The 68,225-nt window shown below is 40.2% G+C and overlaps 3 protein-coding genes and 1 long non-coding RNA gene across 5 annotated transcripts; 2 read left to right on the top strand and 2 right to left on the bottom strand.

Moving 5' to 3' along the window:
* Positions 1-13,313: 13,313 nt before the first annotated feature.
* banp (BTG3 associated nuclear protein) lies at positions 13,314-27,244 on the bottom strand. The gene is made up of 11 exons (XM_010769484.1): positions 26,861-27,244; positions 25,176-25,254; positions 24,658-24,767; positions 24,358-24,557; positions 23,997-24,086; positions 23,630-23,802; positions 22,466-22,705; positions 20,341-20,499; positions 18,054-18,175; positions 15,516-15,587; positions 13,314-13,394 (listed from the first exon to the last, which is right to left on the bottom strand). The coding sequence occupies exons 2-11, from the start codon at positions 25,243-25,245 to the stop codon at positions 13,329-13,331; spliced, it is 1,302 nt and encodes a 433-aa protein (XP_010767786.1). The 5' UTR covers positions 25,246-25,254; positions 26,861-27,244; the 3' UTR covers positions 13,314-13,328.
* A 4,868-nt stretch (positions 27,245-32,112) lies between these two features.
* LOC104944017 (uncharacterized) lies at positions 32,113-52,210 on the bottom strand. 2 transcript variants are annotated; one of them, XR_798184.1, is made up of 3 exons: positions 52,160-52,210; positions 48,158-48,258; positions 32,113-32,199 (listed from the first exon to the last, which is right to left on the bottom strand). It is a non-coding gene; the product is annotated as an uncharacterized lncRNA (long non-coding RNA). The 2 variants fall into 2 exon arrangements; XR_798183.1 differs by lacking the exon at positions 52,160-52,210 and adding an exon at positions 49,199-49,324.
* A 1,750-nt stretch (positions 52,211-53,960) lies between these two features.
* On the top strand, positions 53,961-60,945 carry hpda (4-hydroxyphenylpyruvate dioxygenase a). Its single transcript, XM_010769483.1, has 14 exons — positions 53,961-53,969; positions 54,112-54,138; positions 54,579-54,641; positions 55,351-55,455; positions 55,544-55,586; positions 55,684-55,766; positions 56,761-56,850; positions 56,933-57,039; positions 57,151-57,228; positions 57,993-58,155; positions 58,657-58,728; positions 58,850-58,972; positions 59,069-59,185; positions 60,488-60,945. Exons 1-14 carry the CDS (start codon positions 53,967-53,969, stop codon positions 60,563-60,565), a joined length of 1,152 nt encoding a protein of 383 aa, XP_010767785.1. The 5' UTR covers positions 53,961-53,966; the 3' UTR covers positions 60,566-60,945.
* A 3,491-nt stretch (positions 60,946-64,436) lies between these two features.
* LOC104944025 (pyrethroid hydrolase Ces2e-like) lies at positions 64,437-66,031 on the top strand. Its single transcript, XM_010769490.1, has 4 exons — positions 64,437-64,474; positions 64,700-64,782; positions 64,863-64,935; positions 65,020-66,031. Exons 1-4 carry the CDS (start codon positions 64,437-64,439, stop codon positions 65,204-65,206), a joined length of 381 nt encoding a protein of 126 aa, XP_010767792.1. The 3' UTR covers positions 65,207-66,031.
* Positions 66,032-68,225: the final 2,194 nt, after the last annotated feature.

The raw sequence follows: 68,225 nt of genomic DNA, 5'->3' as shown, positions 1-68,225 counted from the left end.
AACTGCTAGAATCCACTTCAAGACACTGGACTTGCGTACCATGCTGCGAATGGATCTGGCCCTTCCTACATCCAGGACATGGTTAAACCGTACACCCCAGCACGTGCACTCCGCTCTGCATCAGCCAAACAGCTCGCTGCACCCGCACTGCGAGGGGGACCCAAGTTCCCATCAGCAAAAACACGTGGGTTTGCTATCCTGGCTCCAAAATGGTGGAATGAGCTCCCCATTGAAATCAGGACAGCAGAAAGTTTACACATCTTCCGGCGCAGACTGAAAACTCATCTCTTTCGACTCCACTTCGAGCGATAGAATTACTAACAAAGCACTTATATACTAACAAAGGACTGGCTTATCTAAAGCCAGTTGAGTAGCACTTGAAATGTTTTAGCTCTATGAAACCTGATGTACTTATATGATTCTGTTTTCTTCAAGTTTGTATCTTCTTGGTCGAATGCACTTATTGTAAGTCGCTTTGGATAAAAGCGACAGCTAAATGAAATGTAATGTCCAATGGAGGCGTTTCTGGGATTTTTGCCTTTACCGACCATTTACATGCACAGAAACCTACAGAACACACTACATGAAAGGGAAAACCAAAAAGAAAGTGCCTCTTTAAAACCAACGAAAGTCTCTAAACAGAGGACGGAATAAAAGAAGAAATTAAAATCCTAGCCTTTCTCTGAGTGTCCTAACCAGAGGCGCGGGAAGGTATTTTGAGTGGGGGTGCTGAGGTGCTGGACTCCAGTGAACACTATTACGGGCACTATAGAGCACGCACAAAAACACTCCCCACACGCAAACACACAGTACACCCGCGACTGTTACACTAAAGGCTCGATAATCAGCTCAAGGCATATAGGCAGGGGTAAAGTGCTATTTTTTACGAGTGGGGAGCGGACCTCACCTCCTCTAGGGGGGTCCGGGGGGATGCTCCCCCGGGAAGATTTGTTTTAAATATTGAAGTTAAAAGCATCAATCTGGTGCACTTTGAGAGCAACATTAAGAGATCTATGGATACAACTCTCAACACCCAGATGAAACACAACTGTAAGCAGATGTTCTTTTTCTTTATGGATATTTTACAAATCACTCCCCTTTCAAACTGTATTCTTGTTTTACTGCCATATAGTATTTCATAACTGTTTTTCATTTATTCCCTTATTTTTTAACTATAATGATCATATGAAGGTGTGCCACGGAAATAATCTTTTGAATAATTTGTGACCAAACCGTTTGAGACCCACTGAGATAACTTAGACTAAAGTTAACTATCTAAACCCTCAGATTGTTGTGGAACAAACAGCTCCTTATGTCCGTTAGTGCAGCTAGCTAACCAGATGCTAACCACACGGTCCCTGCTACCGGTCCCTCTCTCCCTCTCTCCCTCTCTCACACACTAAATGCGCTATTTCCGCACGCACGCACGCACGCACGCACGCACGCACGCACGCACGCACGCACGCACACACACACGCTATACCACACACACACAGAGCCGAGCTTGAATGACACAAGCATACTTTTATTTCCATGCAACTCTCTGATTGGTCTGGTGTCTTGCCTCTGTTGCATTCACTGAACACGGGAAATTACAGTCCTGCCGTCCTCTCTAGTGTCATGGTGAGGTTCACGTAAAGCACGGTTAATGTATTATATTATTAAGGTAGAATTGTCCGGGGCTACAGAAAAAACATTCGGGGCAGGCCAAAATATTATTTTACCAACAATGTGGAATTTATTGGCTACATATTACACAGATTATGCACAGCGGGAGCAGCAATAACCATCAAATAATAATTCAGGCAGGGGAGCTCCGCACCCCCTGCCTGCCGCTAGGGGGTGTTGCAGCGCCCTCAGCACCCCCCTTCCCGCGCCCATGGTCCTAACAGACATGGAATATTAGAAATAAAACATTTAAACGCTTTTGTGAGCTGGAGAGAGTCTGAAACATTACTGCTGTCTATCAATCAGCCTTTGAATGACGCATGAATGCATCTGTGTCTGTATTTAATCAAACAAGCCGTTATTTATTCTGCTCTCTTCACGTCTGCTACAAAAGCAGACAACAAAAAGGCTCAAAGGACTGTAATATTTGTTCCAGGCTAAATATTTGTAAATATTATTCTGAATCAAGGATGCTTAGAGGCTTCACATTGTATTTTACAGACTTTAGAATAACATATCTTTGTTTGGTACAGATCCTTTTTAAAAATCACACCATGATCATTTTTAATATATCTTTCAATAATAGACTTAAATAATGATGCAAAAGGATAAATCCCTCAAATCTTGAATCTTATCGCAAGTGAATGAAATGTATTAACTTAGGGTAAACCCCCTTGAGATGAACCATTGTGTTTTCAAGGGGTTGCTTACATATGGAACAAACAAAACTAAATCACGTCACAATACAACCACAGAGAAGACTAATATAATCACAACACAAGATACAAATTCGGACATAGCCACTGCATAGCAAAAAGAGATGACAAAGCATTTTTTTCTATTTCTAAAGAAGTGAAGCATCGTATATTTGGTGGCTTATTATTCCAGTCTGAAGGAGCTCTGAACTTAAAGGGGACCTATCATGCAAAATGCACTTTGTGATGTCTTTTATACATAAACATGTGTCCCCGGTGCGTCGGGGAACTCTCGCAGCGTCAGAAAATAAAACCCTCTCTCTTTTCCTCCGTACCCAAATCTTTTAAAAACGGGTGTACAACGAGCGGATACAGATTTCCTTCCGAACTGACGTGTCCATCCGCTGTGACGTCGGCGGACCCTCAGAAAGTTGCTATCAGAAACAATGCCTGACGTGTTTTGGACGTAATCTCGTCTTTCTTTACATTAGCAAGCCTTGCTAACACTCAGAGCTAACCTGTACTGTAGAGCACATGTGTTTAAAAAGCAGGAAATAAAAAAAGAACTCACCTTGTGATAAACCTGCAAGAGAAAAAGCATTTGAGCTCCATACTGTTTCAGAAATAATCCTTGACGTGGTTTAAACAGGATGGCGTTTTATCACAGCAGAATTGAACTTTATCTCCGGTAGAATTCTGATCAGGCATTAGCTCCGCCTCCTCTTCTTTCTTTTTTTTNACGTCAGTACGCAAATGCGCTTTGTGACGGTACGCATTTCAGATTGTTGCGGTCCTATAGCCAGGGGTGCACATAACTGGAACGCAGGTACGCATGCGCGGCAACAATCTGAAATGCGTACCGTCACAAAGCGCATTTGCGTACTGACGTACTTGTGAAGCTTTTCCAGAAGGGCGGTTAGATCACCGGACGACAGAGTCGGTCTCACAGACAGGGCTGCTTTTAACGTCGGTCTGTACAACGGAATTGTGCCAAAACTACGCCAACCAGCTGCGGAGGAAGACTCCCCCCCTTCACTGGAGAACTGCGCTAAAACAGCTGATCACAACGGTCACGCTCTGTGGTCACGAAGTACTCCACTAGCCCCCCCCCTGACCTAAGACTGACCTTTCAAGCAACACATCCAAAGATTATCTGTAAGAGGACCCAATGGGACCTGACATCTTCCACTCTGTCAAACAGCAGCAAAGAATCGAACTGTTCTACTTCAATCTCACATTTGACATGACAGACATCCGTCATCTTCCATCAGCATGCAGCATGCTGGAGTCTTTAACAAACCAAAAGATCCCATCAGAAACAATTACTTTTAATGCTGCCTGTACATTTGCCAGCAATAGAAAAAGAGGAAACAAAACAAACCATTCAGAGGATTCTCTGTCGATTAACATTATCTCAAACATCTGGCTAGTGATTTCTCTGACGTAATGTATTACTCATGGTAATCTCCAAAATAATGTGTAGTGTGAAAAACACCTTTAGTTGCAGTTTTGGTCATGTAATCGTTTTTTCTATCATTTCAACAAAAACATGTTTTATCGTTCCCAAACTGCTGGTCATGCTCCTTCTTTTCCTTGCATCTATTCTTCTTCATTTTTGTGGTCGGTGTTTGGACAAAAAAGAAAATCTGCCATAAATCTGACTTTGCCATTTATAAGCCAGGAGTCATCTGAAAGACTGGTGAGTAAGCTATCTGTTAATCAAATAATGTTCATTCCAATCATGCGTCAAATATCCTGATTAAGTTGTTTACATGACAGAATATTTGTATAAGCAGGTTTTAATTAACCTAGAGTCCATGTAAATGCACTGACTATTGCTGTAAGAATTGCTGTCTCGGCCTGGATCGTGTTGAATCTGAAACGGGTGGATGATGAGCTCTGTAGGCCTGGGACTGATGAGACAGGGCTGCACCAAGCCTGTGCCGATGGTGAGTCACGCTGACATGCATATGAAACATCTGGTCCCTCTTACTCTCACACCCATGCGGACCCAGGGCTCTACCCTCGAAGACAAAAGAAAACACCACTGGGGGTACCCTCCTCTGCACTGCTCAGAAATGCTGAGTTACTAACACACACACACACACACCTACGCAGGAAACTCAGAACTAAGGATTTCCCGATCTGTGGCTTTATCTCCAGGCCATGATGTCACAAGGACGCAAAGCAGACCAATACTCCTTTGAAACATGATCCACCACTAGATCTTTAAATCATTGACTGCTTACGTAAAACCCACTTACACTAAACATTGGTCATAAAACATCTTGTTTCTATCTTTTCATCTCATTTTTACCCTCCCCCCGGACTGTGAATCACAGTAATTTCTGGAACCCTTTACACATGAGAAACAACATTCTTGAGGGGGGAGAGAGAAAGAGGACAGAAGAGTAACTTGGGCCACGGGCCAGCAGCTTGATTCCAGCACAAATCACACCCTGATTCTCTGAGGTTAACCTTGCAGATTGTGCAACCATCTGCTTTGTGTGTAGAATTGACAAATGAAGAGATACTGTCCTAGGACACCAGACTTTTACCGAAGCTAACTGACAACAGGCTTTGAGGAGCTGATGACTCAAACAACTGTAGCATCAATACTTGCAGTACAACATGAGATCAGGGGGTTCAACACCCACTCATTTGTTTGGTCCCTCTTTATCCATTTATTTTGTTATTACCTCAGCTTTCAATTTTTGGCCATCATCCTCCATCAACTTTTTTGACACATCTTTCTCCCTCTGTGCACCATCATTAGCATCAAAGAGCTAGTTCTTCTCCTGGTTCTGTGTTTACAGGTCCTGGCAGCATGGATGTAGGGGCCAGTGCCGAATTGGACAATCTGTCTTGTGACCCAGTTCCCACACGGACCATCAACAAGGCCGTTGGGATGGTCCAACAGATGCACCGCAACATGTGCAAAAAGGAAGGGGTGGCAGAGGTTCAACTAGGGGAAGGAAGAAGGGTGGGGGGCCTGTCATTACACTCTTGATGATCATGTTTTGAGCCCCAGATGGGCGGCCTTCAGGTCCATCACCGGTATATGACTCATGATGGATCAGTAAAAGTGATTCCATTCTTCTTCTTTTTCTGTTTTCAAGTAATTTCAAAGATGATTGACAGCATGAATGTAGAAGAGAGAAAATAGGGCAATCCCGAGGTTATTGCAGGCACGTTGTGTTTGCCTAAAGCATTCAAACTAGCAGAGGGAATGTTTTTTTATGTGGCATCTGGTGCCATGCATGTGTTTTCACAGCTTAACTGGTCTCACTTTTCAAACACGAACGGGACAAAACATCTCTTCCAGACGGTGTCCCTTTTTGACTTTCCTCTCCCCATCATTTTTTTTTTAACTCCCCTCCTTCTGATCAGCCGCTCCTTTCATCTTGCGATCCTCCATTTGGTCTGCATCAGTGCAGGGTAAGTTCACAGAACGGAGAGGGAAGGGCACGAGATAAGAGGCTATGACAGACACTCACACAGGGAATGCAGTAAAAGGCTAGTTATTTTATAGTTTCATGGGTCTGCCTTCTCTTCCGTCTCCATGAGAGGGTTTTTATAAGCTGGTGGAGAACTTTGGCTCTAGCTTTGCTCTGACTTTCAACTGGCACTGTTCCACTAATTTCAGGGCTTAGTTGGCATACACTGAAATAAAAGCGGATACAGAAACAGCTGTGCTACACAGATGTGATGTGTGCATGAGCAGTTAGACAAACAAACAAAGAGAATAGTGTGTGTGAAGAACACCTAGATGCTCATTACATTCAGTAAATCTCCAGGGACAATGTAGAGCCTGATAGGTGGACAGAGGGCAGACAGAGGGGTCAGTCTGCACCCCTCTCAGTCAGAATATTAACACAGCCTTTCTCCTCGACTACAAAGAGGCCTCAATTTATTTTATGAAAGCTGGAGCAGGGGTTTGACCTCTTGTCCTTCAGCCTTCTTTCACTTATCTCTTACTGAAAAAAAGTCTTGTTCTATGTTCTTCCTGGAGAAATATCCAACAGTAAGCAGCAAACTTACAGGACGACCTGATTTAGTCATGCACTGAAAACTCTATAGAGAGAGCTAAAGGGTTATAAATATTAATATTTTGTCTTTTTCCCGCTACAGAAAGGTAGCATTGAATTGATTTCCTGATCAAACAATCACTCAGGTAAGACTTTCATTTCAGCAATGCATTCTTGTCCGTGCAGCAATAATCGTTATTAAAATAAACACACTATATAACTAATTTGGGTCCATCATAATACAATGCTAAGTGTTTTTCCAATAAACACAACTCGTTTTCTTCCAGAAATAGGATTCATGAGAAAAGACAAAATTACTGACAACATTAAAATACATCAAGTGTAGAATAGGCTCGTTCTGAACATTATAGAGGATTTAACACAATAAGTAGAAGCCTTACAGAACTAAGACAATACATCAAACAGAATGGCATAGCAGTGTCTTACCATCTAAAGTCGTTCTTATTGAATAAATCCATGTCCTGGGGACAGTCTGCATAAACTGCAGACAATATAATGACAGCTTTGGGAATACCAAAAAGATTGATTTTATATTCACACAATTAAAAGAGAGGCTTTAAAAATGTGTCAACATAGGCCACCATTTTTAGGGGAGGCTGGGCGAATTGAAGTGAAAACATATTACATTAGTTATCAAAATAAGACAGTAGCCTAATGTGTGTGATTTGGCTAAAGAGTTAGTTCAGAGTAGTAGTTTGGCATATATTATTGGTTTTCCCATTTACCAAGAGTTCCAACCTAAATGCCATAGGAAATAACTTTAACGTATTTGTTTCAGTCTGAATGTATGATAAACAGCAATACAAGGCTCTCTTGGCTCAATTGTTGAATGTCTATGAGATCAGATAACCTAATCAGGATCCTATAGATTTGATGTTTTACAAAGCTTTTTCTGAGGGAAGGCCCACCGTCTCAGACTCTGGATCCATTACCCATAACAATCCCTTGGGAAAGAAATCAGTGGCATTAATGACTAAACCTACCCAATGAGGAGGCCAGATTTAAACTAATATTTTCAATGCAACTTCACCCCTCGATGTGCTGAGACTTTGTACAGTAAATAAATGATCCATCATTCGTTCAGGTTGTAGACGACTAAATGTAAGTCAACACAAACTGAGATCTGATAGACAAATGTGAGGCAGGAAACCGAAAAATGGGGATTTTGATAATGACTCAATGGGACAAATACAGCTGAGAGGCAAAATAGACAATGTGCAGATAACATTGGACAACAAGAATGAATAAAAATACCCTGATGTAGCCACTGAGTGCATAAACAGCTGTGTGGAGCTCTTAAAAATCACAGCTGGAGACTGCAACAACTTTTCTTTATTGATGCAATTGACCCTAATGCGGTCAAGATTCGACCAGAGTGTGAACATCTGACGTTAATGTGACTTAGGTGATTTGATGGGGCAGGTGGCCTCTTAAAGACAGATGTAACCACAGCTACATGTCATGGGTGTGAGGGTGAGCAAAAAGAAGAGAGTATCGCCCCAGAGAAAGAAAACAAAAGGAGAGCACTTGTGTGATGAATGCTAGGTCACGCTAACATATTCTACCAGATAACAACAACAGTGACATAACACATTGCTTATTTGATGTAAGCCTTTATGTAAACACGCACATTAGACATTTAAGACAGCACATATCAGGATTAAGTCTGATCTGGTTTGCCTTTGTCTGATATTCTTAACAAATACTACTTCAAAATACACTACATGAATCATCATTAAGACATAAAATATAAAAAGTTTGCGAACATATCTGGTCAAATTGATTCATCTCCTTGAATAAGTGTTATCACTGCTATCATACTTGTTCAGCCCCCGTTTCCCCGAGTGTCTTTATGTGCTTTCTGGGGTTTATCAGATTTAAGAGCTGACCTAAGAGTGGCCTGGTATCCGCTCCAAGAAACTTTAACTATAAAATGAGAAGTCACTGCCACCCTAGCACTACTGCATGCGTGTGAAAAGCTTGACCTGCAACATCAAGTTTAAAGAATAAGTTCCTGTGTGTTTGTTTTGGCACGGCACTCATATCAATTTACAGACCCAATCTAAATATGAGCAAAAAGAAAGAGAAAATAAAGGAGATTTTTATTGGACTGGGCTCCCAGACCTGCCAAAGGAATACAGGCCTTTGTAGAGGCTCTTCTGTTTTATTCTTGCACCATTAAGGGTCAATCTGTAAGTAGGCTAATGCGTATGGATATCCAACCAAGTTCCAAATAGCCTATTTTATGCCCTACAGAACATCTGAAAGTGATAAAGCTGATGGAAATCTATAAAAAAAGTTCTGGGCAAAACTTCCAAGTTCATAGAGAAAAAGACAGAGAAAGATGCTGCTGTCTAACTTGGTGAGGAGGTCATTCTGGGACACGAGCAAATGAGTGTGTTTATGACTGTGTGACAGACGGAGCGTGGGGATGTGTGGTGACTGCCTCAATCAATGGAACAGAGCCCCAAAGAGCAAATAAAACGATACAAACAACCACAAATCTCATAAAGCAGATGCATTCACACATCACAAATATGCGTGCACACAGAAAGCCAATGGCGCTTTGAACCAATAAGTGAATTGTTAGATACAAATTATAATTAGACTATTAAAAGAAAAAGAAAATGGAGAATTGGAAAGGTTCCAGACAGTGGGTGGCATGTTACTCCTATACCCCACATGTTGACATATTTATTAATTAATTTCACGGTATATTTCAGATGGTTATCTCAGTTTTCACTGTCTGAATTACTTTAGAGTATAAAAATAGGTTGTAACTTAAAATGAACTTTTAATGCTTTTCATTGGCCAAAAAAAAAAATCCATGGATAAATCGTATGCAGCCTTAAGCCAAACATTTCTGAAATATGAGTACAGTGCTTATGACTTATCCAACAAATCGTCAAATATATCTCAGTTAATCTGAATTTAAGACGGCATAGTCTATTTATATGACAAATCTTGGAAGTAAGAAGTATTATGGGACCTCAAACTCAAAAGGCTGCGTTGGTAGAGGCGTATAGTTTAACGTACTGATGAGACGTTGAGATATGGCGGGTTTGAGTAATAGTTCCATGAGTTCGAAAGCTTATCAGAAGCCAAAACACAGCATAGCGGTTTATAATACTATGAGGAATAATTGTACAGCTCTGGACAGATTTGACACCGACTATCATTTTATGCTCTTTGTAAACAATGAAAGGGTAAACAGGATGTTCATGTAACATAGATTTATACCAAAAATGTATACATGCACATACTTGATTGGCTAATGGACAGCGGATGACATCACACTTCGTTGCAGACCCTGTGTTATTTTGTCCAAGCTTTTTGTGTTGGGGCTGCATTAACACAGCCGCCTTCATCCGAAAAACACCACAAAGATCACAGCCAACCAGCGTGTGCGATTGGTGCCTCCATATCAGCTAGTGGAGGTAGTCGGTATTGGTCTTTGAAAATCAGAAAACATAAGGCTGTGTTGACCCAATTAATGCAAGTACGATAAATGATTCTAGGGCATAATGACTGAGTAATGTAATTAATATTGCTATTTCTTTAGGGAGTCCTGTGGGATGAATTGTCTTTAAAATAGTTTAATTAGCTGGTAATGAACAGTAAATATGTTTAGCTTCCATTCACAATTTAGAAGGAAAAACAACCATAATAGCTGTTGCATAAAAGCAAATGTGCTAAAAAAAATAACACCAAACAGTTTAACTGCGAGATGGGCAGCGTGAGAAAGAACTTCCTTCCCTAAAGTCTTGCTTCTAGACAAACATGATGAAATCATGAATGTGAAATGATTATGTGTTAAGGGCATCCATATGTGGCCTGCATTGGTCAGACACAAACCCGCTCTGTTTTGATCAAGACTTGCTTGATTTTCGGCAGAAGAACAGAGAAACTGGAACAGAAACAATCCAAGGCAGAGAAAGACGAGGGGAGAGGTGTGGATAAAGACACTGGGAGGACAGAAAAATAATCCCAGTGCACGTGTTGTAAGGACTCTGAGGGTATATGTTTCTAATTAGTATATCATTATTATAACAAACTCTATTATATCCAACTAGGAGATATAATTGTTTTTGGATGGCAAAAAAATAAATAAACAAAATGTATAATAATACTAATAGAAACATTTAATTACATTTTATTTATTTTTTTAAATAGTTACAATATTCAAAGTCACATACTGTATTTGCTTCATATATAGGATGAAATACCCTAATCAAATTATAATATAATGATATGCACTTACCTACATTTATTGAGCTATAAATAATACTTCAGACCTCCTTCCAACTAAAAATAACTATTACTATATTTTATATATTTACTAATTATTGATATAAGGGCTGAAAGATCATATTTTCATTGTGCTTAAAAGGTGGGGTAGGTAAGTTTGAGAAACCGGCTTGAGATACACTTTTTGTTATATTCCATGGAATGCTCTTAACATCCCGATAACAATAAATATCTTAAGTGCTTTGACAAAAATAATCCATAAAAAAATGTCACCTTTGGAAGCCGTAGTACTGTAAAAAGCACGAACAATCATTTTAGCCGGCCCGGCTAAAGTAACTGGATGGCCTATCTGCCTGTCAGCCTTCCATCTCATGCACAAACTTATCTCGTGCCCTCATTGGTCATGTGCGCGTTCGTGTGTGTTGGAGGAGGGGCTCTGTAAGGAAGTGGCAGATTTGTTCCGGCTGTGTATTTTCAAATTCTATTCTTGTTTTCTTTATCCTGTGTGTGCGTGTCCAGGACAAACATGCACACACTCGAGTGGCGCTGTAAACATCCCCGCTCATTGTTTCAATCTATTCCACTGATCTATAGGCGGTTGAAACAGACTGATAAGTGCAGCAAAGCTTTAGCAAAAGAATAGGCGGCAGAGTGTGACGCTGTGATTGGTCTAAATGTGGACGAATCACAAATCACAACAGACACATGCATTTATTGGACGTAGCCTGCGATTTTTTTTTATTTGTTATTATCTGACATCACATACATCGTAGCATAAAAGTTCACATTTTATTTATAATTAAAAAAATAAAATATATATATTTTGTAATTTTTTAAATAATAAAAAACATGTTTATTGGGGGAGGGCAGGAATGACAAATGGGAGGGCCTGGCCCTCCCACGGTGCCGGGCATGCACAAACATCTGCTCTATAAATGTTTTATGAGTAAGGAATTGCATTCAGCACATTTGTTAGAGCTCAATGCTACTAACAATGCGTTTTGATGCGTAACATTAAATGTAGAAACACATTGTTATGCATTTAGAGGAAACTCCCCTTTAAATACCTTATTCTGCCAATAGTATAGTCAGTTTTTGGTATCACTAAACAGTGAGCTTATATTACTTTCTCATTATTGCAATAGTTTTTGAATAGTTTGATTGGTTCTGTGTATAAAATATTTCTGGCTTCTATTGCATTTTGTTTCAACACTTATTCAGATGTCCTTAAATAACACATGGAAGATGGAAATTGGATGCACTTGAAGTCGGAACATTTGTTTTCAATAAAGTATTTCTCTTTACATCCATGTAAACCTTGGATACAATCTCTGAAGTCCCCCCTGACCCATAACAGCCTACCCTTAGAGCGCCTAACAGGCCTGTAATTTTTAGTGAGGCAGTTGAAGCATGTTTTTACCTCTTCCTTCAGGACAAAGGTCTAGAATGTGACGCTCGTGAATGCTCATTGGCAAAACCTTCAGCAAAATATTCCTCACACACACGCATCAGGGCCACCACACTCACAGCAACATAGAGTGTATGAATGTGACATCCTCGTACACAGAAGTCACTGTGCTTCACTGCAATTCAGACAAACACGAGTGCAGTGAAATAGAAAAACTAAATGTACCGTAATTTTCGGACTATAAGCCGCGCCTTTTTTCGACCCTGCGGCTTATATAACGGTGAGGCTAATCTATGGATTTTTACAGCTAACGGCCACTAGGGGACCTCCTAAATCTATGGATTTTACAGGTTACAGTCCACCACCTTTAACTCTATGGGCTCTATGGCCGGTCCGCGCCCCCCACCTTTAAGCGGCGGGCTCCAGCAGGAAAAGCTGGAGGCCGGAAAAGAGTGAGACAGGTAGCGCGCAAAAGTAAAAGTGGAACCGAGAGTGGTACGAGAGACAGAACGAGAGCAAGACAGACAGACATTACGAGAGCGAGAAAGTTTGTCCCCGTACCACTGGTTGAAAACCACTGCTGTAGATCACTGCCGGTACGTGCGCTGGGAGCGCACCGTTTAAGTTTGAAAGTTGAAAAGTTTGTGTGTCTGAAACGCTATGTGATACAGTACAGTTTACACAGCACAGTACATCTTCTGTAGCTACTATTGCACTAAATGGTAACACTTGAATACGTTATGCAAATATGCAACTTGTTTGTTGAAATGTTAATAAATGGGAGCTTCCTCAAACAGCCATCTCTTTCCCGACAATCCCCTCTGTGCACGAACCCTTACATATGGTAATTAAACATTAAAACACCTGCGGCTTATAGTCCAGTGCGGCTTATATATGTACACATCATTCAATTTAGCTGCTGCAGCTTATATTCAGGTGCGCCTTATAGTCCGAAAATTACGGTAATTGAAAAAAGCTGAACAACTAAGACCAATGTCGTTTTTAGAACCACAACTTAAAGTGGAAGTGCATGAAGGGAGTTAAAGATAAATCAGGTCCTATTTGGACTCTTCAGTGATTTTGTTTTTGTGTTAAATCGAGGTAAATAAATGGAAAGAAGATTCTAGATTGTCCAACACTTGGTGATATACAGCCTTTGTTTTTGACGGATTTGTACATTATGCACAAAAATAAGAAGTAAGGCAAAAATATGTGGTTTATCATGAGCATGGATTCCTAAGTGAATTTAAATGATTTAGATTACTCTGAACATATTCTTACCTGTCCATCCTGACCGACATGTACTTGGTGGATCTGAAGATTTCCCTGTAAAAAAATAAATAAAGGGAATATACGTCATTTCAAAATACACACAATATCATTGAGCCATAAAATTAAAACATCTTGCCCATTTCTTTGCCCTCATATTGCCCTTAAGGACTCCCTCATTAGGAATTGTCACAAGGTAATCCAAGGCATTTAGTGGTGCTACGGTGAGAGTGTGATTATGAGATAATCTTGCATGACAGTGTTAAGTAAGTGACTCAGTATCACAACAGCTTTTAAAGGTTTTTAAGCTTCCAGGGTTTAGAAGAAGAGTTTTTATACCCGATGACATAAGAGTTTGAGTTGTTGGCATGTCCTTGTAAATAACACTTGTGTCATTTCTGGCTTCACCAAGGCTCTTGTAAACAAAAACAAAAACCCATTTAAAAAAGGCACAAGCTTATCGCAATCTCATCAAGATGCAATGACCATTGTTACATTTCTGAACTCCCACAGTGATGTTAACAAGACCGCATAAGAGAGAACATCCTTTAAGCGTTATTTATACAACCTCAACTCTCAGTTGTTTTCTCTTGCTAATTGATTTCATGTATATATATCGAATGATTTTGGGGCTGCCATATGGTGAGAGAACAGTGTAATCTTTCAAACAGCTCATTTCCTTTTTAAGCATGCTGAAACCAATGGCTTTGATGAAAGGGGCCCGTTCCTAATGAAAACATATTCTATGAGTGGCAGTTGGAAGGAGTGGGATTTTGTTGCTAAGCTTTGAACTCAAAAAAACAAACAATGTCATGGAATAGGAAAGAGAGGAGAACAATATCTGGGCTCAGACACAAAGAGCAGGCAAGGCTTCAGAGCTTTTTCTGCCTCCTTCTCTCTTCACTCAATCGTGCATTTCTTTCTCCTTTAGCACAACTGAACAGGAAATTAGAAAAGCACTGCGTCAAGGTGTCAAGCGCTTTTGCACATATGTCAAGCTGTAATTTATGTGTGGCACGTGTCTTATACAGTATGTGGTTACATGCGTGTGGGTGTACTGTACATAGATTGGCGCCCTGACATAAACCACGTCCCTGAAAAAAAAACTAACAGTGATCCTGATGAGGAATTTCCTCTTTAGCAGTCGCTGTGGTTTGGAATTAGATACATGCCACAGCTGTGTGTGCATGCAGAGTGCATGTCTGGTGGGGGCACGAGACACCTGGGCATTATGTACAAAACAAAAGTCATAACCCCATGCAGGAAGTTATAAACATTACACAACATCTGCTTTTGCTTAAATTCACTAATGACTTAAATGTTGTCAGGTATTACTGAGGTTCATGGGGATGGCTATTTGTATGGGCAAATAAAAAATAGAGGGCTCAAAAACGGAAATCGTAAATGGTTAACAAACCTTTTTGACAGATGAAAAGAATACTGTGCTGTGGTGAAAGGCTGTACATTTTGTTTATTACAAAGGAAAATAGCCTAAAGTCTAAAACATGTGAAAAAAAATCTTCTTCCACAGAACTATGAGGGACCAACAGTGATTTCCTTAAGAAACACTTGGCGAGATTTCAATGTGAAAGAGAGCTTTATCAGAAGGGAACTATAGCTCTGTAGAGTAATGTGCTGGACACCAGTCTACGGTTTTGACTAATAAAATGTTTAAGAAGTGTTTTTATTTCTGCAAAATGTAGGTGTACAGTATTCATGCAACTTGTTTAATTAATCAATTATTAATTCATTAATGCTAAAACGTCAATTTTACCATTCACATGTATACAAAACTGAAGTATTTCTGTCTGTAGAGTCATGGAAAAATCTAGAGTGCATTTTTCTGAATCTACGTGCTCACACAGATGTAATTGATTATTTCAAATAGCCAGTTAAATGAAGCGAGTTATCAGATAGCCCGAAGACAACAAAAGTACAAACCAAACTTCAAACGCAACATACTGACATGAACATAGTAAAATAAACCACTTCCCAGGAAACCACTTCTTTCTCAAGCACAAGTTAACTGCTACAGTTTAATGCCGTCTGGAGAGAAACTCTCCGGACCAACATGTTTGCTTAGACACCTAATTCATCAGGAAGGATGACTCAAGAAAAGGTGTGGCTGACTGTTTCTCCTTTTCTCTTTCATTCTCACAAACACAAAAACACGCTTACCTCACTGTCCTGTGTGATCTGCACTTCCTCTCCTTGTGGCACCTGGGCAATGTGCAGCTGACCCTGTGGGATCTGAAAGGCACGGAGGAAGAATGAGACGTCTAAAGCTGGAACAATTACATCAAGGTGGTCAAGAAATGAAGACATCTGCAAAGACCTGTTTTCCTTTATTCCTAAACACTTTCTTTAACTATAAAGAAATCTAAATACAGTCATTGTACAATTATTCATTAATGTGATTGAAAGAAATGTTTTGTAGTGTGCCCTTAAACAATATTCAGTCCCCCAAATGAACAATACAACTGGGTTTGTTTGTTTGCTGTAAACATTCCTCCTCTTCATTACAGCAAATAACAAATTCATTTTAAAAGTGTGGCTAATATAAGAGATCAAATTCAAAATGCTTATAATTTGCAATGTATTCAAAATTGTGCAAGAGGCTTCAGTCGTTAGAGAAATATTTGTTGTTTACCTGTAGTTAATATGTATCAGAATTGCATTGTTGTGAGCTGCTGAATTTTGGAGATATCAACCGTAGGTATGTTGAATATAATGCACCTACATTAGACTGTGTTGCACAAAGCACACAGCTATGTGGTTTTCCAGAAATCATGAGCTTTCATTAAGGAACTACTTTCTTTCTATTGAACCTACAACGGCACCACTGAGCTAGCACGTGTTGTAGCTCAGCCAAGTAGCAAGCTATTCATGTTTTATTTGGGGTACAATGTTCATATAAGAATAAGACTTTTAAACAAAATTGTGAACTCAGCTTTTCTTGCGAATCAATGTACTGAATGTGATTAAAAATAATAAATTAGTGTAATCTGGGAACACATTTAGTTGATTAACTATCAGACGATGGATGCAGCGCTGATTCACAGCCAGTAAGTATTTATGATTTCCCCTGCTGTATTAAATACATTTCAAGCTCAGCTGCACCCTTTAATACACTCCGCCCACCATTTATTATCCTTCCTTGATAAAGTGAGCCAACTAATTCTGCACTGTCATCACATGCAATGCGTAGATGAGGCAGAACATTTCCCTTAAATGTGCAAGAATTATATTCAGATCATGTGTTATTTTTTTATAATAGATTTGTTTTAGTTGGTAACACCGGCTTTGCAATCGACAAATATGCAAAAAAGAATTATTCATTTCTTCATAAAAAGCTCTTATGAAATACATCTCACAGCTTGTGTGTATCCTTAAACAGCTGTTTGAATATTTAAAAAGTATACAAACTGGGACCAGCTGTTTTCACTCAATTAATAACCTAATTTATAAACAATGGATTAATATAGGAAATGTTACCTCTAAAAAGGGATTTCCTTAAGACTTTCAAGATGCCATTTACCGTAATTTTCGGACTATAAGCTGCGCCTTTTTTCCCATTTTTCGACCCTGCGGCTTATATAACGTTGCGGCTAATCTATGGATTTGTACAGCTAACGGCCACTAGGGGACCTCCTAAATCTATGGATTTTACAGGTTACAGTCCACCACCTTTAACTCTATGGGCTCTATGGCCGGTCCGCGCCCCCCACCTTTAAGCGGCGGGTTCCAGCAGGAAGAGCTGGAGGCCGGAAAAGAGTGAGACAGGTAGCGCGCAAAAGTAAAAGTGGAACCGAGAGTGGTACGAGAGACAGAACGAGAGCAAGACAGACAGACATTACGAGAGCGAGACAGTTTGTCCCCGCACCACTGGTTGAAAACCACTGCTGTAGATCACTGCCGGTACGTGCGCTGGGAGCGCACCGTTTAAGTTTGAAAGTTGAAAAGTTTGTGTGTCTGAAACGCTATGTGATACAGTACAGTTTACACAGCACAGTACATGTTCTGTAGCTACTATTGCACTAAATGGTAACACTTGAATACGTTATGCAAATATGCAACTTGTTTGTTGAAATGTTAATAAATGGGAGCTTCCTCAAACAGCCATCTCTTTCCCGACAATCCCCTCTGTGCACGAACCCTTACATATGGTTATTAAACATTAAAACACCTGCGGCTTATAGTCCAGTGCGGCTTATATATGTACACATCATTCAATTTAGCTGCTGCAGCTTATATTCAGGTGCGCCTTATAGTCCGAAAATTACGGTAGTTAAATCAAGGAATAATCACTTCCTCACTGGTTCAAAGTGTATTTTTGGTTATTTAGGGTACAAGATATGAAAGATGCGGTCACTTCCTCCTTGCCCGCCCACCCTTAGCGCTGTAGTGGGCCTTGTTGTGACCTTTGGCCATAGCAGCTGTCCAAGGTCATTCCCTCGTTGAGATTGGGCAACGCCTTCATTGACATAAGCTGCACTATATCCCTGCAGAACACTGCATGTGTCACCTTGGTGGGTGGAATGAACTTTCAGCCTAAACTACAAACCCTGCTCTATGAGACCCTCATATAACATCAGCGAGTGTAATAGTAAGCGTTGCTGGTGTTCGAGAGACTACTTTAAATGTGTTTTCCAAAAAATACAGATGTCTGCTAATGGATTGAGAGAAACAGTGAAGGATGGCATGTCTGACACTCACCACTTGAACTTGTCCATCCTCGCCGATACGGTGGAACTGGACTTGTTGATTGGCCAGTGTGTAGTGCAAGGTCTGCTGGGTAGCAGCCTCAATGTGTCCCGTTTCGTCTCCCATGCCTCCCTCTGGTTAGGACAGACAGAATTGTCATGTGTACAGTAAAAGTAGGTCAGGAGTACATTGAAAGTGATTCCACATAAGAAATAAGGACACACAAACTGACACAGACCCACACATCATGCAAGGAGCCTTAGCAACCTCCTCAGAAAAAAAGAACAACAACTGGCCAATTGCCAGGCCATCTGCTGGATGATGCCGTGTTTATACTTCATCAAACGCCTAAATACACAACAAGGATTCTCCAGCTAGCCATCCAAACACACTCATGGTCTAGCAGCCAAACACAAACTCCAGGCCTCAGTCTAAACACCCGCTTTCACACCAGCAGCCTGAAGCCCCTGCATGGACCAGTCTCATCATCCACTGCAGCTCTGAAACTACTAAAAGATCTCAAGAAAGCAAGCAAAGACATCAAAAAAATGCTCGGGGACAGTGTCATCTGCAACAAAGGCCCAAAAGAAAAAAAACTGTTTTGTTAAAAGACCATTCTGGAGGAGGATGTTGGGTCATTTCTGGTATCATACCATGCAGCAGTTAACAGAGCTAAGAAAAGCAGTCAGTAATAAAAAAAACGTATAAAAAAAATAATAATAGCCAAATACAATATTTCTGCTTGATATTTACTTCGCATGCACCTCCAAAGTTCTGTTTTGCTTTAAAAAGGAAGGCTGTCCTCCATCTTTCGTTATTACTGCTATGAACTGTTATGTAAATAATCATCAGTGCTTTGGTTTGCCAGACGAGGAAGCTAAAGCCAGGTGGCTTGTGAAAACTACAGTTTTGGTCTGAGTGCTTCTTGCGGGTTCACTGATAAGTAATGGTTTTAAAAAGCAGGAGCATTACCTCTTTCCGGTCCATTAACATGTAATCGGATTTAATAAGAAATGATTGTTTGGTGTGCGTTTTAGCATGTTTGTGCATGCAACATCTGAACTACTATTTTGGTGTACACTCTGGGGTGTGTGTGGCCTGAAAAGGAAGGGCTGACAATCCACCCCTAGTGTGCGCTCACAGGATATTTGGGTTTCCCCTGCAGTCTTATTTCTTGCTGGTCAGAGGTGAGAGGTGATGGCTCGCAGGGATGGAAGGACAGCAGGCTTTGTGTGCAGATTACAACCATCTGTATTCAGTTTCAAGCTTCCTGTGTTTGTTGACTATTTACACATTTATAACGGGCACAAAGAGAAAAGTGGACTTTTATTGGGAATCATTTGTCTTTTAGTGAATAAAAACAGCCAATTTATGATAAAGGGTAGCATGTACGAATCTCTGTAGTTCACTGGTATGCAAATATTGAGCAACTCAGAATCTGCACCCTATTTATTTGGACAAGTGTAATGCTAAGTCTCTACGATGCTTAGTAAAAATGACTATTCATTGGTGGCTATCCTTAATAGAGAAAACTAAAAAACATTCCTTTCAAACTGGCTGAGCACAAGTTCAATTTGTCAGATCAAAGTTTAGAATCAAGTAATGAAACAGGCTCCACCACTGAAACAAATTCCAAACTAAAAACCAATGAGGGTGTCACTGGCCGATGAGGAATAGAAATAAATAATAGCAGATGTCTCTTTTTGGGTCACTAGTTGAATTTTAAACCTTATTTGATTAGAAAACAGTCGCTGAAACATTGCAACATAATCACTCAATAAAGACTGGAGCCAAGTAGGTGTTTTTTTTTTTTAAGAACATACAGATCATAGAATCTTATTGTGCCCTCTCCCAAATATTTCACAAGAAGTTGAAGCTTTGGTTTTTCTTGAAATGGGATATTTTTATTAATATGATCTAGTGATCTTGATGAAATGTATTCCAGTCATAAGATTGCTCATCTTATCATTAACTTAATATCTGTATTTCGTGATTTGCCATACATCCTGGGTTGACTGTTGGCGTTTGTCTCTTTCATATTGCTGCACTCTCCGTCAAATAATCCAATCTTAAAGCAGATTTAGTAGTTCGAGTAGTTAGAAAATCAGTTGTCCTAGTATTAATGCAGTGGGGTACGTGGGGTGGGGAATTGCTATTGTTATTACGTTTCAACAACGCATCTACATATGAAGAACTACACAAACACACATATACACACACAACAAGTTGACATCCTACAGCATGTGCAGTTGTGATTCTGCACAGAAGGACAAGCCCTCTGATAATATCTGTGCTTTACCTGAGGCTGAACTCCGAGGCGTGCGTTTGGAAAAGCTCTTGACAGCAAGACTCTGGCCGCGCTGCTTGCGTCTCCAGGCGGTGCGACACTTTGAGTCGATGCTCTGCTTGATGCGGTACCAGTCTGATTCTGTGATGCCAAATTTGTGGAACAAATGGCCTGTTGGGACACAAAGAGATCAAAGGTCATCCCATACTGTATACATAATTAAATAGTGTCGGCTTGTTTGTAAATGGGTGCATTACAACTTTCTCATTTGCACATTTCTGTGTTATGGATTTGCCCTTTTCCCCCGGCAATGCACCTTCCATTCATTTGCCTCCTCCTTTCGGTTTCAGTAGTACAGGAAACTAAATGAGCTTTACTGGAGTAAGCAGGCAAACTGGACTGTACATGTTCATGTCCCTGCCATCACCTGAACTTGAAGGTAATATCAGTAGAACAATTTATAGCAGTCAGGATAATTCACAGGAAATAATATCACAGGCTGAATTGTCTGCTGAAATGTTTAGATATCTCACCATTAAATCTGAAGGTTGGAACTTGTCATACAACCATTTATGTAGCTTGCCATCATGTTTGCAAGCTACTTGAGGGACGCAAAACATTGAGATTGAATTCCAACTGTCACAGCTAAAGAAAGCAACAGACTATTTTTGAGACTGAGAGAGTATGACACCAAATACTTAAATAGTAAAGATATTTTTTAATTGTTTGATTCTAAAAAAGGGAAATTATTTATTTCAAAGGTTGATTTCCTCCCGTTTTGTTTTGAAGCAATTAAAAATAGATTGTATTTAAAGTACTCAACTCTCACACACCTTTTGATGTGGGTATTTTCCATGATCTTTCCCGGTTCAATATGCTGATTATGATGAAGTGCTACCACATTGGTGTAATGCCACAATTGCTGTTAGAAAGTCAAACCAGGTGCAACACTTGTTAGAATTTGTCAATTCAAATTTTGACTGTGATTTTTATGAAAACTGAAGGAAGAAACTGTCCTGGTCCTGTTTACTTCTGCTCCACTTACTCTTGACATGCAGTGTTAACACAGCACTGTGACAGTCCTTACTTGCCTCAATGGAGATATGAGGAGGTGAGAATGGATGCAGCTGCATTAAGTGTTTGTCTACCTCAGTGGTATTAACAGTTTAAAAAGGGGTGAGCGCATTGACAGTTCACTTCTCCATAAATTAACTACCAAGCTACAGCCTGAGGGAAAACAAGACAGAGGGATTGCTGTGGGGTTGCTATGGATATTAGGATGGCAGTTTATGGTAACCCTTAAAACAACTGAAGGGTCCTGTACAGGCAGGCATGGCACTTGCGCCCTCATTCCTTTTTTTCCTCAAGAATGAGTCACCCAAAAGTCACCTGGCCCAGCTCCAGCCTCTGCATACCTCTATGTATGCCATGGGGGATTTTTATTAAATCCTCCTGCAGAGGGCACAAGCTACTCTGAAGGAAAGGCTAAAGCTATCTCAGCCCATCTTCACACTGCAATGTGGGACGAATAAAAATAGTGCATAGCCAAAGGACTTTAATAAATATCTGTCTGTCTATCATCATAGCCCTGACTGTGTTTCATCAGGAATCAAAGCGTTCACTGAATTGAGGGGGACTCCATTAGGATCTTTCTAGCAGACATGTGCTTGTCATTTACAGTCTGGTATGTTATAAAATGTGTTGCCCATTAATGCATGTGCAAGGATGAATGCATGTTGTTGTAACCCGCCTTGGGAATACAGACTGCAGTCTATTTCTGTGATAAATTTGGTGCCGCTTTATAATGGAACGAAGATGAAATGTGGGAAGGTCTCAGAGAGTTCATTTATTGCTGTTAGGGGCAAGGATTAAAACCGCAGCTGAGTCAGATGTATTAGTATAAATTAAACTACGCTGAACGTGTGTAATAAAAACACTGGTGACTAGACGCCACCTTGGAGGTTACTGGATGGTCATTTTGCCATCCTACTGTACATATAAAGACAGTCCTTTTTATGAACCTGCTTATCATGGAGTGATTGCCAGGTCCAGCTCTACTTTGTCAATCTATCACAAAGTGAAGCAGGCTGCATAAAATTGATACTTGTTAATACCAGATGGTTAGAGAAGAACTCACATCGAATGCCATAGATCATGAGCGGGTCCAGCTGCTTCTTGCCGTGTTTGCCCTGGCCAGACAGGTTGGACATGGCCTGGACTTCCCGGTGGAACAGGTAGTCCAACAGTGTCAGCGCCATTTTCTCCGCTGTGCGACAGTTTGTGGTGATATGGAGCATATCAGCTGCAGACACCGGACAACGAACTCGCATCTCGGGGTTGTTCTCGTCTCCCAACCAGGTGCCCACTGGGTAATCATCTAAGAACAGGAGAGGGAACAGTTCAAACAGCTCTCTTTCAGGAAACATGTGGCCTGTTAAATACTGGTAGCAGGTTTCCCTTATTGAAAAAATACTACACTTAGTTATATAGCAGAGCCTATACGATAATTCATGTTAGACAATAGCACTCCCATGTGGCAGTAAATGGAATTAGAGGAGTCACAACTGTGTTATTATCAAAGATCATTTAAAACTGAATGCGTGGTTTGGCTGTTTGATCACTGCGTATGTTAAAAGTTAAATCCACCACACACAAAAACACACAAACAAAGAAGGGGACACACTGTTTTGAACACCATATGGTACCGTCTAGCTAATGCTGACTAACAGTTTTATCATGGTAACCCACAGCTGCAAATAAATGATTAATAGTTTGCCTTTGAAGACAACCAGGAACTTCCCTAGTCCGCTGAAAATACCCAACCAAACAATCACAACTAATAGCAACACAGTTCAAAACAATGTGGACTTAATTTAGGTTTTCCCATTCAGAAATGTCTGGCTCAGCAAGAATTACTGAGCAAAACTAATGAAAAAAAGAGTGACCAATCACGTAGATCAACACAGTCAGAACCACAGGGTGTGAATATGACTCATCAACACTGCTTGCCTTCCCATATGGACACCATCTGAAAGGGTTGCCACGTAAGAAAAAATATTAAATGATTACAAAACAATCAATGTTCATTTCATTGGGCCTAGATGGCCCAACAATCACCTGTGAGGTACGTGATGGAAGATGCAGTACCAGCTCGTAAAGCATGATTCAATATGTGATAACCAAGCCGCAGTTAAAGGTTAACTAACAGCTATGCATTTGAGCCAATGGGCTCGTTTGTATCGAATTACCAAAAGGGAACAAGAGTAATAACATACATGTTAAATGTGCGTCTAAGTCATACCTTCTGAGTTGAGCGTGATGAGTGTGACATTTTGGCCATTTTGCGCATTGCTGGAATGGCCACCATTTGAAACAGTGTCACTGGCCTCTGAGCCGCTGTCTTGTTCTTCCTGACTATCATCTGGCCCCGGGACCTTTACAAGGATTGTGTTGTGACGCTTCCTGGCCACCGTGCTGTAGAGAAGCACACATTTGAAATCAGTAGAACTCACAAACAGACAGATCACTGCAGCAACCACCTGGTTTAAGTAATTCAGATACTATAAAGTCCTCGATTGCCTGGTGGGAAATGCACTTTGTTGGGAAGGCTTTACACATTTCTGACCTTAGTTCATACAAAGCATATTGTGTGAATGTGAGCCACTCACTTGCTGAGCAGATTCTCCAGAGGTGTTTCTTCTTGCATAGTGCCCTTTGGGTGTTCACTGCTCACTATCACATTTGTTTGTGGTACAACGCTGAAGGAGAAAATCAAAAGGTAGCAGTTAGATGATGTCGGAATGCATTGCACTTTAACAAGGTTTAACTAATTTGGTTCTGCTGGCTCCTGCAATCACAATGCAGCTTTGTAAGATGACTCAAATGAAAATTATTTTGCATGATAGAAGCTGACACCAACAAAAGCCTCACAATTGTAATTCATCACCATGTTTCCTGCACTCTAAACCTGAATGAAGACAATGTTCAATTTGTGCGAAATGCACTCGGATGTAAAGACTTGTATCTTACCATCTCACTTTGTTCCAAGTTTGAGTGGCCCCCTGCGGAGACCCTGCCACCATAGGAACCTGGATAGGACTCTTTGCACATGGCACCATGCTGTCCAGTTTGCGTCCAAGGGCTTTGCACGTAGCATCCAGAGAGTATAACTTTGATTCAATTCCCTCCAGTCGCTGGCTGATTGATGCAGTGAAAGAGTCCAACAGGTTCTGGAATCACAAATAAGAACATGCTGTGTGTGTTATTCAACTCACAAATCATATACTTTTAAATATATAAAAAAATATAAGCTTTGGACAGAGTTGGTACCTTAATAAGAGATATGTCTTGGTTATTGTTGTTATTCTCTTGGCTGGTGCTTAATTTCCTCTTTTTCTTCTGAGGCTTTTCTTCGTCGTCTTCATGATTGTCCAGCAGGTCTGACATGAATCAAATATAAAGACACACTCAAAATAACAAATGACAGCTGCATTGTTCGATTTCACTATGGGATGCCTAGATGTAAGCTTTGCTTACGCTCCAATTAAAAAGGCACAACTTTAGTGTCTGATGATACCGAGTCTCAAACTAAAATAAAATGTGCATTATGCAACTTTTGAATAACATAGTTGTACAGTAAACGCTAAGCATCAAGCAAGCTCACACAAAAACATCAATTACTTGAGAATTTGTAAAATATTACCGATTAAATGTCCATGTTTGATTGTGCTGCATTTGCCCAATAAGTAACTTAACAATATCTGGTAAAATGTATAGAGAATTTAAACATTCATCAATTCCCTATACACTAAATAGATACGTTTAATATTGTTTCACAAGAATCTTACCTGTCCGGTCATCCTGGTTAAAATCCTCCACTGTTATTTGCACAATTTCCTCCAACTCTTGTTCAGACATTGTTCACAGCTGAAATTAGATAACAGGAAAACTTGGTTAAGTTACCAAGACAGAAAACTATTTACTCACTGAAATGCTACTATAAAGCAGACTATCTTTCGGCTGGGTCTGCATTACTGATGACTATGCACATATTATGTATTTTGTTTGTGAAAGGACTGAACCAATCTCATAGAATTCATTCACTGCATTTCACTTGTTTGGACAATTCAGGTTTTTTTAAAGGAAAGTGTTTCTTACAGGACTAGTCTTTAGCAATTCTCTGTCATTTCTCTGTATTTAAGTGTACTATGATTTTTGAGAGTTAATTGAGCTTTGGTCCGAGTTAATGGATGTAACATTATACATTGTCAACGTCAATAACTGATGTTGAAAAAATGGTAACCATGAGTTTGAATGATTACATTTATGTTTTCTTCAACATTTTCTACATGAGGAAAATATAGTTGTTGTGAAGTTATTTTGGCTATGATAATAGTCAAGTTAAAATAACAGCTCTAACGTGAGTAGAGGTACATTTAGGTCGACATCATAAGATACATGTATGTAAACAATATTCACCACCACCTCCAAAAAGACTCAAACAACTTCATACAGTTATATGCCATGGTAGTGACCTTATTAAATAATCTGGGGAATAACACACTTACAATGATAATTCCCTTTGCCTTATGGTTTGTGGGGAAATGAAGGCATGAATTTCATACTCAATCACTTAAACTCTGAACAAAAATGCATTTATTTTACACGTTTGTAGCATCCACATATTTCCAGAGACCAACACGAGTTACAGTCACGCCAGTTACATGATATGCCCGCCTTCTCCTGGATTCCTCTTTACATGTATGGGCACATTGAAATCCACTATAGATATTCAAGTGCAATGTCGTTTTCATATGTATTATCATTTCATATCAAGCACAAATGACATGAAACAGCCTAGTCCAAGAGCCTTTTATTAACAGCCGATGTTAGCTTCAGCAAACTCTGGTAGCTATGGGAGGTCAGTGTGGGCTACAGCTGTTCTGGAAAAACCCTGCTTCTCTCACGTTAGATAGCAAACTATAAAAATGCAAGGATCAGGTGTTGCTGGCCTGACTAAGTTAACAATGTTGGATTGTTAGCAGCTTACATTACTTCTTTGTAAGCTAACTAGCGTAGCGGCTAGCTAACTGGGCGGGGGTATGTTGACAATGTGAAGTGAGTGAAATAAAACAAACCAGAATATATAAATTGACGTGTAAGAAGGCTTTTATATAATGTCATCGGATGTATGCTGGCTAACGTTATTACTTCAGCATGTCGGCAAGACATGCAACTTTGCATTAAGTCAAGCTAACTAGCTAGCCTGAGCAGAAACAGATACAAGCTATTGTTAGCTAAATTAGCACAACTACAAAATCTGATTTGCAAGCTTGCATGCTAACGTTAAAGCCGAAGCATTGCAAATGAGTCCAAGCTAGCGTGGTGGTTAGCTTGCTAGTAAGGCCTACAGGCCGCTAAAATGTACCACAAGAATGGTAAACTGTTTGAAGAAATAACAATTAACTATGATTTTGAGTCGGCTTCTTGCTGGCACACAACACATGTACCGTGTAAGATTGGGTTATATTACCGTGTGAATGATGAATTCTCGTGTTGTTTGTAGAGATTCCGATAACGGCGTCGTTCCTCGCGAGAGATGGGCGCTCGCTCCGTTTGTTCCTCACATGAGCAGTTCCTTAGTTCCTCGCTCATTCACAGCGGAGCCAGAGAGCTGCGAGCCGCCGCAGCTCATATGACATTTAACTAACGTTACTTATACGTTTCTGTGTTCCAGGAGGAAATGTGGCATTGATATGGTTTATGCTGTTAAGATATTTGATTGTTTAAAAATATGCTTTCGACAGAAATCTTGCCGATTTTAATTTCTGGACACGCTAGCCATCTAAAGTTACACTGCACAAAAAGAGAAAAACGCGTAGCCTACCCTACTTTATCAAACGGTGGTAGTTTTTTTTTTGAAAACTTTTTAGAGACGTGCACATCATTATAACTATTGTACTGTAAATGATATCATCTTTCAACAGCAGCGACATGTGACTGCGGTCAAGCCAGCCTCCACTCGGGAAAACCTAGTCAGCCAGCCCGCACGTGATATTGCGGTGCGCGAATATCCTATGTATTACGGTAGAGTCCTGGAAACACTGCCTCATATATGAGAGCTATCATCCCTCTGTATTTAGATGAGAATAAAACAAAAACTGTCCAGTATCAAAGACTCATCTCAATCCAGAGTGATAGCAGGACACCCCATCTAGTCACTCAGAAAAAATCAGGACATTCTGATGTAGAGTTTCAAAATAAAAGACCTTTGAAGTCTCATTATATGAGCTATCATCCCTGTTTTTAGATAAGAATAAAACAAAACACTGTCCAGTATCAAAGACTCATCTCAATCCAGAGTGATAGCAGGACACCCCATCTAGTCACTCAGGAAAAAATCAGGACATTCTGATGTACAATTTTGAAAATAAAAGACCTTTGAAGTCTCATAAGAGCTATCATCCCTGTTTTTAGATGAGAATAAAACAAAAACTGTCCAGTATCAAAGACTCATCTCACTCCAGGGTGATAGCAGGACCACCCCACCTAGTCACTCAGAAAAAATCAGGACATTCTGATGTACAGTTTCAAAATAAAAGACATAGGGCCCACCCTGGCCCTATGGTGGCTATGCCACGCTGTTTCTTGCAAGATGTTGCGTTTGGCCCCCTGCGGGGGCATGGGGATTGACAGGTAAAGAAAAATCGTCTTTGTAGAAAACAAGTATCAAATTTATGATTCTGGATATCCCAACTGTAACTCAAGAACCATATTTGGCCCAATATATTTTATATATTACACAACCAACAGGCAAGGTTAGTGCTTGCAACATCCTGCCCACTAGAAGCTGAACTCGTAATGATTGTGGACATTTCAGATACGACCAAAAGGGGGGCATGGAGGAAACACTATGCATGTATAGCAGTCCAATTAGCACATAGTAGTTTTACAGAAGGACCTTTGTAAGCGCAGAGGGCTTGTTGGTGAGCCGGCAGAGAAGAGGCAGGGCTGTGAGGAGACTGTCTGCTTTAGTACTGACGGTACAGTGAGGGATCCCAAACTGTCCATTAACATTCTTCCGTGTGCCCGTTTTATTACAGCCCAGCCAAGTCCAGGTTTTGGCCGCAATGAGACCCAAATATTAACATAATTGGTTCCCAACGAAATGTAATTAGAAAACATTCCTAATTTCACTCTGAGGCAGCAGGGCATTAGCTTTGATAGGCAACCTTGTTGAAGCAAACACAGCTACAGTCGCCAACTTTTAATCACCATTCATACTATAAAGATGGAAGTGTACAACTACTTTCATATTTTTCTATTTCACACTGACCACTAAACTTACTGATCTGTTACTGGACCTGCTTCACCAACGTACTTAAAAACGTTTTTTTTTAGCGAACTATAATGGTGCTTCACAAGAAATACAAAGCAAATTGTTATCATTATCATACACTGTCAAAGCAAAGACACAAATGGACAGGAACGGGACAAAAAAAATAGCAGAATGAGCTAGAAATGTGCGGGCACTGTGTTGTGAACGCTCATCAGGGCTCAGATTCTTCCGACATCTGTCATAAACAATAAACATCTTAAATGCAGGTGAGTTTATGTCATTTTTTAAAAAGGTATACAGTATGAAGCTATGTATAAAGAATAACATTATTCCTGCATCCTTTTGATCTGTATATTGCAATTAAATCAAAGAATATAAAGAATAACATTATTCCTGCATCCTTTTGATCTGTATATTGCAATTAAATCAAAAAACTGTTAATTTTCAGTTCATACTGCTCTGGTTATAGGTAAATGGATGAATTGCTGAAGTAATGTGAATAGATACTATTATTCCTTTGGTCAAACTTGGCTAAGCCACCCAATGCAAAAGGTTGTTTCACTTAGCTTAGTTTGGTGTGATAGGATGTTTTATGAGTGCTGTTGATCAAGAGGTTTTAGGATATGTATTATCTACAGAGAATAACTTTCCATTACATCGTATAAAACACTCTTCTGGCTGATGTGAAATAGTAAATTGTGTGGGAAGATATATTACTGATCATTACTGATTCTCAAGTCATCACTTCTGTGTGTTGATCACCATGCATGCACTGATGGCTGCTTTAGTGTAATCATAGTCATTGGGGACCACCAATTGTTACCCTGGTCGCGTTGTTTAGTTGCTGGTAGTGAGGACAACAGTGTTGCTTAGAAACAACATTAGCTCATCCTGCATTAGCATGCAATGCTGAGTCACAAAGAGGAGGGCCCACTGCTGCATGTTAAAAGAGGACATGCAGTATGGCAGCTGGGGATCTACGGCAAGATGTTAGAAAATCAGGGTTTCATGAAATAACATTACACGGAGCACACCGGCTGGACGTGACCGACAGACCCAGAAACACTAGTCAACATCTACTAGTCATCTTATGTTTTACAACTGATGCCAAGCCCATAGATCCATTGTAAAGTAAAACTGTTCTTTTCTCTCTTTAAATGTGAAATATATAGTCCATTGGCAAGGGATCAAAAAGCTGTTGATGACTGCTGATTCAAACTCCTGATTTATCACGGCACCTGCTGCTGCTCATCTCTAACTCAAAATGTGTGAGTGAGCCCAGACAGGAAGCATGATGAGGCAAAGAGGACAGCTTAACCTGGGAAATGGAGCACGTAGTACTCTGCTCTCAGACACCAACAGAACCAAATATAGGCAGCAAGCCCCCTGGCACTCTGCACTGGGACTTCAAAAAAAGTGAAATGTTACAAATATCTAGCTCAACTAACTGACAGTGGCACACAAATACAGCTGGCACCCAAACAAAGCTGAACACGCTTCAGTTGACAGAAAAAAAAAGCTGTAAATACAGTTTTACTAAATAAAAAAAGGAGACAAAAGTATTCTTCCTGAGTCAGAGGACGCGGCCAATTTGCATGAAATATAATCACAGCAGCAGGGACGAGTCTGCGTGTTGCTCTGCTGTGGAAGAGACCCAACAGGCCCAGCTGAGAGGGCCATAGTTAACATGCTGTAGAGACCGCAAGCTGCATTGAACACGCTGTGCTCCAAAAGTAGGCTCATGAGTCACCAGCAGCTAGCAAGTGCAGCAGAAGATCCTGTGTCACGTTTTCCTCTATGAAGCCTTCAGCAGCAGAAATATTAGAGAGGGAGCCGGGGAGAGAATAACACTCTCTCACTTGTGAGTCGTGACTTCCGGTTTAAGCAGCCTGCCTGTGAGGACATGCACGTGTGCACACGCACACAAATGCATGCATGCATATCGGCTTGCACGCATACAGGGGGAAATGCAGCAGGGTAATAAATGTGTTGCGGAAGGGAATGCTTTTAATCTGCTTGCTCAGCTGTCAGGGAAACTATCATGGGATGCCCTCAAACACAGAGAATAAAACAAAAGCAGAGACAGAATGAGGTTAGAAACTGTGTTTAAGTTTCCTCACATTGCTGAGCAGGAAATGAAGAACTACTAGGACTCACTGTCGCCCATCCCTTTTATTATAGAGCTGGAACAATTATTCAAGTAATGGATTTGTTGATAAACAAATAAATAACCACTGAATATTTTGATAGTCGATTAACAGTTTACTGATTAACTGATAACTGTTTCTTGCTAAATTGGCAGAAAATGCTCTTTTCAGTCCCTCAAATGTCCTGCTTTTCAATAGTTTGTTATAATGAGAAACTGTACATCCTTGGTTTTTTGACTGACAGAACCAGACTTTAAACTCACTTTGAGAAACTTTGATGGTCATTTGTTCTTTCTTATCGATTAATCTAGAAGATAATCAGCAAATTAATCAATATTTAATACTCTAGCAGGCCTATTTAGTAATGAAAAAAAAGCATAACAATAAGCCTCATTTGAACAGATACTCTTCGAAGGTTATACATGCTTTCGTTGGCCAGCAGACAGTGACCCCCTGGCTGGGCAGATCCCCTCCTTTACCCTTTGTCCAGTTTCTCCAGACACATAATGCTCAGCTCCATTAACCAGCAGACAGCCAGAGAGCACTCCCTCACCACACCACAGGGTACAGCGCTAGTTGTCTGTCAAAATGTTGCTTCTGGCATCTTCACCGTGAAATAGACTTAAAATCCCTCTCACTTCAGTGCTTTTCACCTGCCTGTTCTTTATCCTCTGCAGTAACTTCTGCTTTTTTCTGAAGAACAGTGGAGGGTACAGACACCTTTTGGGGACTGACCTCTAAAGGTTACATCTTAGAATTTAAAAGTGTATCATTACAGTTCAATTGGAGTCATTTTTTAGATGGCTTAGAAGATGACGAAATGTATTTTCATGCACCAAACTCTTAAGTAATTGTTTCAACTTGACACTGAGCCAACCAGTGAAGTGCTCTCAGGAGAGAGTAGACCTCCACCTGGTGTGTTTTAATCTCTTCGCCAAACAGGACCTATTTCCTAAATAAATACCAAATACATTTTTTTTCTGTTAGTAGTATCAGCCTTTTTTTGCAGAACGTGGGCAGCGGCTGCACTGACATTCAAACATTTAGACATACTTGGAATGTTTAAATCCGTCTTGATTTCCTGTACTGTTAAAGTGTTCGGACAGTGTCATCAATTCTGTCCTGCTGACGTATGACTCTTGTGATAACTTGGCAATCACACTATTAACACATAATGAGATCAATATCTGAAAGTGCTCCTGGTTGTCTCCTCAACAGACATGTAGCTAACATGTCAGAGCAGACAAGGCTCTGGAGGGATAATTGTCAATGGTTGATTAACAATGTTAAACTCACCTGAAGGCTTTCATCCTCCTTCACCAGCTCCTTCTGGGGGAACAGGTCCTTGGCCTTGATGTACTCCAGACTGGGAGGCCCTTCTTCACCCTGTGAGACACAAACCGAGCAGGCCATCAGACACTGTTCTGGCAACACAACAGTGGGAAACACATAATAGAATACACAAAGTAAAAGTAGGGATGCAGGATATAGATTTTTTTTTTACAGCTGATTCCAATAACATATAATTATGAATGGACCTTATATTTTACATTTTTGGATTGTAAAAAAGAAGCACACAACCTGTGGTTTATGCACAGATAATGGTCTAAAATGCTTAGATGTAGTTAGCAAAGATGGAGGATTTCATATTTCATTGATCTGACCTACAGTAAGGATCACTATTGTGGGAAAAACACTTTTGACTTTACAAATGGTTATTTCATTTGACAAGTTTGGTATATCACAACAATTCTACTGCAAATTGCAATCCTGTTGTCTTTTTTCTACAACCCAAAGAAGACTAGAATGAGGCAAAAAAAACAACATTTCATAAAACTAACCCAAAGTTAATACATCTCATTGAACATTTATCTGGGTTGATAGCCTTTGATGCTAGATTCATGCCAGGGGACATTTCACAATCCGCACAAGCCACCTCACAGAAGCCACGTAGGAGATTCAATATTCACTAATGCTCCAAATCTCCCTTTGGCGGCAACTAATCTTGTGATCCACCTAGGTGTTGAAAAGTGCACCACTTGATGCTAAATAGCCTTTTCCTTGATTGATTACGAATAGGATGCTAAAGGAGGAACGCAATTTTTAAGAATTGATATTCTGTTTGCTTTGGCACTGTGCATGTGGTTATTGCATGAGAAAATGATAAGACAGTGCTGGGCATGAGGTGCCAGTAGACTTTGTGACTGGGTGTCACAGTCTTGTGCAAACAAAGATATAGGGACTTAGTAAAGTCTTTCACACTTGACTAGTTTTCATGATTCATGCTCTTTCTTTGACCTCTTATAGAGATTAAACCATTTTGAGCAATAAGGAAGCACTTCCTCTAGGTCAATGTAATCAAAGGTTGAATTTGAAATACTATTTAAAAAATCCCATGGGAAAGCTTTGCCCTGTTAATTTCTCTCTTAATTACAAAATATATAAAGTGCATTTATATATAAGGTGCAAAATATTGATGTGCATCATGGTTTGGATCATATTTGTGATGTTTAAATGCAAAATGTACCTGCATAAGTGCGTTTTTTCTAAACATGGGACAACCTGCTAAAACAAATAGGTGATACGCTCCTTTTACATAGACATTTCTGTAGCAACTGAGTATTCTCCTCGGTTGTTGATGAACCCCATTTGCTTTCCGGCTGCCTGAACACTGCTACCTTTACTGCTCTGCTGGATTTGGCCTCTCCATCCAAGTAGGACCGTATGTCGACGCTGTTTCTTAATGAAAACGGCAACGGGGTCCGGCAGGGTGACTAGAAGGAGGCAGAATGCAGGTAGTATTACTGACTCTGGTTGGTCGTGTGTCCCAGGAAAACAACACAATTCAAAATGCCATACATTACTTCTGGAATGCCTTTGATGTCTCACATGCAGACCTCCTGTCGTGTTTACAATATTTGTTCTCTTAGGGTCCAAGCCGCTGATTGAACCACATGACCACCCATTGGGCTTTTCTGCTAACAGATGGAGTTAGTGTTTCTACAGTGACAACCTCTCCTATACAAGTCACCAGGCGTCACCATTAGATTTGGAAGGCATAGAGATCATAGGATTAGAATAGCCAAGCCATATTATGTCAGCTTCTGCGACCTTACAGCTTCGTTGACATGGAAATGACAGCGTGTGCCTACAGGATGAGCCTTTAAGCAGAAACTAGACCAATAGCCCTTTGCCGGTACAGATCGATCGATCTATCGATCTATCTATCTATCTATCTATCGATCTTCTTCTTCCTAACCATACATCGTAATAAAAGGGCTAATTGCAGTCATGGAGCTGGGTGTCAAGGTTGTGCCCAGCAGAGGCCTATCACTCTTAAACTGATAAGTCAACTTTAAGTGCTGTCTGGCATTACCATGGCCGTCATTTCCTCCAAATGTTGCCTTTATATTCATGCTAATGCTCCATTTCCAGATAACACAAACTAAATGTTGTAATGCGTTGGACATTTATTTTTAGCATATTGCTGCATTCACACAATGTAACCACAACTGGAAGAATAGGAACACAACCCATTAGTGTTCATAGATTTTTTGTAAAGATGGTTTGCCCCACCACTAGCCTTTTAGCCGAACACATAGAGAACCAAAATGTGCTACTTTTGAGAAAGATGATGCAAACAGTGTACATGTCATCTTAAGTAAGCTGAGCCGGTTGTATTTTTCACACTTTGTAATTCTTCAACTAAATATTATTGCCTTCAAAACATTTGTTCATCTCTGATACTGGAATAAATATCTTAAGCTCACATCAAAAAGACATTCCCCACATGACTGCTCCTCATCCACGAACAAGCTAATGAGCCTTTTTCCAAGTCTAAATGCATATAAAACTCATTCTGAGACAGATATATTGCAGCCATACTAAGTGCGTCATTTTCAGACTGGTACACTTGCCAGCCTAGAACTCATACAAATCTCTTTGCAATGCAACACCACTAATCTCTGGACCTTTGACCTGAGTCAGCCTCGGGCATCAGACTGATTTGACAGCACTGCGTCATCAATTTGACTTATTTTCACTCGAGAGTGGCTGGGCCATGACAGTAGCCATCAGTCAGAGGAGTCCTGCGAGAGTCAGGTCATTATAGGTTGATCTCACAGACTGTCGCTGGGCAGCCTGAACCACCAGCCTGCAGTCCAGGTACAGACTCATTCCAGTCTTATTTTTAAAAAGGAATAAAGATGACATTGGCATGCCAGACAGCCATCATAAATCACTGGAGGAGATATTGCTATAGAACCACCCCCTAAGAAATTCAATGCAAATCAGCTGAGAGCAATTGCATTAAATCTTTAAACACACTGACGCACACACACAGATCCTACGTCAATATTCCATCCACTCCTTTGGATCCTATCTTTTTCTTGTGCTGCACTCCCTGGTAGATACTTGGCACCATTTACCTAATTCTCTTATGGAGCTCTCCTGACGTTGCACTCCTCTGAGGCCCACAAGAACACAATGTACTAGAAAACAGCAACAAAGAAAATGCAAACTAATAATGATTTAGATATTGTGTAAATACACAACACAGGCTATAAGCTGTCTATACATGATAAAGTGGTGCTGAACATATACACATTACTATTCATGCAGATAACCTTGATATCACAGCTTCATGAAACAGAGAAGACTTGATGTCTACTTTACATTCAAACACAAGCATAGAGGCAGCTCGGCTTTGCATGATTTGTCCATTTATTAATGTCTGGACAATCATCCTACACATGTAAAAAGGAAAGTATAAATGCCCTCACTTCCACCGACTCACAAAGATGGAGCGCAGCTTGTCCTGTGCCCTACAAGTTTTTGCTTCGTCACTGCTGTGAGCCTGCGCACCCACCCCCATTCCCCCCCCCCAGCTTTGTCCACCCAGCAATCAGAAAGCTGGAGCTGACAGGCATGCGCACATACACACGTACACCACCATGTATTTCTGAAATATTAATGTCAGAGTGTAGAACACATGTTATGTCCTGATGACATGAGTTGCAGTACAGTGACAGGATCAACTGGCAGCTGACTAGACTGTCAGCTGCCAGTCTAGTCAGTAGTCACTCTTACTACTTTTAAATCTAGGCTGAAGACTTTTCTTTTTACCGCTGGTTTTAATTGAACTATTCATATCTTAAACTGCACTGTAACTTTTATCCATGTATTTTTTTTTTTAAATGTTTATGTTATTATCTTTGCTTTTTAATGACCGTTTTTAAATGCAATTTTCTTAATGTCTTTCATTTTTGTAAAGCTCTTTGAATTGCCTTGTGTTGAAAGGTGATATATAAATAAACTTGCCTTGCCTAGACAGCCCAGATACAGCAGTTAAACAGTGAGGATGTGAAGGCCTCCTTTTTTAAAACTGAAATAAGGTTCTATTGCTCTGGGGAGGTCTGTTGGAGAAACTACCTTCGATGGATTTATGCATGTGAGTGAATGGAAAAATGACAATGGTAAAACAGGTAGAGAAAAAGCCACAGGCTCAGTCTTTATGAATAAGTGTCTGGTTGCCATGGATACAACAACCTCTTTTTCGAGGCCCTCTGTCTGAAGCTTTTGGAAACAATGTGCTGCTGCCTTTACTCACCAGATTATTTACTTAATCTGACCGGGGCTTTGTCCTGGAGTTGTGCAGATTAGAGAACCACTTCATTATTCAGAGGTGACCTTTTCTTAATATGAGGGGGACATGTGCTTCTATGTCTGCTTTTTAGTATCCAGTGTTTGACATATTAAATGCAAACACAGGCACATTGAAATGTTCAAATGTAACCCAAAACTGTTGGAAAGGATGAGGGTGGATTGAAACAGAGGATTAAATGACAAAGCAGAACAAAATATGTAAACATTACAGAACTAAATATAACATTTAAAAAATAATCTATCAAATATTTTCTTTTCTCAAGTTGTGTTCGTTGGTGCAGTCATAGTTTTAGGTCAAGAAAAGATGGAAGAGCATGACAAATCTTTCCAAATGCACTTTTCTTTCTCCCCGTCCTCCCTGAAACCGTGTTAATATTTTATAGTCCACCATGTTCCCATTTTTAGTCTTGGGTTGCTCTCAGAGAGCTGAGAGAACTAGGCAGCATTTTGGATAAGTAAGCAGAACTGAAACATACCAAGTGAACAGATCTTTCCAAGTTAAACATACCGGTTCCTCTTAAGAAAAACACAAGGTGACATTAAGCAGATGTAATGAACTGTAAAACTAGCACGGCGAATGTTGCATTGAAAACAAGCTGAACTGGATTATAATTCAAAGGTAGCACACAGTGAAAACAGAAGGAGTTGAACTGTGCAGGTAACTTTTAGGCAACTTATACTGAAAACAAATGAAAGAGTCTCAGGTATTCTCTCATTTGAATAACATGCTTTCAAGTCAAGAAAGGCAAAATGCTCTGTCTCACTTTGTTGCATTTGTCCTCCAACAAGACCTTGTGGTAATAATATCATCCTCAGATAGGGTTGCAACTTACAATAATATTATTATTATAGATTGAACAGACAGTTGTTTGATCTATAACATGTCAGGAATAGCTTCTGAAAGTCCAAGGATGACGTCTTAAAATCTCATGTTTTGCGAGTCCAAACTCCAATTACCGTCAATTCTATTTGGTATAAAAGCAGGTTATCTTCATATTTGAGACACTGCAATAACATACTTTTCTTGCCATATTTGAATAAAAAAATGACTAAAGGATAAATGATTATCAAAATGTGTGCGATTATTTTTCTGGCACTGGCTAACCTATAAATCAACTAATGGTCACAGCTCCATCCTCGGCGACATAACACATTGACTGTGTCATATACTGTACAGCATAGTTCTTAGCAATATGACTGCCTTACTGCCAGGTAGATATTTACAACTCCCGTCACAGAACCAAGGGTGCAAGAAGGTATCGCCTAAAGCTAGCATATCCTCAAAAGGCTTTTGGCCTGATTCATTTAGCTAGTGGGTATAATATAATCTGAGTCATGGAAAAATCTAAACAAATTCAATCAGGCTTTTTATAGTTCCATTTGATGCAGACAACACATCGCAGAGGGATATAAAAATGATATATTGGAGATAGAGGGGACAGTAACTGAAGATTGTTTTCCATCAGAGTTGGATAACAACACAGGCCAGGCTGATGTAAACTTAGCACAACGCTGCAGCCCTCTTCCACAGGAGCAGACTGACAGAGCTGTGATCCACAGAGGACGTGGACACTAAATTATACAGAGACTGGAACTGCCGACTCAGCTGCACCACAGACATATTAAAGGGAGATCATAAATTGTGTAATGCCAGACCATGTCTGGTTACAAAGGGCCAAGAACAGGAGCCAGCAGCTGTGCTCTTCCTGATCCAGCTGATAAAACTTTACCACCAACACCTTCTCTGGAAGAAACAGTGATTGAAATGAAAGGAGACCTTTACAAATGTTAATGATGATAGTTGTCATGTAAGCATCCATAACTGCAAGTAAACCTACATTTTTGTCAAGATACAGTACTTACAAGCACAACACAACACTCTGATTGCTAATGCTTTTAGTAGTATGATCAAAATTGATTTCCATTAAGTGTTACTACTGCCATAGCTATTCGTCTGAATATATTTAGCCATGCAAGCTACATGGCTCTGATACCTCATTCACACCAACGCAACTCCGGTTCAAGCCCGTGCTAGAGCTTTTCAGGTTCAGAACCGGTTCTTCGGTTTAGCTCCGGCTCTTTCCACATCGCCCAGAGTCGGACTGGTGCTGCGTCATCGTTTGCGTCATGACGTAACCGTTTGCGTGCCTGCTTCATGAAGCCAAACCGTGCGGAAACCCCTCACAGCTGACACCGACAACAACAACAATGGCCGATTGTGCTCCAGCTTCCTCTGTACCTCTTCGGAAGACCAGATTCCCAGTAGGTAGCTGGTCTCTTCAGTGGACCACTGCTGCTTGTTAAGTTTCTCCATCGTTGTGTACAAACTGGATAAAACACTGCCTTTTTGTTGTTGTTCAGGAGTTGATCCCGCCCTGAAACACCATTGGTGTGAATGAGGTATGAGTGGAAATATCAGACTGTTGGTCAGTCGGCATGTGGACTAGACTGAAATATATCAATAACTATAGGATGGATTGCTGTGAGATTTCTGTAGACATTCATGGTCTCCCATTACTTATGAAGTCAAATATCTCAACATATACTGAATGCAGTGTTTCCCATATACAGTAGCTCCACAGGCCAAGTGGAGAACATGCCAAAAATAATGCCATTGCAGTGTTTCCCTTATATTTCTGGAGTGTCTGGAAAGACCAGAACGACCATTAAGTGTCTGTTATCTCAACTGCTAAAGTCAATGGGACAAGAGTTTGGTAGAGAACGACATGCTAACATGCTGGTTCAGTGCTTTGGTATTTTTAGCTTAGCTAGTCCAGAGAGTATTCGTTAAAAAAAAATAATTGGTGATTCTGTTTCGACCTCATTGTTCTTTATAAAGATTTGCAGAAGTGTTGTGATGTAGCCCTCGAGTGCTTTTAAAAAAAGAAAAGCTTTTTAAATGTTCAACTGCCTGTCAGCAACCAATCATATTGTAATTTGTGAGGCAATTTAGCTTTGTGTGCTTCGAGTAATTTAGCATGCAGTGAACACAGCAGTCATCATTTTGTTTTAATCAAAGCTAAACTCCTGGACATTTCTACTGCTGTTCTTCAACACTATTGAATATGAAATTATTTGTTGTCTAGTTAAAAAAAGAGACTTGCTCTAAGATAATACTATGTTAATCCTTACTAAGCCAAGACAATGAACTGTGGACATCACTGAAAGGTCATGGGTCCACATGTAAATCATTAGCTAATTTAGGCTGAAGGGCAAGAGGCTAAGAACACCCTGTATTGATCCTAATCCATAAACCCGCTCTCACCACTGTGTCGAGATGCGACCTGAGAGAAACACCTGTTCTCCATCACTCATCTTCCTCTATCCCTCTGTACATACCAACAGCACAACGTGCTCAATGCAGGTCCTCCACTGCAGTGAGCATACTTCACCACTCTGAACACAGTGTGCTCGCTCTGAGCAGCACACACATCTTCCTCCTGACAGGCCCTCACTCTCCTCCCTGACAATCAACATAACGGCAGCTCAAGAACGGAGTTCAGAGTAATAGAATAGCTTTTCATCATCATGCACATGAGAAGACACAGAGGAGATTCAATTATTTGAATGTGTGTGTAGGTTTCCCACCAATAACTGCAGCGCTCACGTGTCCATCAACACTCCCTGCCAACCCCCCTTTCCCCCACAGATAGGCACACACACGCATGTGAGTTATGGGCATCTGATAGGCACCCATCACAAATAAAAAGCCTGTGGACTTACAAAGCAGTTGAGCATGGAGCAGGACACCCTTCCTGCGAAGCTCATGTCGAGGAGAGGCAGGGCTGTGCCTGAGCGACACGCAGCCTGTAGAGCACGACCAGAGCACGAGGAGCCGGCATCACCATTCTTCTCCCAGCCGGAGCCCCCCCCCCCTCGTCCGCTCCGAACCCCTCTGCCTGCCGCCCCTCTCGGCCTCCCCCCCAAACCGTCTGCACGTCCCCTCCTTCTCAAGAGGTGCTGTGTGCCAAAACACCAGTCCAGACTCTCATTCAAGAAGCCACCCCGCCCCCCCCACCGCTCCCTGAGTTGGGAGAGACAGCACGCTGGTGTCTGGAGACAGCCCCTGTTGCCTTGCTGAAGAAGGGAGGATAGTCCATACAAATTCAAACGAGAGTCCACACGGTGAGCTGGAGTGAGGAAGAGAAAGTAATGGAATCACTGCAGATGTGCCATTTGAGATGTAGCGACAGGATGGGGGGAAACTGCTAGAAGAGAGAGCCGGAGAGAAAGGAAGACTGAGGGAACTGCCGGATGCTAAGCTCCACCCTCTGCATGCGCATCTACCTCTCCCTTTCTCTCACATTTCTCCCCTCTCATCCCTTACTCCTCCCCCCTCCTCCTTGTTCACCCTTCACCGACATCTCCTTGTAAATATGCTTCTCCCTCAGCAACAAGGCGGTAAAGCCAGCCGCTGGCAACAAGGAGATGCTCCAACTGCCATGCATGTATCATATGATCGAGCCATTAACGGCAGCATTATGTGGCTCTCGCTCAAGCAAACACACTGTCCGCTTTAAGCTGTGTTTTCACACACACACACACACACACACACACACACACACACACACACACACACACACACACACACACACACACACACACACACACACACACACACACACACACACACACACACACACACACACACACACACACACACACACACACACACACAGTAGGACAGTATCCCAACACAGATCCGTTGCATTGGCAGCGATTGATCAGAGGAAAAATGTGTGAGAGGAGGGAGGGCGCTGAGGAGAGAGAGTGTATGCGGAGATTTCCAATGACACAGCATTCTACAGACACAAATTCCCCTCACCTGTGTCTGAGTGTGTTGTTGGCACCGTCCCACACAAGAGCAGGGCATCTTTGCAGTGAACAGAGCCTAACTGCAGTAACTGCCTGTGCCTAAAGTCAGGGAAGGTCACTGGATGTATATATATATATATATATATATATATATATGTATATATATATATATATATTATACAACAGGGGGACACTCAGCCCTTCCCCCTCTTACCCAAGCCTCCCCCGGTAGAGTCGTGACAGCCGCTCGCCTTCAGCTGTATGACCCCACATTATGAAACACGTATAGCGTAGTACACGGAGCATGATGCACAACGCAGCAAAACTGAAATAAGGATTCATTTTAGTGGGGGAGGGGCTGTAATGTGTTTCTGACATGGGAGATACAGTTATCACTGGATGTATACAGTATCATGTATACCCATCTATACAGTGCCTCAGGGTATTTTACACAGAAAACAAGACAACTGATTTATATGTATCTAATTAGCAAGACGCCAACCAAAAATGCATGCAGGCCAAGAAAGAATTAGAATAATACTGAATTTACAGGAAAATCTGGTTTCTGTCTAAAAAAATGTATTCCATAGTAGAAATTATAAGAAGTTCCCTCAATATCATTCTGGTATGGACAAATATTTACAAAGTAAATAATACAAGGGTGTATTTATATCATATATAATATATATTATATTCTTTGGTAACAGCCATAAATGTATTCTGTGAGTTCATAGTGACCTTGACTTTTGATCCCCAAAATTAAATCATTTCATCCTTTACTCCAAGTGGATTTTTGAGCCAAATCTGAAGAAATTCTCTTCAGCAGTTCCTGAGAATGGGACAGATGGACAGACGGCAGATACCCTGATAACCTCAAGCCCCCAGCCTGGGCTGTCACTGATACAAAGGCATAACAACTTCATTTCATGCAGATTTTATAGATCCAAATTCACAAACTCACCATTTTTTTTTATGCCTAGTCTGAGTTTTCTTCAGATGTATAATCTTTGTAATGGCAATATATTAAAAAGGGGTTATGCTTATGCTGCAGGAACCATGATGCATTGCACTTGTGTGCAGTATGACTTCCATCTCATCAGGCAATGGACTCTGCTGCTATGAAGTGCACTTCCACAAATCAAGCAGGACCTTACAGATGATCACTTTCATGTCACATGGTAAACCTATAACTTGCTGTATTTATTAACCATGGGCGATGGGAGAAGGCAATAAAGCATTATGCATTGCACTAAAATAACAGCTTTACAAAAACCCTTAGTTTTATGGGTTTTGAGTGTAAAAAGCGTGTGTGAGCTGTCATAGTGATTAAGAAGTAGGAGAATGTGCAATGTAAAATCGATGCCATGTTCTCAGTCGCATGATGTGTGAAAGAAAATCGCTCAGCATCACAGTCTGATGGTTTTAGTTAATTGGCAAAATCCCAATGATTAGGGCTTCTCATATACACGAGTGCTTTTCTTTAAATTAGATTAGTGAGACTATAAAATAAATGGAATTGTAACTCTTATATTCAGGCTTTCAGTTTCTCATTAACCAGTGAAATATGCTTTTTGTAAATCAACTTTTCTATTTATTAGTACATCCAAATTTAAATACAAAAGCTGCAGGGACCATTTCTAAATATAGCAGCGTAATTATTAGGGACATCCTAATGTGTCCACAGTCCAAACACTGAGCTGCATGTTCCCCCTCTATGCCCGCCCAGCCCCGCCAAAACCGGCTGCAAAAGTGAGCTCCAGATTTGGCCTCTTGTGTCTCGGGATTTATTTTAGGAAAGGAGGGCAGCCAGTCACCAACCAGCGAGTGTTAGCCCACATGCTGACACACAGCTATAGCAGGAGATAAATAATACACCAGGCACTAGCTGTGTTTATGGAACTAAACTCCATATAGAGAGATACATATTTGCACATTTGTTATTTTAGCATGCCTAATATAATTTAAATCCATACTGTACAAGCTGCTGTCTGTTACTATTCTGCAATTGCAGATTACAATAAATGTGTCCCACCTAATTACAATACGTTTCTAGGTTAGTGGAATACTGTAATGAGTTCTATTTGTAAGGAGTGTTTTTATAACAGTTAGCTATGTCAACTCCGAAATGTTTGCCTGAAGCAGGAAGTAGTTGAAGTGATGCATTACACAAGCATTAGCATGTAGGCGGTATCCAATAAACTGACTACGAGTTCACAAGCGCCCCCACATAACTTATGTCCATTCAGGCATTCATTTCAAATTGAATATGGAAACATCTTAAAACAAACAGCAGTTCTGGTCCAGAGACTCTGATAAAAGACACAAAGATGAACAAAACAGCAAAATGACCATTAGTTGAATTGAATGAAAGGACACATCTATGGAAGCCTTGAGAGCTGAGGGAGAAAAAGAAAAACACAGAAGAGAAAACTGCTCAAATCGAAATGGAAATGGGTCACCAGCATTTTGCGACCTAAGGTCAGGAGGACAAAGGTTTTTCCAGGAAAAAAATAGGACTAAAAGCTTGTTTTCTAACATTATTGTTACATCACATACTCAGACACACTTGTGTGAAGAGTGCATTGAGGAATTTAAAACCACCAGAAAAAGTCCTATAACACATTTTAGTTCTGAGCTTCAGCCTCTTGTGGCCACCAGGAGTATTACAACAACAAACACAAACAATTATCCAGACTAAAACAAAAGTCTTTTTTCTTTTTCTTTAATCTCTCCTCTGTCTCCCCAGATTAAGACATTTAAAGATTATCATGGCACAACTTCTTTTTTTAAATCAAGAAAGAAAACTATTTAGATCTGAAACATGCCTCACCAGAATAATCTTTCTCCCTTGCCTCTAATGGCTTCTGCAGAAACCAGACACTGACCCAGAGCAAGGTCAAAAAGTCCCTTCGAGAACTAAGTTCACCAACAACAACAACCTGGAATGCACCATCTGGCTGTAAGCTTCTGGCCAGAAAAAGGCATACATACAAGTGATCTATACTTTATGCTAGCAGGTAACCATGGAGCAGTGACACAAAAACACCTGCATTGGATGGTTCTGGTAAGAAAACTTTGCCTGTTAGTTCCCCCACAGCCTCACCAAAGTAACATAACCATCCATTATGGGTACAGAGTGCACGGTAAAACAACCCCATTGTCCTAGTTTCCATGCTTGCATTATCCTGCAAATAATACGGCAGCATGAGAAGACGGCAGAGTGAACTCAATACTTACCCCGTTTTGTTTAAGTGCAAAAGAAACTGGAGGCTGGAAAGATTTGACAGGCTGTGTCACAAGGTGGGATTAAAGGAATCGTATTACCTGTCAAACAACTGTCTCACAGTCCCACCTGAGAAAACTAATCAACCCAGTTTCACAAATAAAATGAATATCTGTGCATTTTCATCATGGAGTAACTCGATTTCTGTCATGGCGTTTTGCTAATCTTCAGTGTTCTTTAACTTGTAACTTTTTTTCAGTGATGTATGTTGGGTTCCGTGCACCAGACACCTTATGAGCACACTTCTGACCACACCTGAAAGTGCTACTACTAGTTCTTCTTTCAAATGAAAAACTACAGACATTGCATGTTGGCGAAACAAATGATGAGGCGTATGCCACGTATCACCACCATGTTTTTTGTATCTTCCCAGTAATTCAAGTGTTTTGGGAACATATTTGGAGACTCATACATCAGATTATTGGGCAGCAGATCCAAAATGACTGAATGCCCCCTAAATGTGGGTTATCAGCCAGAACAAAAAGAAGGACAGGAAATGGCTAATACTAAACAATAGTAGCAGCAAAAACAAAACAATGTCTGGTCTCATTAATGATTACCTATTAAAAATAACTTGCTTGTAATCAATAAAGAAAACCATGACATGGAAAGACTTTCCTGCCAAGATGTGGCAACAACTAATACAGACAATTATGTCAAACAAGTGGGACCTGCTTACTGTTTGCCATCTTTAACACCATTACTGCTTAAAATGACATTAACCTGCCTTTTATTGTCTCTTTTGACAAACATGGAAAATCACATGCATGTCATAAAGTGCTATATAAAGCCCCCCTACCCACAATCATAGTATAGAATGTCTTATCTGCATATTGAGAATGTCATGAGGCCTGACCATGATGTGGCTGCTCTGTCCCGTATGATACTAAACTCCAACACAGGGCTAGCAGAGGTCTGCGTCCCCATTTGACGTGCCTCAGTGGGTACATTATATGTCCATCAGCCCCCGCCATCAATTAAGCCCAGAGCCCAACTGTGTGTCCCATAAAAAGGCTGCGAGCTGGGCAGCCGGCCACGGTGGCATTCTTTGGACCCAGTTGACCAGAACGTTAGGACACACATCCTCCTATTACACTTCCTATTTCTGTCCTATAAAAGCTGCAGCCATGAGTAGAGGGGAATGTGTCACTCATCTGCTCCCTTAGTGCTTTCCCTCTCTTATAGCATCGTGTATACTGACTAGTGTACATCTACCGTGGTTTGCCCAAAGATACCTTGTTTTGACATCACAATCTGAAATATTTGACAACTTACAGTATTCTTTATGCCTAAACTGAAGACCTAAACATTTATTCTAAGAGGAAATTGTATGTCTAAGCACATTTCTTAAGCTCTGAGCAACTTGTCCATTCCTTGTTAACATAGAAATCCGATAATTACCTGAGACAAAAATCCAATGCTTGCATGGCTCTTTTCAAATGGACGTAGAGTTGTGTGACCTAGAAATAGTTTTGCATAACGCATGTTACTATGCTTCAGTGTAATTACAACTCACGACTGCAGCATGATTAGACAAAACCCTGCTTGTTCAACAGAGCAACATCTAAGACTTAGCAGTCCACGAGAAAAAAAAGTGCATGTAGCAACTTGAAGATGCACGATTATTTCTCAATCTTTCTGCAACATTAGGCTCCATTTTTATGTTACGCAATATAAAAAACGTCATCTTAATTTTGCTTTAGTACTGATAAGACATTGCTATCCTGTAGAGGGCAATCATAAGCAATACACAGAATCTACTTTAGTACTCTATTGTTGTCTCGACACACCCTTTAGACAAAGCAAAGGTATTATGGAACTTATTTTGGTCATTAAGCTGAGGTTCACTTTCAGTTTTACAATGACTGAATGTGCATGCTGGGGTTGTGCGAGTCAAGGCTGCGCACATTGAATACTTCAGTCACATAACCATGAGCTTCTTCATATGAGCAGGAGGGCCTGGGTTTGCTCTAAAGAGAGAGTTGTACAGGAGACACGTGGCATGGAGCTACATCAAAGACCTGGAACATCTGTTACCTGCTACTACACACAACTTTACTGATGCACCAGCATGCTCCTGAATGAAACAAAGAATTCAATAAAGTTGGGGCCCTGCTGAGGAATCTACTGCTGGAGTGAAGTGAAGTGCCAATCCCTGTTGTTGACTATGGATACAATTGTTTTATTACTTCCACCAAGGCCGGAATTGTTTGATATATATTTTTCCATTTCAGTAGGATTGTAGAAAAACTACAAGGCCAATTTTCATTCAACTAGGTAAAAGCTTGTAGCAAAGGGCGGAGGAAGAACCCATTAATACTTTTGTCATCATCCAAGATAGGGCATTTGGCCTTGGTAGCGGTCTGTGCTCTCTGAAAGTCTTCCTAGTGGGCATACTTGTTAATCCAAGAAAATCCAATCCTCCCTCAATGCTACTTGTAAGATTGGCTAATGGAACCACAGTTACATTACCCCCCCATGGGCATGGGCACTTTTGTTAAGAGTGTAAGAGAAGCTGGAAGTCCCGCCTCGAAGAACTGAACCCAATGTCTCTGTAATGGAAAATACAGTATGTCCCTGTTTTAAATCAATCTTGATCACTTGTCAAGAAGTGTCTTGGGTGTGAAGGGTTCACCATTCAAGGCTTCCTTAGGGTTTACAATTTGAACCTGCGGATAACCGGTTGCTCACACAATGTTAACTTTTGCCCGATACAGTTAAGGATTTATCTAATCATATGATTGAAACTTGTCTATTATTATTATTTTGCTCTTCGCTACTTTGATACTATTACAAAATAACTTTCACCATGTTTCCATATTAAGTTTGCAGAGGACTACAACTTTAATACCTCCCAGCGATGAGATATTCTAGCTTTCACTTCCTTACTGGCAAGATGCCAAGACCGTTTTCGCTGGAAGGCGACGGAGGTTCCCTGCAGCACTTTCATAACCCTCAATCTTTATCAATTTTCTATAACTCTATTCAAACACTTTAAAAAGCAGAAATGCTGGCTTTTTTTTCTTTTTATTCATTTAATGCGTTATGATATCCATTGTTTATCATGTTTTATAAAAAAGAAAAAACATTCAGAAAGAGGCGTGTGGTGCAGTGAATTGGTGTTCGGATCAGGGGAGGCAGGTTCAAACCCCACTGCAGTCAGCATGTCGTTGTGTCCCTGGGCAAGACACTTCACCCCAAATTGCTCCTGTGGGGATTGTCCACAGTACTGAGTATGTCACTTTGGATAAAAGCATCTAACAAGTAACATGTAATGTAATGTAAAAAATAAAAGCTGGTACATTGTTTGAATTAAAAAGTTCAATAGACTGAGCAGCAAAGAAGAACATGTGTGGCTAGTAAAAGAAAAAGACCAAAGTACAAAAAAGGTTGTGCATTTTGTCGTTTCTGTAAAACACTACACTTTTTCAGCCTGCAAGAGTATTGTGTCATTTCCTGTGTGAGTGTAAAAAGTCCATGCTTGCCATTTTTACTTGAGAAACATATAAGGACTTTAGAGCAACAAGTGTGATAGTAAACCACGGCAGAGTACTGTACATGCAAAGAGTGTGAGTGGCTCACCATGCTGCAAGCCGGTGCTGTAGACGATCGGTCCGGGCACTCCTCTTCAGATCCCTCCCTCTCCTCCTGTCCACTGGGCTCTGCCGTGCCAGCGGTGGCTCCTGCCAACACAGAAAACACACTACCCTCAGACATTGGGTGTGTGAGTGTGTGTGGGCGGTTGAGGAGTGAGTGATTGCATAAAGGGTTGGATTCCACAACCAACCTCAATTAAAAGCAGTAAGTAAAATGAAAGCTGGCATTACAATCACAAGATATGCAACTGTTGAAGAAGACAAGTAAGGATTTAAGTACCACTCTATACAAATCAGGTCAATGTGTAAACACAGTCCAAACATGCAGCTCTGCAGACAGACATGCAGGCACATGCTTGAAGTGTGACGATGGAAACCTTTGAGCAGCCGGCCTGACCTAAAGAGAGACACTCTGATTTACAGGAAATGCAAACTCGACATTCCTCGTCAGATTATGAGCAGCCAAACAGATAGCCGAAGGAGAAGTGTACAGCTGGAGGTGGACAAACTCCACAACACGCCCAACACACTCACACAGCTGAGTTGGCACGCCGAAGGAGATATCCTGTTCTTCCAACGGTTGTACAATTATTTGATATACTGAATATCTGAAATGTGGCTGCTAATACAATAAAGGGATAGGAAACTGTCAATATATGAACACACAGGACATACTTAACAAACACTTCAATTACTGATATGAAAAGTAAAACTGTGATATTGCACTTCTTCTCTTCCTGTGCTCAAGCTTATTCAAACAGGAAGCTCAGTGTACGTTTAAGGAGAGTGATACACACAGTTATACAAAACATAGAAATACTTCATTGTGTTTAGTATGAACCGTTCAGTACAATACATTCATTACAAGGACACAACTTGAAACTGGATCAAAGTTCTCGCTGCTGAGTGCCGTCGTCTCACTTCCCTACACTTTTTTTTCCAGACACACCCCCCTTTGCACACAGCTCCACTAAAAGAAAAAACGTCCAACTCACAAAAAACTGTTCACAAAGTTGACTACTCTTACCTGGTCAAAGGGCTGAAGCAGTGCACAGGACACTTTCTGTGGCGTCTACCTTTTAAGATTGAATTAAAGCTCAATGCTTAGCAAAGTAGCAGAAGTCTCCGTCTCCCAAACACATACTGGTTGTAATCCAGGGCATGACATACTCACTCCCTCCCTCCCTCGCTCTGTCTCTATTGCTCACTCGCGTTCCCTCCCACTCACTATGTGCCAGGCTTCTCAAAGAGAAAGAAGCCACACTACAGGGGACGGATCCTGACCCTGACTCAGTCCCCTCCACTCAGTACTCATTTTACTAAAAGGAATGGCTTCCATTGCTAATCAGCCATGAATGTAGAAATAATCACATGTAGACAACCCGTCAAAAAAGGTACAATATCTCACTCTAGGGAATATAATAACCTACTGACTCAACAAAAGTACGGCATCAGCCAATATAATACAGCAATAGGCCTGTTAAAGGTGAGAGTAACACTATTAACATAATGAGGTTTAAGGTGACCAAACCTTTAAAGCTGCATTCATTGATGATGAGGCCATTTATGGGCAGAATGACTTAACTTTAGCCTGACATATGTTTACATTTCCTTCCATCTTTTCATATGGGCAACTTGAAATTACACCAAACATTTTTACAATGCAGAATATAATACAAACATCTTTGTATTATTACACTTTTTACAAGTGTTTTTATGGCAAGTGAGAAAAGTTGGTGCTTTAATAAAAGCAAAATGCAATAAGATATTTGACAAGTAATAATTGATGAAGTTCTAAAAAAATGGGGGGAAATTAAGTTAATCAATCACGTTTTGAGTGTGAATTTATTATATATATATATTATTTTTTTTCAAGGCACCACAATTTGGAGAATTAACTGCTGCAAGAGACACTTCGTTGTGATTTGCAAACCCTTTTGGTAAATTGTATCAGCTGAATGAAACTTATTGTATCAAAACAAAGACTATTATTTCCGACATGATTTCTCATCAGTCCCCAGTTTATAGGATATGCTTGTGAAGAACAAAACAAAGCAGCTTAGATGTTGTCAGTGAAGTAAACATCCAGTGAACAGAAGGGTGTGTACCTCTGTATATAAAAAAGGAGTGGTGTTACTTTGTTCCAGATACCAGTACACACACCTTCCAGCATTATGCAAACCTAAGCATGTGAAATCCTGCCTTCAAATGTAATGTCATTGATAGTGCTGTGTACTGTACGTGATGTGCATTGATTAAACAAACAGTCAATTACTGACGATGATTTAAGGTCTTGTTGCTTTGTTAAAAAACTACAACATGATCATTTTCTACCCTGGAATTTGCTCAATATAACTTATAGGGCTGTGTATCACGTGACATGTTTATATTGATATAGTATCTGAATCTCTGCACCAAAACTATACAACTGTATATGATATTAATATGTTTCTTTGCAAACACTTTTTGCATTTAACAAAAACACATTCATCTGCAGTTTTCCAAACATGAACCCTCCAAATACTTTTCAAATAAAAAACATTATAACTGACAAACAAATTGGATAATTCTCAAGGCATAACTGAATATCGATCTTAAAATAAAAAGCATTTGGCCAGCTTGTTTGACTTTGAACAAAGCTTTAACATCATGTTTGGAGTGTTGGGTGTGGGTGATGGCAGCTACTTTAGGAGCCAGTGATTAATGCCATTGACAACATGTGTAAAAAATGTAGCACCTGACTAAAAGCTTTGTCTTTTGACCTTCAGATTAATCCTAAATGTCCATAGATGATGAGGTCTGATGCAGCAGATGTATTATTCATAATTATATCAGGTATTGAAGAGTTATTGTAATAGACTTTTACCTTTAGCTAGACGCTCCTTATAAAACAAGCTACTGTAAATGTATAAGAAATGCATGATACCAACAACATACCAAATATTTGTCATGCAGTTGTATTCAATGTGCAAATAGTGTATCATTCACTTAATAGTCTATTTCTCAGTCTCACATCTTAATTATTAAAAAAGGTGGTACTATGATGATACAGCCACATAATCAAGATGTGATTACAGTTGCTAACAAATCTAATGTAAAAAAAGTTCAACACGAAACTATTATTATCTACCAAGCAAAGTTAAAAAAATTATACAGATATTGGATGCCAAGAACACCCCTTAGCTATATGAAAATGTATCTTAAAATAAAGTTGGCAAAGGCTAAATGATGTACATTGTAAGGGTAACATAGACATTAAGTATTAAACAAAGGAACGTATTTACAGAAAGACAGTAATAGTGGTGAACATTATGAAGTTTGTTTTTTAAAAACAGTTTCTCTTCCTCCTGAGAATAAAATAAAATTCCAGTCATGTGGGGGATTCTTCTGTTCCTCAAACAAAAACAGAAAAACCATTGAACTAGAAATATCTATTGATTGATTGATTGAAAAGTTTATTAACAGCTTGTATATTGGGTACAGTACAGTACAGCTCAAAACATACAATTGTTAAGGGGATGCAGACCAGAGAAAGACTTTCGTCTTGTTTACATCAGGGTCCCCCATTTCCAATTCATCATATTACCTATCATTACCGGTAAACGTGTCAGCTCCAGAGAATAACAGGTGCTGTGACAGGCTCGTGACAACACAACAGGTGTTAACGGATGATAGCAGTGATAAAGTTTAAAGAGGTGAAAGTGAAAGTGGACTCACTACAGGCTGGCACTGTACTAGGAGGCGACTAGTTGACAAACCGAAAGTGTGTGTGTGTGTGTGTGGTGTTTGCACACGTTAGCATCATGCTAGCCGCCGGATAGCGAGATTACTAGAGGCTGGTGTGTCTAATTCGCTCACATACCAACAGAAAATGACACACCGCTAAGGTTCACACGTCCAACACAAGTTTGACAGCCTGGGAATATGTCAAGCTCAATATATTATTTAGAAGTTACTTCATTTTTAAAAGATAAATCGAGTTACTCACTCAGAAAGAATCAGCTGACACAACGGTGACTCAGTAGACTGCAAGACTTCCGCATTCTTGTGTGATGACAAAAGCGCTGACCAATCGTCAGGAAGGAAACTGACCATTTCCAACCAATAATGCTACAGAGTACCTCTCGGCAAATTAGAATGAAGAACAGTCAAGCAAGTGAGTACCACACACCCACAACACAGCCAATCAGGTGCCACACGGCTCCTTAAGCGGACCAATAGAAAATCACAGCGCGGCACAAACTGGATACACACATACACAGTGCGGTACGTGCGCACAAGCACACTACAGTTAAATCCGTCAGAGACCGGCAGGGTTTTCAAATATGCCTATTTTCATGATACATCCGATCGGTAACATTTTTCAAAACTGAAATGAATAGCTTTCAAAAAGAGTTGAATAATATATTTCATATGTCATATGACATGTCATGCCATAATAAACCGAAAATAAGCGGCAATGGAAACAGAAGTAAAATAGAGAAGCAAGCCAGAGAGGTCGGAATAACCTTTAAAAGGTCATAAATCAATAAAATGTGATATGTCAAGCTCAGTTCTAGTCCAAAATGTGACGATTTGCTCTCTTTAAACAGTCAGACATTACATTGGCCTCTGAGTGAGAACTAGTGGTGCCGGGTGTTATTGACTTTTAACTGAAGTTAGAAGTGACAAAACGATTAATTGATTACTACAAAAAACAACATTGAAGGCTATACACATATAGACCACTGAAAGGTGACTTATGCAAATGTGTTTGAAAATTAACCGCATGCTCTCCCTGACACAGACAGTGGAATGTGTACACATACATCTGACATGCCTGTGCAGTTCACAGCTCTCTAGCATCTGGGGAGAGACACTACTATTTCAGTTCATCAGCCTCGTCTGTGACAGCATGGACCTGCCTAACCTCACATGCCTTTCAATACAGTCAACCAACACAACACCTCACTCCCATGTTGGCTACAATCCTTTCATGACTCCCCCTTATGTTAATGTTTGCTTTACAACCAAAGGCAAGATTGACAGTGAATGAAGTGACATTTGTCCCAGTTATATAAAGTAAATGTAATGAATAAGTTGTCATTTCTGTTAGACTCGTGATTACAATAATATGCGAGTTCTCATGCAAAGGAAATTAGATGCTATAAATAGAATGTATAATCCCTCAGAATATTAATAACATAAAACGAGGAACTATTCACGATCAGTTCATTTGCTTGTAGAATGTTCTGGGTGTTTTCATTGATTCAATAGTGGGTGATTGCCTTTCTGTTTCTGTTGAAATCAGGCACTTTTGCTCCCTCTGGTGATGGAAATCAGGAACCAGAAGAACATCTTAAAGTTGTGGAACAGCTGTATTTTTATTCAGCGTTGCCTGCCTCCTAGTTTGGTTTATTTGAAATGCAATACATATTTCATGATGATGTAATGAGTCTCAATATAAACCGTTATTCACCTGAGGATACCTCACCTGAGAGGTATTGTACATCCTTCAGAATGAGAGTAGTATACCTCATTATTTGCTATGATGAGGTTAATGTGTCTATGTTTCTATGACGACTGAGGCTCAGAGGACTGACAACTGATTAGACACTGGACTCAGGCGAGATGAAAAAAACATCTGTTATTGAACTGTTTTAGTTAGAAGTGCATAAGTAAGGGAGGAGGCGGACAGGTGGGTGTAGATCCTAAAGGACCAATCACAGTGGGTCATCCGGTCAGTACTTATCTGCACCCCTGCACTGATTTTGATCCTTATTTTCTCTAAACTGTGGCCCGGGTACAATCACAGCATGGTAGGAGAGTCAATTAGTCAATATTGAGACATTATCACCGCTGCGTTACTGAGGGGATCATTATTATAACTTCATTGGATAAAGACCAGGGACACTGTAGCACTTGAAGTTCTAATGATCTTTATCTTTTCTTTCTTCTTAGACAAGCTACACAGATAAAGGGGAGAAGGTAAGATTTGAAGTGCTTGTGAAGAAGGACTTTGATGTGTGATGCAGTTTGATTTGTGAACAGTTCTGTTAGTTCTGCTCGATATAGCCAAGTAGCTAAATGTTGTAAGAATAAATGGATTGTGCTGAACCTACGGCTATTATGAGATTTCGAATATGACTAAAACATTTTACAGAAGGCCTCACACGATTACAAGTTACTCACCAATAGAGTATAGACGTTAAACGTTAACAGAATTAAGAGAAGCATTGATGTTTACTGTTTCTGTTATGGATTTCTGTTTTATTTAGGCATAGCTCAATTATAAATATTTGCTGGACAAATCTATGTTTTTTTTAAATGTTTTACTGAGAATACCGATGAAAGTGTTAGCTTTGCAGGAATGTGTTGTATGTTCTCCTGAAGAAATTTTAATTGTATTAGCTGATGTTGCTTTCTAGCACGCAAGGGGAAGGTTTGTCAAGTTTCATCACATCACCTTCTGGGTCGGCAATGCTAAGCAGGTCAGAATCTACACCCTGATATTTACTCTTCTCTCATCTGTGACAGTTTCAGGATTTCAGCACTGGTCCAATCCGATTTTTTCTTACTAACATAATTAATAACTGGATCCAGATGTCTTTTTTTTAGATTCAACATATTGTATCTATTCCACATATTGATTCCTGAATGATTGAAAAAGACAAATCATGTACTGAAAGTACCTAGAACTGCTTTGAAAATATAACTTACCCTGGTTCCAGCTTTTCAAATGTGAGGATTTGGAGCTTTGTCATAAAGTCTTAAAATCTTGAAAATAACAACAAATAACACTTTTTTTTTTAAAGTTCACCCTTATCTCTAGCACTAGACCAATGTGCCTCTCACAAGATTCTTTAGACTTCTTGTATAGATTAGAGTACATGATCAGCAGTTTCAACATTCAAACAAAAACATTTTTTTTATTATATATTTATATCTTATTTACAAATGTTTCACTACATTTAGTTGAAGAGAAATGTAATTTACATTGTAGAAAACGTAATAAATCTGAATAAATTCATATAAAAAACAAACAAACATTGAATTGGTTAAGCAGACAGGTCAAACACACAACAGTGATTGAAAAACAAACACAGTAACTCCTACATTTTAAGTAGGAGTTCCCCACTGTTTCTCACCTTGTCATAGTTAAAGTCCCTCCTTAGTGAAAGACACTGTGACACTTTGCAGGCGGCCTCCTTCTACTGTGATAAGATGGGCTTCGAGCCTTTGGCCTATAAGGGTCTGGAGACGGGCAGCAGAGAGGTGGTGTCGCATGTCATCAGACAGGATAAGGTATGCAGTCTGTCATCCTGTGCTGATTGAATTATCACTCAGTAAATCCACAATCAGTGATACACAACACCCTCCTCTCTCCTCACAGATAATATTTGCTTTTGAATCAGCGCTTAATCCTGGAAATGAAGGCAAGTTTTCTCACGACTTGAGACTAAATGAAAGATAAAATGATGTGCACATGACATACAGTAGGATGGCTTCCAACATGTATCTATGTTCCCTCAGAGATGGGAGAACACTTGGTGAAGCATGGAGACGGAGTCAAGGACATCGCTTTCCAAGTGGAGGACTGCGACTTCTTAGTCAAGGTACCAAAAGCAACAAGAGACAAAACATGACTTCCAAGAGACACAAAATGACTACAAAGAGATACAGAATAATGAGACACAAAACAACTACAAAGAGTCACATAACAACCACGAAGAAAAACAAAAAACTACAAAGAGACATATAACAATCAACAAGAGAAACAAAACAACCACAGAGACAAATAACCACAAAAAGACACAAAACAACCACAAAGAGACACAAAACAACTACAAAGAGACACAAGACAACAACAAAGAGACACAAAACAACCATAAAGAGACACAAGACAAGAACAAATAGACACAAAACAACTACAAAGAGACACATAACAACCAAAAGGAGAAACAAAACAACTACAAAGAGAAACATAACAACCAAAAGGAGAAACAAAACAACCACAAAGTGCCAAATAACAACCAAAAGGAGAAACAAAACAACTACAAAGAGAAACATAACAACCAAAAGGAGAAACAAAACAACCACAAAGAGACACATAACAACCAAAAGGAGAAACAAAGCAACTACAAAAAGACACATAACCACAAAGAAACACAAAACAACTACGAAGAAACACAAGACAAAAAAAAAGGCTCAACATCACCCGAGCTCACTTTAACTTATTTTGATTAAAATGTAGGCTTCAATAACGTTCCAAATTCAAGAAATAACCCCAATTACATGTATATTATTATGTGCAGTGCACTCGGTGTGTGCTGAAATAGGGGAAACATGCTGGTGGTGCAACAGATTTAGCCTGATTTGAACTCTTTACCTCAGTTAAAGTCAGACTGGCTATGGTTGAACTCTCTCTGTCGACCATCAGGTGGCTACAAAGAGACAGAATCACCTCTGAATGTACTCAGATTTGAGATACTTGCATGTTAAGCAATTTATCACAGCATATGTAGAAATGTATTCTGTCTTCAGCCACTGGAGGGCTTCCAAGAGACATCTTCAGAGAGAAATACTGTTAAGGTCCTGTGTTTGTGACAGACAGCTAAAGGGCGAGGAGCTGTGATCGTGAAGGAGCCCTGGGTGGATCAGGATGGCCAGGGGAGGATCAAGTGTGCCGTGCTTCAGACGGTACGCACATGTTCAAGCCTCATGTGATTACACATATGAGACTGGGGATTAATAACAATATCTGTCACTGATTTTCTTTCAGTATGGAGATACAACTCACACACTGGTTGAGTACCTCAGTCCCTACAAAGGCCTCTTCCTGCCAGGCTACAAAGAGCCTCCGTTTAAGGATCCTCTGTTAGCCAAACTGTGAGTGTCTAACATTCCCAACATGTTTATTATGGGTATTATCCCTTTTTTTGCAGAACTGTCATGAAAAAATACTCATGCAATGATTGTTTTCTCTTCATTTCTTTTTAGTCCACTGGCAGGTTTGCACTTCATCGATCACATTGTGGGAAATCAGCCAGACGACCAAATGGTGCCAGTGACAGACTGGTAAGACTGCTTGAGCGCATGTACACATGGAGGGCACAGCAGGCACACGGGGCAAAAGGACAAGTAAACACGACACACATGGTCACTCTGTCCCATGCAGATATACAAGTTGGCTCCAGTGCAACATCACTGGCCTATAAAATAAACAAAATCCTCATTACTTTTCCCAAAAAACTGAGGATCCATTTTCTACAGTAAGTCGGGTGAAAATAATTTTCCATCTTGGCATTACGACCTTAGAACAGACACAAAAAAAACTATCATAGTTCTTTATTATTCTTTTTCCATCTGTGAAACAAAATCTTTGATTAAACGTTTGTTGTTGTAATACTCATTTAGTTAAGCCAAACATTACCACACATGTCTTCATTGACTAAATGACGGTAGGTTGTTTGCCTTTAACTCCCAAAATGACATATATGACCTTAGTATTTGTGTGGCATACACACATTATAATACCTCTTTCGTGCATTGAAAATATAACTCACCTGGAGTTGTGCACATCAGCCTCTTGTGGCTGCTATACGTATTACAACCCTAAGAAAAAAGATACCGATTTAAAAATAAAAATCCCCCTGAATTTTTTTTTTTTAGAAAAAATAAAGGATTAATTAAGATCATCCTGGAAAACCAAAGATGGATCACCAGAATGTTTCTCCTGTGTCTATTGAGGCTTCGGTAAAAAAAGACATTTCAATAATGAAATAAGACTGAGCTTGCTCATTTAGCCCATGCTCACATATTTTGTCCGGGTATGTTTTTAGGTATGAGAAGTGTTTGATGTTCCACCGGTTCTGGTCAATAGACGACAAGCAGATCCACACGCAGTACAGCTCACTGAGGTCCGTAGTGGTGACCAACTATGAGGAGACCATCAAGATGCCCATCAATGAACCTGCAAGGGGGAAGAAAATGTCACAAATCCAGGTGTGACTTCATCAGCTTCTAGCATTGGTTCACAGGGCTTTATCACTCTGGTGTAGCACCGGGGAGTAACTTCATGGTACAGAGACCATCTTAAATGCTTGGTTTTGTTCATGCCTAATATGTTCTAAGTTGTATGGTTTTATTTGTTCTTATGGGTAACTGTTGCATTCTGAACCGCCTATGGGAATCAGTATAATTTGCACTAAGTGTTATTTTCCCATCCACCCAAAGGTGCACTATATGGTTACCTCTAATAATACATGTTATACTAACTTGTGAATTGCAAGTGCCCAGCTCATTTAATGTGTTAAATGTGAAAGCTAAATGTAATTTGCAGGGTATCACAGAGGTTTATTGCAGTTAGTCCCCAGCAGCTTGAGGAACAGTTGTGCAATTAAGCACTAAATGAACTCAATGTTAATGGGGATCTCCCTGTGTTGAAACGTCCTGGTTAATAGCCCTGTCTCAGTGCTTTAATGTTCTGCATCCCCCTCCTCACAGGAATATGTGGACTACAACGGGGGCCCAGGTGCTCAGCACATCGCCCTGAACACGTCAGACATTATCCAAGCTGTGAGTCTCCCCCGTTCATTTTCCCTACAGCATTCAGCTTCATTTTCCCACAGCCTCCGCAAAATCTGCAAGTAAAGGCAAGTTTAAGAAGCTGATTCTCTTTTGTGTGCGCTTGAATCAGGTGGTGAACCTGCGCGCCCGGGGGATGGAGTTCCTCTCAGCGCCTGACAAGTACTACGACAACCTGCGGCTGAATCTCAAAACCGCCAAGATCAAGGTGAAGGAGGACCTGGACCGTTTACAGGTGAGGAGACGTGTGATTTCAGCAAGCCTGACATTATTTACAACCTTTTTTGCTTGTGTCATTCCAAACTATAAATCTGTGTTTTTAACTTTTAAGGAATTGAAAATCTTAGTTGATTTTGACGACAATGGCTACCTCCTCCAAATCTTCACCAAACCCGTGCAGGACAGACCGACTCTCTTCCTGGAGGTCATTCAGCGGCACAACCACTTTGTAAGTGGAAAAATTACTTATTATTATAAGTTAAGGTACTTATAGCACACAAATGTAACTAAAGTATGAACATATAAAATATGGCCTCCGCCAGTTTTACTATTGTATTTACATCTGCATTGACATCTACTACATTGATGTTTCCTTTTACTGCTGTTTATGTTTGAGGTTGTGCACATTACTTAACATCTGCAACCTTTGGTAGTTTAATGCACAGCAATGCATCATATTCGATAAGATCAACATTTGGTTGTAGCTTTGTCGTTGTCATTGGAGAAACACAGAAAGAAAAGTCAGTTTATGATGAGTACCTCAGAAAAACGACCCCTTTTTCAGCCTTCAAGACCATGGATTTCCAGCTTATCCAAGATACTTTCATAATCATTTATTTGGCTTAAGAAGTAGGAGAATTCCCCAAAGCATAAAGGAATAATTTATCCTTTAGTTTATCATGAACATTCAACATCTGGAGATTAAGGCTTTACACTGAAAAGGAAGGGAGAAAAACTATAATCTGAAGAGTAAACAGTCTAACGTCGGAAAGTTGCATAAATATAATTACTCAATTATAATAATTGTTGTATAGTATAGTAAAATATTGTTGTAGTATAGTAAAGTAAAAGTTGTAATTGCACTAAAGTACAGTATTTGAGTAAATGTACTTTGTTACTGCCAGTTACACAAACTACTGGTATGGTTGGTCCACTAATGGTAGTCTTATCGTGTTTTTGGGGTGCGACCAATAGGAATGTGGTGCTGTTTCTAACGTCCTCACCACCTTAAAGAGTGAGAGCGGCCTCAACACCTGTTTGCAGCTCCCACCCAGAGTGAACAGTATAACAGCAGCCCACTTGTAAAACCCCAGTAAATCTATCACAGGAGCAGATTAAAAGGCTCCCTGCTTCACAGCGAGGGGGATCTTTGGATTGGGTTGCACCCTGTGGCACTCCATTTATTACCCAGCACCCATTCTGCCTGTCAGAACAGGCCCATCATGTCCATCATATCCAGCGTTTCACTGAAGATGTGGATACAATGCATGAAAGTGAGAAACTGAAGCTCTCAGAGCAACCACCCAACACTTGGTCTTTTGATTATCCATGATACAAATATTGACATGATTAGTTTGTGAGCCCCTGGTGAGCTCCCATTGAACCCTGTGAGAATATTTCCCAGCCTCAGACTTCAAAGTTTCTTACTGTACGGTGTCTGAGAGAAGAACCCCAGAGCCATAAGGAATGACACAGAAGACGGCAGATCTTTGGGTAATTAGCCATCTGTGTGTGCTTGTTCTCTCTCCAGGGCTTTGGGGCAGGAAACTTCAAGTCTCTCTTTGAGGCCATTGAGAAGGACCAAGAAGCCCGTGGCAACCTCACCTAGATGACACCCGACAGGCAAGCCAAAGCCTCGAACTGATGCTTGCCTGCTGCTGCCAAACCACACCAAATATCATTGTACGTCTCAACATCGCTATAAAACACATGTACCGAGTGTTGATTATCTTCATGAGATTGACTGCTATTAGGTATGTTGCTTATAGATTGCATGCTGTACGACTAAATAAAGATACTCAAGTTCATGAAGGTTGGTTAGTATTTGGGAAATAGAATCATTTCTAAAGGAAAAGTTCAACAATTTGGAAAGTATTTGCTTGTTTGCCAAAGTTACATGAGAAAATTGATACCAATCTGTAAATGATGATGAAAGTCCTGCTTTAAAAATTGTACTTTATTAAAAAATATATATATGGAAAATGAAAACAACAGTTTTTATTTAAGAAGCAAGCTATGTCAAGCTGTGAGGTTTAGAGGTGCTGGTAGGTTGTTTTTGTGTAAAGGCCAATTTCTCCAAAACCCATAGGGGCCTATTAGTCTAGCAGGAAGGGCCCTCAGATTTTGAGATACCCCTACCCGAGGTAGAACAAAACACAACAATGATTGTTCTTATCTTTAGGGTCTCCCATTAATGAAATTGATTGTTGTAAAAAAAAGAAATTCGGGAAAAAAAAGTTTTGGATTGTTCTTTAGAACTACCCCAATCCCTGAAAAAGAGCCAAATTAGAACAGGCCGAATATGGGAAAGGTGACAAAAAAGCCCATAACTTAAGGATAACTTTTTTCCTCTTCAGATTTGCTGAGGTATGAACCAGATGGCTGCCCTACATCACCAAATAGTCAGACAATTATCTACCTAAAAGAATTCTGAATTATAGTCCTGCAAACTTAGCTTTAGTTTAGACGGAAATTGTACTTTTTGGTGATAGGAACATACTGTAGGACTCCATCACTTTTCTCTCATTTATCAGCAAAACAGAAATCCCTAAAAAAGATACCATTACTGAATTGTCTAGGGTGCTATTGAACACTAACCAGTAGTTGTATGGAAATATCTGGTACAGTTATATTGCAAATTAGATTTCGAAGGGGAGGAGGTGAAGAGCATCTGCACAGCAGGAGTCAGCACTTTGACATCACTCAGTGATCAGGAGGAGACAGACACAAGGATGGTGCTCCATGCCATACATCTTGCAGTCATATTCCCGCATCATTGCGAGGTCTGATGACACAGGTGTGGAAGTACTGCTCATATACTGTATTATGCAAGCAAATAAATGTTTGGTTCATCTCTAGTGCATGCATGCAGACCATGGNAAAGAGAACAGCAAGCACACAAAGAATAAAGTATGATTTTAGTTTTTACGAAACGTTTTTTGTTATGGAATCAACTAGGAGGTGTATTGCCACTCCAATTTCCAATCACAGGGCTTGTTGACTAATCAAGAGGTTTGTCAAGCAAAGTGGACTGGCATCGTCACAACGATAGCTAAGGATTGTGGGTAATGTAGTGTCTTTGGCCATCCTAAACTCAGAAAAAACTATTTGTTTCTCAGAATCAAAGGGGAGAAACCCAAAGCATTGTACACAATTTAAAAACAATTACTGTTGTGTAATTAATAGGTATAATCTGGAGTTTTTTTTGTTGAGTTATCAGGGTTGGGGAAAAATAGGACCCAAATGCAGAATGAGGAGGAAGCTGGTTTCAAAAGGAAACAAAAGGCGAGCTTTATTCAACAAAAGCTGAACAAAAACAATAATCCAAAAATAGGTACCAGGTAGCATCCAATACAAATGTAACAGTGACCAACATGAAGGGGACCAGGAACGACAAAATAATGAACCAACACTGAACACAGGAAGAGACAAGACTAAATACAGAGAGGGGTAATCACAAGATGAGAAACAGCCGGGCAGGGGAGGAGAAACACAAGGGCAACAGGTGAACACAATCAGACAATTAGACACACCAGGGAAACTAACGACAAGAGGAAAAACACAGGAAGAAGGACCAGACAATAAACCAGGAGGAACACACCCATAACCAGACATACAAAACTACAACCGTGACATAACATAAGAATCCTGACAGAACATTGATGGGCCGGATAAACACATGACGCCAAGACAATTCAAAGTGCTTCTAAAAACACAATAAAACCTGTCGTCATCATTTTAAAATCAGCTGATGTATGACGAGTTAAGCAAGTATGCAAACAAACACAATATTCATATGAAGCCCTTTAAGATCTTTGGGCCTAACGTCATCCAAAACTCAATAAGCAAAACTCACACCTTACAAAGAACAACTGCATCTGTTCACACATGCTTGTATACTGTATGACTCTTCCAGGATACCATCTAGTTGGGTACAAGTATACGATAGCAAGGTTAATACACTTTATTATTAAGCTTTAATTCCATATTTGCCACAACAAAGCCATTAAGAAATCAGAAACACACCGTCTTCTTTCCAATCTTTCAGTCTTTGGCAAGTTGCAAAATAAGTCATATTCTCGTTAGTCATGCGCCCAATCATGTGCTGTATATATACTGTGTGATTTCAGCTTGCAGTCACTTTGATTTACTTTACAACAGGGGTCCAAAAAGGATCAACCAAAATACAAACATGTGGTGTTGAAGAGGCAGTTGTGTGTGTGTGTGATGTGGGAATGTATTGTATTAAAGGTCCCATGTCATGCTTTTCCGGTTCTGACCCGTCCCCTTGTATGTTATGAAGCTTCTGCATGTGACCGGTCTGCAGAGTCCCAAACCCTCAAAGTACACCCTGTAAGGAGTAAAACTCTAACACAGAGAAGACCTGTCTAGCTGCCCCAGAACACCTCGTTGGGGGTTTCTCTTTCTCTTCCTGGGTGCAGTGACGTGCCCATACCCAAATGGACCCATTGGTCCAAATGGACCAATCCGTGGAGCCGTTCCGTTACGTCCGCAGAGCCGTTACATTTGGACCAATCCGCGGACTTCCTCACACACACACTCAATCTCTTCTCAGCTGCAGCTCCGCCGATTTCATCTCCCTGAGACGGCGGAACGTGGCGAGGCTGGGGGTGTCGGGCTGGTTTCGGGATGGGTTTCGCTGTGTCTCGCAGACGGCCACTGGGCTCACAGGGAGGGGGGGCAGGAGCTCCAACAAGCCGTGAAGGACAGAGAGTGAATACACATACTATACAGAGATGCTGTTTGAGAAACCAATGTGAGTTTGGAACATTGAACAATATAAATCTATTCTAGTAGACCNACTAAACACCACTCTCTCTGACAGAACACCTCACTGAGTGATTTAACTCATATGTATAACTTTCAGGTTTCTCTTTTCAGCCGCAGACCCCATGTTGCCTCTTTATGTGCGTCGCTAAGTTCCTCTTTGTCAGGATTCTCATATTTTGTCACGTTTGTAGTTTTGTATGTCTGGTTATGGGTGTTTTCCTCCGTGTATATTGTCTGGTCCTTCTTCCTGTGTTTTTCCCCTGTCGTTAGTTTCCCTGGTGTGTCTAATTGTGTTCACCTGTCGCCCTTGTGTTTCTCCTCCCCTGCCCGGCTGTTTCTCGTCTTGTGATTACCCCTCTCTGTATTTAGTCTTGTCTCTTCCTGTGTTCAGTGTTGGTTCATTATTTGTCATTCCTGTTCCCCTTCATGTGGGTCACTGTCACCTTTGTTTGGACGCTACCTCGTACCTGTTTGTGGATTCTTGTTTTGCCTCGTGCCTCGTACCTGTACCTGGCTTCTTGTTTTGTTTGGCTTTTGGGAAATAAAGCTCACCTTTTTGTTTCCTTTTGAAACTGCTTCCTCCTCATTCTGCATTTGGGTCGTATTTTTCCACACACCCTAACACATATAGCAGAAGCTCAAATTCTCTTGCGGCTGGCAAAGACTCTTCCAAGCTGGCAGAGTCCAAAATGGGCCAAATCTTTGAGCTCGCTGAGATGGGTCTTGGGTTTGGTGAATGCCGTTGTCTTTCCTATTCTGTACAAACTACTTGTTGAACCACAGCCAGTGAGTGCACGACATGCTGGGAGACCGTTAGACATGTCTTTTCCAATGTTCTCACATGTTGTTGATGGGGACATATCTCTCTCTCATTCCATGGTCTGCATGCATGCACTAGAGATGAACCAAACATTTATTTGCTTGCATANTCTCTGGTGATCTATTAAAATAGTGATTTGTATATTTCACTTACCGGGTATGAGATCTTTACAGTTCTCGGATTGTGCTTTACAACTACCCATATCACATTACCCGGTAAGTGAAATATACAAATCACTATTTTAATAGATCACCAGAGATCTGCAAGTTGTTTTAACAGATTATCCCAATTTTAGAGCCATGCACTGAGGAGGAGGAACAGCTTAGCAGAAAAATGATGAGCTACTGGAGCAACTTTGCTCGCACAGGGTAGGAATTTACCTTTTGTTACAAGATAATACACACATGGAGATAAGACTGTTTTTATAACTGTGATTGTGTGTGTTTGTTAAGGTCTCCTAATGGGGATGGGCTGGCCCACTGGCCAAAGTACGGCACAGGAGAAGAATACTTGTCAATTGATTTAAAGGAGCAGGTAGCTGGCCAGCACCTAAGGGAGAAGCGGTTTGTCTTCCTGACTCAGACTCTCCCAGAAAAGATCCGACAACACAAAGAGAAGATGGAGCGCAACAAGCTGTAGAACAGTCTCCGCCACCTCCCAATTTGTGAAATGTTTGTGTTGCAATGGCATAAAAAGACATGGCATAGAATAAAAATTAAAAGACAAGACTGATAAGACTCATCTGGGATTTGAAACTACACATTCCTGAGTTGAACCCTCATCATGTACCAGTATGTTTCATGTGAACAACCAGGAGCCACTATGTGATTCAAATGTATATTGTTATAATATGGGAATCAAATTGATTACCTGTTTATTATGCATATGGAGTCGCTAAACCTAGTTCTGGGAAAAGATGTACGTTGTGATTATGTTATTGTAAGACTTTTTTGGCTTCTCAACCCAGTACATAAATATATTAAAAGAAAAAACATATTATAACTACATGCCTAAATATTATGGTTCATGTGCTACTGCAGAGCATTTTGAGCACTGAGAACTACAGTCTTGAGTCAATGTGAAAGTTACAGGAGTTCTCTTTCAGTATAAACGTTTTGGATTTGGATAATCATGTTGCAAGAACGGTTTTATTGTTCTACTTCTAGTGGTTGAAAAGACAGTTGATTATTACGATATGCAGGGAGTTCATGAGAGGTGACACATTATGCAATAAGTATGCTAAGTCAGCTGTGTAAACTAATCACATTTTTTTCAAACTTTTATTTTTATTTTTTATTTTACAAAATGTTTTGGAATGTTTCAAACATTACACTCTTTTCATACATTCAATTAGTGCAAAAAAGATTGTTAGGAGAAACCATGTTGACATCATCTATAAAACTGTTCAAAGTGCTCACAGTGTAATGTTCATAAAAGGGGTAAAAAAAAAAAGGACAAATACAACAACAAACAAGACAGAAATAAAATACATAATACAAGGAGATATGTACGGTTCTGTTTCAGTTCGGATCAGTGGGGAATTGTTTCAGAATATGAAATAAACATTGAGCTTTGGATCGTTTTTGTATTTTTAAGGATTTCAGGTAACATTGAAACTCATTTAAGAAAACAATCAGTTTGGATGACTTCAGGATTCGATTCTTGTGAATAAAAAATGTGGCAAGGCATAAAATAACATTAGAGCAGAGTTCATCGCCTTTCTTTTGCAAGGTCATACCAAATATCACATTATCTCTAGTGATAGAGATAATGTGACAGGTGCAATAGTGATTCTATGGATTCAGTTATGTGAGAGCGCCATCTGTGGCTTGTGTGAGACATTGCACTGTAGTGTAAACAACATTTCTGTACTTACACTCATGCAAGGTTAAAATGACAGTTTTAGATACAGTAAGTGTGTATAAGCCTAGCTCAAACATGAACAGACTAGCGTAGTATCATGTTATAGCTTAACAGAAAGAAGGATGTGAAATATCCTATACGAGAAAATGCTTGGAGTTACTATGGCCTGTTTAACCGTCCGGAAAGTCTTGATGTCTTTTTGTTGATGTAAATGACCAATTGCTTTGATATAAAAGCGACAGAGTCACGCCTTGTGTTGCACGTCATAGGTTAATAAGTTCAGGATTCAACTTGTCAAAGTTGAGACAGATTCTTTGGAGGTTTCATTCACGGTTTGCAAGTCCTTCCTGTTTGCAGAATCAAGCAGTGTGTAACCAGCAGAGACCATGTTCCGTGCAAAACAAACTTTCTTCTTTCTGACGTCTGTTTTATTCCTCTATGTTGCTGCAAATCCACATGGTAAGTGAAGTAGATTACTTATTTCTTTGCACGATAAAGTCCGTGGCAACACTTGTATGCAGATCTGGCTGCAAGCTAGTCTAGATAGCAGGTATGGAGAAGTTGATTTTCTTTAAATATCTTTTAAAAGGTCTATGACTGGAAGCTACCTGTTTGCATTTTCTTACGCCTCAATCGAGTTGACCTTTCAGCCACTGACGATCGTGCCCGAGAGCCCTATGTCCAAAGGTGAAACATCTCTGCCAAAGAGCAAATTAGGATAAGAGTTCATGCTGTAGTTAATATTTCTTTTTTTTGCTGTCTTCATGTAATAAGATGATATTCAACTAATTGTTGCCAAGTGAGTTATATTTTTGATTTAGTTATACAAACAGCATTGCAAAGAAGATTAAAGACTGCAGACCAGGGGTGTCAAACTCAATTTAATCGCGGGCCACATCAGCATTATGGTTGCACTCAAAGGGCCGGTTTTAACTTATGTATAAATATATGTATAACATAATGTATTATATTACATTATTGCCTCTGCATTGGAGTATTATTGGATAGGGTAATAACTTCATAATTAACTACGTCTGAAAGCAGAAGTATGGGGCAAATAATTGCAAGTCTCTTCAGTAAGAATGTCACAAATGATTTCAAAGGAAAAGCTGGAAAAAAAGTCAAAAACAGAATTGACATTTTCAAAAAAGGAAGTGACATTTAAAAAAAAAAAAAAAGTCAAATTCTGAGAAAAGGGCACATTCTAAGAAAAAGGCATAATTAGAAGAAAAAAGTCAAATTTGAGATGCATTGTTGGACATGTAGTTTATGGGCAACGTGCTTCATTAAATCATCATGTAACCGTATAATAAACATATTATATTCTTTGCAAGCTCTTGTGGGGCCACAGAAAATGAAGTCACAGGCCGGATTTGATCCCCGGACCTTGAGTTTGATACCCCTGCTGCAACAAAGACATGTTACTGGCTCTAACACATTGTATGTATTTTGCAGAGTGACACCATGGCTGCAGAGGGGGAGCCATCAGATTTGGTGAAGGTGCTTCATCTCCTGCTGCTCTCTTTCTCCTGGGGGATGCAGGCCTGGGTCTCCTTCATCGCAGGTGAGAGCACAAGACAGAAAGGATATCTGGAACATAAGTACTCTTTGTTTTTCTTGACTCCTCAAGATTCAAGGCTTTTATTGTCATGTGTACATAGCTACAGTGTAGTTATGACAATGAACATCTGAGGTCACAGACTCCTCCAACAGAGCAACACAATAGATATGCAGATGCAGAATAGTCTATATACAAGTCATTGGTGTGTGTGTGTGTGTGTGTGTGTGTGTGTGT

Source organism: Notothenia coriiceps, unplaced genomic scaffold, assembly GCF_000735185.1.
Source record: "Notothenia coriiceps isolate Sejong01 unplaced genomic scaffold, NC01 NC01_scaffold00007371, whole genome shotgun sequence".
Lineage (NCBI taxonomy): Eukaryota > Metazoa > Chordata > Actinopteri > Perciformes > Nototheniidae > Notothenia > Notothenia coriiceps.
Note: the sequence above shows the minus strand (reverse complement) of the source record. Positions and strands in the feature narration are given on the sequence as shown.

Excerpts from the sequence above, each read along its gene's own strand:
- banp (XM_010769484.1), bottom strand. The coding sequence starts at position 25,245 with ATGTCTGAACAAGAGTTGGAGGAAATTGTGCAAATAACAGTGGAGGAT. Across the intron at positions 22,706-23,629 it reads CATCACGCTCAACTCAGAAG|ATGATTACCCAGTGGGCACC; the intron begins GTATGACTTAGA and ends TCCTGTTCTTAG. Across the intron at positions 20,500-22,465 it reads CATGATCTATGGCATTCGAT|GCCATTTGTTCCACAAATTT; the intron begins GTGAGTTCTTCT and ends GTGTCCCAACAG.
- hpda (XM_010769483.1), top strand. Across the intron at positions 56,851-56,932 it reads AGTGTGCCGTGCTTCAGACG|TATGGAGATACAACTCACAC; the intron begins GTACGCACATGT and ends ATTTTCTTTCAG. Across the intron at positions 59,186-60,487 it reads TTCAGCGGCACAACCACTTT|GGCTTTGGGGCAGGAAACTT; the intron begins GTAAGTGGAAAA and ends TTCTCTCTCCAG.
- LOC104944025 (XM_010769490.1), top strand. The coding sequence starts at position 64,437 with ATGGGCCAAATCTTTGAGCTCGCTGAGATGGGTCTTGG. Across the intron at positions 64,475-64,699 it reads CTCGCTGAGATGGGTCTTGG|TGATTTGTATATTTCACTTA; the intron begins GTTTGGTGAATG and ends CTATTAAAATAG. Across the intron at positions 64,783-64,862 it reads TACCCATATCACATTACCCG|AGCCATGCACTGAGGAGGAG; the intron begins GTAAGTGAAATA and ends TCCCAATTTTAG.